The sequence below is a fragment of the Callospermophilus lateralis genome, chromosome 8 (genome assembly GCF_048772815.1).
Source record: "Callospermophilus lateralis isolate mCalLat2 chromosome 8, mCalLat2.hap1, whole genome shotgun sequence".
NCBI classification, from domain to species: domain Eukaryota; kingdom Metazoa; phylum Chordata; class Mammalia; order Rodentia; family Sciuridae; genus Callospermophilus; species Callospermophilus lateralis.
Genome location: NC_135312.1, coordinates 134757413 through 134829501, shown reverse-complemented (window position 1 = coordinate 134829501; position 72089 = coordinate 134757413).

Sequence of the window (72089 nt, the reverse complement as noted above, 5' to 3'; positions counted from 1 at the left end):
TCTCCACAACTTGTACACACTGCACGTGTAAGTCTGTACTCCGATCACCATCTCCCCTTTTTCCCCAATCCTCCTGACCATACCCTGGTAATGGCCCTTCTACTCTTTTTTAAGTTAAACTTTTTAAAACTTCCCATATAAGTCAGATCATTGCCTAGGAGCCCCTCCCCTGAGTCTTGCTACATTGGGACCGTGCCTTCAGTTCATGAGCCTTCCAGGACCTTCCAGGTTCAGATCATAACTGACTCTATGATTTCTCTCACATGTGGAAGCTCACACCAGGTGCCACGGCACACGTCTATGATCTCAGAGACTTGAAGACTGATGAAAGAGAATCACAAGTTCAAGGCCAGCCTTAGCAATGTAACAATCTCCTGTCTCAAAAAATAAAAGGGACTAGGGATGTAATTTAATGATAGAGGGTCCATGGATGGAATGGATAGAAGGATGAATGCATGAATGAATAAGACTTAACAATATACTTTTCACGCTTATTCTCATCACTTATTAGACTTTCCAGATGGTCATATTTACCATGGTGGGTATGGGTAAGTCACTGAGCCAATGAGAAGACCTTAGTTGGGAGCAACATGACCTTTACAATAAGATTAGGTAAATGATTAACTGCTTTCAGAGTTGGAATGAACAATGTGCCATTGAGGGTTTCATATTAACCAGCATATCAGGTGGGAAGACTTTGGGCTAAAAATGATTGATCTCTATAATCAAATACTCATAATCAGACCACAGTGTGCCTGCCTCAAATATGATTAAAATTGACTATCTGAAAATACATCCATTGCAAGAGAATCACAAATTAAGACAGTTGCCTTATGGTCTGCACCAGCAAGAGCATCGTATTACTTGCATCGGCACCATATTGACATCCTCACACAACCTTGTCTTGGTTGTCGTTTTTTAAAACCCGGTTTCGTTTCTGCATTCCCACTTCCAGAACTGCTGCTGATTCCTACAAACTCTCTCATCCTCTGGCACAATGATCATCATTTTAATGATTTCAAAACCCTCTGTGCACAAATCATTTAATATTGACAAATGCTACTGACCATAATCAACTGTTTAACAAAAGTATCTAAGCTCTATAAAATTACATTACATTATCCAACTCAAGTGCACATAGTAAAAAATCAAGTAAAATTTCATGCCTCTCTTATGCCTAAAACATTCATAATGTTACTTTTGCATTTTCCCAAGAATATTTTATGAATATTCTAGAATATAACTGCTTCCATTTCCCAAAAATAGAGTCATAATTTTTTCATTATCATTGTTCTGTTCAGTGCTTTATTTTTCCTTTATAATATCACTTACAGATATTACCACATTAGGCTTGTGTCATTTTCTAACTGTAATGTGTTTAGATATAAGAGATTTAACATATTTCCTATTGATGGAAAATTAAGTTATTCTAAGACTGGGCTATTGTAAACAGTGCTATGATAGATGTCTTTGCCTATCTTTAGAAATCTGTGTAATATTTTTCTAGTGTCAACTTCTAAAAGTGGGATTTCTGGGTGAAAGAGCTTATAGAAGTTTATGTTTAACACATCCTGACAAATTTCCTGCCAAAGTCTACGCAACCATTCACACTCTGTCAACCAGTGACGGTGTCTGTGGCTCCTGCTGTGGTCCAAAAGAGGCAGCAGCACACTTTCTATCTTTACTCAACAGGGAGGGAAAATACAGCCTCCATTTGGATTTAATTTGTGATTCTCTACTTTCAAGTGAGATTGAGCATTTCTCTGTTTCTATACATTTTAGGTACTCCTAAATGAATTGTTTGTAACTTTTGATGATGTGACTGAGTTGTTAGTCTTTTTCCTCACTGATTAATAAGATAAAATTATATAATTATAGTATTAGTACTTTGTCATGTTTTGATAGTTCACTTTTGAAAACTTAGATAATATATAAGCTAATTTTTTTCTTAATTGAAGTAGCAATTCTTCAAGCCATGCATGACAAATCTTATTATTTAATAATCCTTCATTGTTTCCTCTAGACATCTATATTTTCCTCCAACATCTACACACTTCATCTGACTACATTTTATTTCTGGTTAATTGGTGAAGTAGAGTTTTTTAGCATTCTACCTTGAAAACTTTCAAATATACAAAAAGTTTTAAAACTTTTACATCCAATGCCCACTATACACCAACCTGATACAATTAGCATTTTAACTATTTCACATTTATCACACATATTTCCACCTATAAATTTTGAGAGATGTAAAGTTTTCTTTTAAAAAGTAATATCATATATAGCATTATTTCTAATTTATGTTGCATTTCATGTTTTATTATTGATATTTATTTGCTTTCTGTCTACAAGGGCTGTTTATCTAAATTTTTTAGCATTTGGCTTTAGAAGGAATACAGAATACATTCCCTATTCTTCAAAATTATAAATAACATGCTTAAAATTTATATTTCCAAATTTATTCATGTTAGCTAATAAATAATAACTTTTCACTGTGCAAAAGAAGGAAATCTGAAGGCTATATTTCAACCTACTTCAATTCTTGGTCTGTCTTCTAAATTTACCTTGTTGGGTTTGTAACATGTCCAGGTTCTTTTTATAATTCCTCCATTGTTTATTCTTGGTTTAATTAGTGGGATTCAGTGCTCACCACTTTATTTTAAAATCCACTTCTCCATTCCTGAGGTCTCCCCTTCAATTCATCTCTCCATTGGCTGAGTATTTCTGCCTAAAACTTTGCTTATTTAATAGTTTTTTCAAGACTAACTTGTCTCTGGGTTTGTTTCATGAGAACTTGGGATCCTTAGATCACCTTTTTTTTTTTTCCTGTAACTTTACGGGCATAGTCCCACTGTTTTCTGTCTGGGAAAGATGCTGGGGGCCCTGTGAAGTCAGCCCATTTCCCGGTCTAGACTCCTCTTTGGATTGCCTGGAGGTCTTGCTGTCGGCCTGAGGTTCACAGTGTCCACCAACTGTAGGTGTGGCCCCGAAACAACAGTGAGTTTTCCAAGTCCATTGTACACTGTCCCCCATTCTTTAAGAAAATCATGCTTTCAAGAATTTTCCTTAACTCTGATCTTTGATGAAGAAATTCCAATTATGTAGACGGAAACTCCCCTGACACTTACTTCCCTCATCTTGGGCATTTCTTTTTATTTCCTATTATATTTAACGTGGCTTCTCTCCCCAAGTCCCTGGTTCACATTTCAGCAGAATCTACTCTGTTTTTCTCCTCTATTGTGGCATTCATTTCTGAAATGATTTAATTTTACCACACATTGTCCCCAACCTCTGTTCACTCACTTTCTATTCCCCTTTGGTAAGAGTAATTATCCCTTCTTTTATTAATCATGTGTCATTTTTGAGTTCTTTTTTTAAATGATGCATGTACAGCTCTGTCATTATGCTTCTTCTGAAAACTTCCAAGCACAATTTTTCCAATTGCAATGTGTCTCCTGCTGTGTTGCTTTTGTTTGTTGTGTTTTATCCCACCTCCTTTTGCTCTTAACACCTCATGAAATCTTTATTTTTTTTTTTTTCATTTTTGGTTATTACTCTTCTCTGAATGGAGGTGATTTTAATAGATCTACAAATGCTGAAGAGGAGAGTGGGAATGTGCAATGAGTTGGGGAGGAAAGTTGAGGCAGCGAAGTGCATGTTTTGTCCTCCCCTCGTCCTAGGGACTTGCTCTGCATCGCCTTTGAAAGTCCAGCTCACCCTTAGTGGATGATGGGAAGGCAGGGGGCCATTCCCTTTGGCTTCTGCATTCCCAAGTTGTGACTACTTGAAATAAAGGTTCAGATGGATAAGCTGGTTCCCAAATCCCCTTTCTGATTCCAAATACACTTACCCATGGGTTCCCAGCCTGCTTCCCTATGTGTGCGTTCCTGCTTTCCTTCCAACCTGGCCCCCATCCATCTGTGGTTCACTTGTCCTTTCTATCTCATGGTGACCAAGTCAAGAAAGAGTGAGATCATTATAAATGTCCCTAAGTGCACACGGATTAAAAAGACTCAGGTGTAGAATAATGAATTTATTAAAAGGAAAAAAGCTTGGCAACAAATATATCAATATGATATCAAAAGACATCTCTAATTTTAGGGATTATTGAAAAATATTAATTTTCTTAATCATTTCATTTTATAATTTTCTACATATTATAATTTGACTACTTTATCAGCAAAAATTAAAAAATTAATTCAAAAAATACCTTTCTATTAACTGTGTTTTCACCTTCTTGTTTATGTGTCTGAAAATTATTCCATATGGAGTTCTATATAAGAGTTATGGGAATTATATAAGACTTTCATATTTTTCATATGTTATTGGTAAAAATTCAATTTAATTTAAAATATCAGGCATTTTGTTCACTTGGCAGTTATGTGCTCATGTTAAGAATTTCCCAGGTTTTCCTGCACCCTTAATCTGTATAGACAAATTTACTATTACTGTATTGGAAATAAATAGTGCCTTCTTTATTTCTATGCCATTTTCGAGCATATTTCAAGGCAAGGTCTAGCATGAGTTATAAAATGGTGTTTTGAAAATAAGCAATAGTAACAAAAACAGCATGGTATGGGCACAAAAACAGACTGGTAGATCAATGGTACAGAATAGAGGACACAGAGACAAACCCACAAAACTACAATTATATTAGACAAAGGTGCCAAAAACATGCACTGGAGAAAAGATAGCTCCTTCAACAAATGGTGCTGGGAAAACTGGAAATCCATATGCAACAAAAATTAAACCCCTATCTCTTACCATGCACAAAACTCAACTCAACATGGATCAAGGACCTAGGAATTAAACCAGAGACTCTACGTCTAATAGAAGAAAAATTAGGCCCTAATTTCCATCATGTGGGATTAGGCCTAGCTTCCTTAATATGACTCCTATAGCGCAAGAAATAAAACCAAGAATCAATAAATGGGATGGATTCAAACTAAAAATTTATTCTCAGCAAAAGAAACAATCTGTGAGGTGAATAGAGAGCCTACATCTTGGGAGCAAATCTTTACCCTTCACACATCAGATAGAGCACTAATCTCTAGGGTATATAAAGAACTCAAAAAGCTAAGCACCAAAAAAACCAAATAACCCAATCAATAAATGAGCCAGGGACCTGAACACACACTTCTCAGCAGAGGATATACAATCAATCAACAAATATATGAAAAAATGCTCATCATCTCTAGCAACTAGAAAAATGCAAATCAAAACTACTCTAAGATATCATCTCACTCCAGTTAGAATGGCAGCTGTTATGAAGACAAACAACAATAAGTGTTGGTGGGGATGTGGGGATAAAGGCACACTCATATATTGCTGGTGGGAATGCAAATTGGTATAGCCATTATGGAAAGCACTATGGAGATTCCTTGGAAATCTGGGAATGGAACCACCATTTGACCCAGCTCTCTCTCTCCTCAGTCTATTCTCAAAGGACTTAAAAAAAACATACTACAGGGACACAGCCACATCAATGTTTATAGCAGAACAATTCACAATAGCTAAACAGTGGAGCCAACCTAGATACCCTTCAGTAGATGAATGGATAAGAAAAATGTGGCATAAATACACAATGGAATTTTACTCAGCAATAAAAGAGAATAAAATCATGGCATTTGCAGGTAAATAGATGGCACTGGAGAAGATAATGCTAATGAAATTAGCCAATCCCCAAAAAGCAAATGCCAAATGTTTTCTCTGATATAAGGAGGCTGACTCATAGTGGGGTAGGGAGGGGGAGCACAAATAGACAAACTTTAGATATGACAGAGGGGTGGGAAGGAAAAGTAGGGTGCAGGGGTTTAGCAAGGGTGGTGGAATTTGATAGACATTATTATCCAAAGTACATCTATGAAGACACAAATTGGTGTCAACATACTTTATATACAACCAGAGATATGAAAATTTGTGCTGTATATGTGTAATAAGAATTATAATGCATTCTACTGTTATTTATTTTTTTTAAAAATCAATAAGAAAAAAAGAGGGGCAAAAGACAACAAAAAAGATGTTCAAGATTGTGTTTTATGTTTAAAACAGTCTAGATAAACTATGAGTACAAGTTAAATATTTTATTAAAAGATGTGGTTTATGTGTGCACTTATGTAATTAAAATCATCTGGATATTTGAAAACATTAAACACAGAAATCTGTTTTCCAAGTGAATGGTATGACAGCTTGTCATGATGTGTCATGTGATAGGTGAGATCATAAATCAATGTTTTTGCTGTGGACCATGTTGAAAACTTTGGGTGTGGGTGTATTGCCTACTATGGTTGGCTATTCAATCTCCAATTATGATTTTTCAACAAACTCTAGTGGAAGAGAAAAGTTCATAAATTTCAGGTCTTTTAGTTTTATAAATATTTGCACATGGAAATGATTATATGAAGAGCTACATATCCTAAGAAGCAACTGTAAGTGGTAATTTTCAAAGGAAGTTTAAAATCAAAATTAAAATACAAGGCAAAATAAGAACATAACACTCAACATAGCAAAAATAAAAAATAAAAAAGATATCTACTCACTGTCTTAAAAGGATTGTTCATTGAACTGGTGTCAAGTACTGTTCTTTGTGAGTTTTTATGGATGTCTGTTGTGCAGGTGACGATGCTAGTAGTTACTTAGAAGTTGTTCAGGAGTACTTCTTACATCTTTCATTTTTTTCACAGTTACTGATTATGAATCTGTTGATCCTCTTCTTAGCGTTTCATAACACAAACACATTGTTGGAGAACTGTGTAATGGAATGGAAATAACAGTGAATCCAGAGATAGGTCTGCTTGTGTTAGAAATCAACCAGTCCTCCAGACTGTAGACCTTTCAGGACAGGCGAGGAAAAGAGGAATGAGAAGAGGGTATGTGTCTGTTTGCATTCTGTATAATGCAGGGGGCATCTGATGCCAAATCTTACATCACTGGCCTTGGTTGTAATATGCCCAGTATCATGTTATAGCTTCTGCCTTCTCAGACAGTTCGATAGGCTTCAAACAACTTTAAAACGTTTCATAGTGCTAGGAGGAAGAATTACTCTTGTTTTATGTTAATGTTTTCTATTCAAGAGAAAAAAAATCTTTCAAATAAATTTTCTGTGTGAGTTCTTAACTGATTTTTGAAGTGACCAGAGTATAATCACCAAATCATGATTTGCAAATTCTAGATGTTCTTTGTATTTTTATCTAATTGGCAATTTTTAAAACAATCATGGCTTATAAAATATTGCAATCTTTAAAAGGAGGTTTAAGTATGACAACAAAGCCAGGTTTCCTGACTTAAGAGTTCATAGAAGCAGAAATTTTATAGTATTCTTTGTAATTAGTTGTTGTTGTTGTTGTTGTTAATTTCAGTTGATTTTTCCCTAAGACAAACTTATTACCTAGATTTATTACCTAGCGTCAACCAATTAATTGATCTAGTCCATTTATCTATCTAGTCATAAAAACTATGCATAAGAAGATAATAAATTATAAGATACATTTGCATTGATCTTGTGTCAATATTTTAGAAATTCTCATATCAAAATATTCTATATTAAAATAAATTGAGATATTTTACTTTAGCGCATAAATCATGACATAGCAAAAACGTGACTGCATGTGGGCTCATAAGGATTCTAACCATATCTTACTGTTTCTGTTGCTGAGCCTAGATTGACCTTCAGTCCAAAGTAATAATTTTTAATAAACCACCATAATATTCAGAAAGTGACTTGCACCGAGTCAAGACTCAATAAATACAAATTAACTAAGGGCACTGTATTTAGATAGGTGGAAGATTTAGATCTGCTGCAATTATGCAGTTAACAGAGAAAACATACCAAGATAACTTCTTGTAAAAATTCTTTACTGTTTTTGGTGGAATTTAGTTGTGTTATTATTTTGCTTAACTTTTTATTTTTCTCAGATTTGTTGATCATTACATAAAGAATTTTCAGAGAAATTGTCATTTATCAGAAAATGGCCAAACATGATTTTAATTGTGTTCTCACTGTGATTCCATAGTGTGTTTTCACAAGAAACAAGTTTTGCTATTTGCTGAATGTCATCATGTTGAGAGCCACAGCCGAAGGGGCTCCAGCAAACTTTCAGACTGCCAGCTGATGATTGGCTCACAGCAGCCCCAGCAACACCTAGCTGATTGGCTCCTCTGTGGAGATGCTCATTGAGCTATTTCCCTGCCCTTTCAGACTGCCAGCTGATGATTGGCTCACAGCGGCCCCAGCAACATCTAGCAACATCTAGCTGATTGGCTCCTCTGCAGTGATGCTCATTGGGCTGTTTCCCTGCCCTTTCAGACCACGGAGCTGCTCATTGGGGGACTTTTTTGGCTCCACCCATGCGACCCAGCCAATGGGCCTCAAGAGCAGGAGATTGTGGGAGGAAGAGGCTGGGTTGGGGTGTGTGGCTTGTGGGAAGCCAGTGGTGGCAGTTGGGCTCTGAGGGTTTTTTCCTGAGGAGCTGTTTTGTTTGGCGTGTGTGGTTCTAAAAATAAAGTTAGTTTCTTTTGACAAGTGGCTCCTGAATTGTGCCCAGCCAGACTGCGGCATCATCACATAGTGGTTTTTATTACAGAGTGTTAATGAGATCCCAAAGGGAGGGCCTGAGTTATTACTAAGTATCCTAAGAGGAAATAATATAAAGGGAACGTGGACATGGACTCCAGTTTCACTAGTCCGAGGAGGGCACTGTCTCCTCTGCTGCCCTTTCCACCACTTCACGTCTTCCTCCTTCACTGATCTCCAGTGATTTTGCTAACTACAAAGTGGTGCCCTGCATATTTTATGGAGATCTGAGCACCTAACCCATGTACGGAAACATGAGGGATGACTAGTGACACCTAAAGGGAGGCTGCATACTCATCTCTTCTTCTTTTGGGTCTAATTCCTGTCCTTAGATTTTTTTTACAACATATTGATCGAGTGAGACATGCAACACAAGCAATCAGATAGAAATAAATGCATGCATTTTCATTTTAAGAAATATTAGGGGAGAGAATTTAATATTTTAAAACAAAGTGATCTTCAGAAGCCTTTCTTTGCTGTGCAGAGAAGATGCGGCCCATTTAAATGGTTCTCAAAGAATTTATGTGCTTTGGGCTCTAGTTTCTCCTTGGTTTTCAGATTTGTGTTGGTCATTCCATCGTGATAGTCTTGTTTAGATCCTCATTATTCTGGTCAGCACTAATTAGGACGTGTTACTTGATATTCTATAGATCCTAAATGAAAGTACTGGATTAGACATGAAATCTGACTTTGAAATGAATCATTCATGTAATTTAAAGATGTGAAGCAGTGTTTTATCAGTAGTGATATACAATGCTTTGTTCCTTTAAAGAAGGTTTACATTCATTAATAAAGACTAGAAAGGATACCAAAAAAAAAGAAAAAGAAAAAGCAAAAAAAGCTTAGTGAGAAAGAGATAAACAGGATCTTTAAGTAAATTTATTTCCCTGTAATGGTAGGAATTACTTGGGTCTCTGAGTGCAGTTGACTTTGCCCAGCTTTTCATGCCTTTGGTCTGGGTGAGGTATGGCTTATGGCTGTCACATCTCCTACTGTGGCTTTAAAAATGATTTGAAAAGGCTGTTATTTAAGACTCTCAGGCAGATGTTACTTTTACCACCACAGTCGAGCATGGCTCCTGTGTGTTTGACTTTCAAAATCCCTGCTAAGTTCCTTGCTGAGATCAGAAATGGTTTGTTTATTAAATCTGTATCTTTACATAGTGTGGGGGGTCTAGAAAGAAATACCAGCTTTGTGACAGGATCCCAAGGGAATATATACCTACTTAATCTTTCATCCAACACCACTTTCCAGTAACAAAGATGTATGTCTGCAGTTATGAAATTAAATCGTATTTTGGTTTTCATCAGTACCAAGTTGGTTTATACACTGCAAAGAATTCCCACAGTCTTAAATATCTCAAATTCCCTTTTTTTTTGTTGTTGTTGTTGAATAAGTTTTTGAAACCCATTTTCTATTGAGTTTTCATCTCAAATAGTTTCTGGATCTCCAATCAATGCAACCGTAAGATGGGAAATGGTCTGAAATTAACTTATGATTTTGGACACATAATTCCAACCATGATTTCAATATAAGTGATGGCATAGGTATTTATGTTATTAAGTTATTGATTTACATGCTCTGATCTCAGAAGATTATACGATTACTTGAACATGAATATATGGATAGTAAAACCCAAGTTATATGATATGATCGCAAAGGTAGTTGTGAAATATGTGGTGACCAATGAAATCTATGTGTAGAAAAACTTAATTACACCCCGAATTTACAAACTCTAATCTGCTGATACTAGAAATGTCAATTCTTATCTTACATTTTCTTTAAAAACATACATGACATTTTCATTCTAAGAAATATTAGGAGAGAGAATTTCATTCCTTGGAGATGACCAAACTTTGGACTCATAATTTTTCTTCCTTTAAAAGAGATTTGTTGACTAGCAAAATAAAATGAAATTGATGGAAGTCTTATTTTAACTTATTTACCTAATCAAATTAATTGTTGAATTTATAATCTGCATGACTAATTAATGCAAATAACAGCAAACGCTTTCACTGCTTAAACTGCAACGAGGATATCTGAGCCATAAGGTGCTGGACTAAATTTTAGCAAGAATATCTACATTACTAATTTTTAATTCCCTCTCTGTAAAATGACTATGGTAGCATCACTGTCTTGGTTTCCTTATTGTGATGTATGAATGTCAGGAACCAGTACTCAAAAAACAGAGAGTGTCCCTAGGGCAATCAATAGTGCCACATTTTGTTTATAAATGCCACACTGAAATCAGTTATCTCTTTGTGAGTACTACATTACTTTCTATTCCCGCCCTCCCCAGGGTGCGGGGGGGCGGGGCACATCATTTTAAACATTTCTTCTTTAATTAACAAATATTTACTCCTACAAGATGAAAATTTGCTCTTCTTGAAGACCTGCTTAGCCTCCCAGGTGAAGGGTGGCCTGTAATTCGGTGTGACTGGAGCCCTTACAGGAAATGCAGAGAGACACAGGGAGAAGCAGCCTGTGAAGGCAGAGGCGGTGACTGGAAGTAGAAGCTCCACAGGCCTGGAAGGATCCCGAGTCAGGGAAGGGATCCCGTGGGAGCTGCCAGGACCTGCTGAGGGACTTGCAGCCTCGGGAACTGTGTGGCCATGTTGTTCTGCTGCTGCAGCCACCTGTCTACAGGACGCTGTCCTGGTGGGCCTAGGAAGCCAGTGCAAACTTTTAGAAGAGAAAAGAGTTTAAAGTCAGTTTTCTAAGATTTCTGTTTAGGAAACAAGAAAATAAAATATATGTTTTTCACATAATGTAATTGAGAAGAAAGAAAACAACAAAGAAATGAAGAGACATCAATGAAATAAAAACAAACAACAGAGAAAATTAACAAAGTCAAGGATTGGTTTCTCAAAAATTTTTTTCAAAATAGGAATCATTGTCAGGAATGATAGTGAATAAGAGAACGAATACAGATTGAATTATAAGGAAACCACAAAGGGTTGCCACCGTGGATACCGCAGACATTGAGACAAGGGGGAAACTTCATGAAGATTTTATGCCAATGAATTTGACAACTTAAGTGAAATATGGGAAATTCTGTGGTAAACATGATTCAACTCATTAAACAGACACAAGGTAAAATAAAAAAAATCTAGACAGCCCAGTATCCATGGAAGAAGTTACAAATGCTAAAAAAAGAAAAACAACTTTTTTTAAAGAGAAATTTTGACCTGTATGATCTACTGGTGAATTTTCTCAAGCATATAAATAATAACACTTTGTAACATGTAGTTATGAGTTGAATAAAATTCTAATGTCAAATCCTGATAAACACTTAAAAATGAAAATCATGGACTAGAAAAATAGCTCTAATGAGCATAAACACAAAATAGTCTCAACCAAACATTTTAATAAGTCAAATTCAGCAAGGCATAAAATGGAATAAATCTATCATGTGGAAATGGGGTTTATCACAGCAATACAAAACTGCTTTAACATTTGAAAATGTATTATGTGTTCCATCACCTTAACAAAATAAAGATCAAACCCCAGGTAGTATATCATTTTAATAGATGCAATTTGACCTCCATACACAGCAAACTGTCAGTAAATTATGAATACAGTAGGCATTCCTCACGACGCCTAAGGACAGTTTTAATCCCATAGGGGATATCAAACAAAATCAATTGTTCTCCCTTTAATTTGAGAGAAAACCATGATTAGCTGCACTGCCTGCTTTTATTTAACATTGCTTGAAAGTTTTAGCCAAAAAATAAAATAAATGAAACAGAGTAATATTAAAAGAAAACTAAAGGAGTATAGGAAATAAAATTAAAGGCATCAGGATTAGGAAGATAAGCGTACATTGACTCTAGGCACAGACATGCTCATCCACAAAAGAGCTCCAAGGTATCTACAAAATAACTACAGAACTCATGAGCAAACTTAGCAAAGGTGGGCAGGGGATGTAGCTCAGTGGTAGAGCACTTCCCTGGCATGAGTGACACTGAGTTCAATGCCCAGTACTGCTAGTAATAATAATGATAATGCAGCAAAGTCAATTAATATTTTATATTTTAAAATAGCAGGTGTCAGTTGATACCAATTTTGTTTTGGGTGCTCTGCACTTTGCTAATCGATCAATGCTATTATAAATACCCTCACATTCACATGTATGTATAATTGTGCACACAAGTACTTTTATAAAATACATTCTACAATTCATATGTCTTGGACAAAATGTATATACCTTTATAAGTTTGATATTTTCAAAATACCTTCTAAGAAAAACACACTATTGATGTGTCCAAAAATTAGGTCTAACAATGTTTGTTTACCTACCTCCAACACACAGTATTAAGTTTGTTTTGAAAAATTGATATGCAGAATTTTCTCACTATGGTATTAATTCACCATTTTTTAAAAATTTCATGAGGACGGCTCTATTCATTAATTCCAAAGCCAGTATTTCCTTTTCCTTTTCTGGGGGGAGGTTTAGTCAAGCTTTTGCTCATTTTATATTAAGTTCATGATATGGTGAATTAGTTTTCCTCAGCCTTGGGTTTAAATTTTTTTCAGGTTTTTTTCTTTCTTTTCTTAATAAGCTTAAGATCATGCATGAAAAAAAATTAAAATATTTATTTAATCACTTATCAATCTTTTCTATTTTTCTTTTAATTTCTGGGCATCGACCTTAGCAAGGTCCTCCTTTCTGTGGTGATGAAAGGATGTAAATTTACACTATTTCCTGCTACATAGTCTTTACTTACACTTAAAATTTCAATATTTAAAAAATTCTTATGTCAGGAATGAGTTGACTGGCCAAGTTCATTTATTTCCTATGATTTTCATAGTTATTCCTATACCATGTCATTACTGTACCTCTTTTAGCACATATTATTTTATTTATTTTACCCTTTTATTTGGACCAACTTCTGGTTTCTTTTCCATCACTCTTTCTATTTCTATACCATAATCAAATAATTTTAATTGTTTTAGCCTTGTAACATTTAATATCTCATACAATCTATTATTTTATCACCCCCTTTTAAGCTTTTTCCCTTTAGCTATTGTTTTAGAATTCTCCTAGTCATTCTTGTACATTTCCAAATTAGTGTTAGAATTTTCTTTAATTCCAAAGGAGACTAAAATATTCTGAAAAGAGACCAAGTTCTGGGCCTTGGTATTTACAGACATCAATTGCTGCCAACTAGACATTGGTCATGGGTCTCCTTGGATGGTGTAGCACAGAAATATGAACAATTTCAGAATTATAGTTTTTCTCCACCCGACAAATTACTTTCTAAAAATGTTATTTAAAATTTTCTCCCTCAAAGACTAAAAGAGCCCTCCAGAATAAAAGAGATTAGAGAAGGAGTTAGTAAAAACTACCAACCAATTCATTTCCCCGTCCTGTGCCATGTTGGCTTGAAGTGGGACAGGCTAGCACCCATGGTCCCTGAAGCAAGCTATGGAATGCTAGAGAGACAGCAGGGCCAGTACACAATAGCCCCCAGGCACTGGGTTTCCCACTGACCATTCTGTCCAAGGAACTGCAGATACCTGCCCCTAAAACATTCAAATTTGCCCTAGTAGTGTAAAGGTAAAATTTCTAAGCTGATTCTAAGCCCCAAAGCCTGAGTTAAAGTGTAAAAGACCGGGCATTATAAAGTTTCTAAGCTATAAGGCTTGGGTTAAAAAGTAAAAGACCAAGTATTGTTAAGTTCCCCTGCTACCCCCAAAACCTGTAATCCCTGTAGCTGTTAGGACAATACCCGAACTGCCCAGTAAATATTTCCACTGACTCCCAGGTTGTGTAGTAACTTGGGACTCTGTGTAGTATGTCACGTAGGCATTTAGGCCCTAAAACCAATCAGTTTGAATGTGTACCCCGCTTAGGAGAGACCAATCACCCCTGTCCAATCTGTTCCCGCCAATGAATGTACTAATCATGTCCCAGAGTTGTTGTTCAATTTTCCCGCGCCTCATGATGATTTGTTCTGATGTATGCAAAGCCCCCACCCCCTCCAAAAAGTGTACTTAAGCTCTGCCTGACCTCTGCTCTGGGCTCTGGGCTGCTCTCCCTTTTTGAGCGAACCTGCCTGGAGCCTCAGCGCGCTGAATCGGATCCTCAATAAACTCCCTCCTGCTTATTGCATAAAGTCAGTCTCTTGGTGGTCTCTTCCTCCGACGCTTCGCCGGACCCTTACAGTAGTTTCCACCACAAGAACTTTTAAAAGAGATCCAAAGACAAATATGAAGATGTTTTTTTTTTCTATGTACAATGAAGATTCCTGTTTAATGGACTATAGTTCTAGTATCCAGACTGAAAGACCAATTTGAATAAAAATATTTAAAAAATACTTACGTGTGTATCTAAACTTAAAATATGATCCCATTGAACACATGTTTTTATAACTTACCAAAATTAATTTCCCCACATGAAGTAAAGGGCTTAGTATGTGATACTTTTATTTTCAGCTTTCTGTGGAATTCAGCTGTCTTCCTAACATCCAATACTTCATGAACAAAGCCATGTGCATAGTGCCATCTTCTTGTGAGACTTCAGCAGTAATAATAAAAGACAATGTCAACAATATTCTAAACAAAAGACACAATTCACTCATTTAGTATTTCTTGAATGTCTAGAATGGGTATTCTAGAGTCTTGAGATGTAGCATTATAAACAGCATCTTTGCTCCCATGGAGACTGCATTCTTGGGCAAACATGTAGTAATGTTTTTCATAAGATAATTAAGTGCATGTTACTATGGAGATAAGGGTGGTCAAAGAAGAACTTGGTGAGAAGTTAAAATTTTAGTAAAACATGAAGAAGGGAGGGGGCAGCCTGCAATAAGTGAGTATGCACAGCAGGAAGCTTCTAGAATTTGCTCCAGTAGTTTTTCAATGTGCTTCTGATCTGATTGATTGGCACCCACAAATTGCCAGCTGTTAAATATTTCAGGTATCACTCTTAATCAGGCATCTGTATCTTTCTCAGCAAATATCATCCCTCCTTCTTCTTTTACCTGAAAATAGCAACCCTCCCTATGAATTCAAAAATCTAAGTTTCTGAGTTAAAAAATCATGGACCGAACCATAAAGGTTCAGCCTAAGGCAGGCCAATCACTGGCCTTCCCAAGGTTTTCAACTATGGATCTGAGAAGGGGCTTTTTCTTTTTTTCAGAGATGAATAAACTTAAAGGAAAAAAGGTTTATGCAGCACTTCATGGCAGATTAGCATGGGGCTTCCCTCATGCCAGCCTGAAAGCAAGGGAGGGCAGGGTTTCTACTGACCTCTCCAAGGGAAGGGAATGCCCCTAGCTTCTTCCCACTAAGCCTCACCCCCAAAGGAGCCTAGCAGCAGCACAAGCTTGGGACCAAGGCTGTGGCATGTGAGTTTTGGGGGAACTTTCATGATTCAATCCATAACAGCCACCTTCTATCAGCAAAACAGTGGTACGCCAAGCACAGTAACTGCAGGAAGCTATGCATGTAAATGTGCATCATGTCCATACAGATGTGTGCATGTTCGTTCCATGTGCTCTGGCTAAAGATGGACTTATGTTACTTGTCAAAAACTTATCCTTCAATAACACAATAAATTATGGAACTGACACGTGCCATGATATAGACACTGATACTCAAGAGAAGTGTGACCTGAAGACTTAGGATTACAGGTAGAAAGAACTCCATATATTGCATGTATATTTTCTGAATTACATAAAAAGTCATTTCATCCTCAGAAAACACACACATGGCTTTCTTTGAATCAGTGACTTCCAGCTCCATTCAGACATTCAAGTTGCAGAATTATGATTTAATCTGAGACTCTTAAAGATTAACAATCGGAGTTACAATATTTATCAATTCTAGGTTGCTAGAGTTGTACAAAGAAGATATTGTTCTTCTTTCCCCAAATTCTACCAATATTTTTGGAGGAGTCAAAGATGAGAAAGTAATAATGTAGTTTCATTACCCTTCACATGCTCCAACAGGTTAGAGAAAGTCAACACTGGCATGTGGGCTACCCGGTAGGTGAAAAGGAGACGGGGTCACATTCTACACCAGTCTGATCTTACTATACTCTGGATGACTTTGACCTTCTGTTCGATCAGGCTTCCATGTTTTAACTTTGGTACAAATGTGATACTTTGAGAATTTTTCCCTAAGTTTAACCTTCAGTCACATATAAAATTTGACTTTACTGTTAGCAATTACATATTAGCTCTAGAACATGACATGCAATTCAAAACAGTGTCAATTTTATTTTACAATTGGTTCCCATATCTTAGTAATATGAACAAAAGTTTTCTTCATTTTATAGAAGAGGTTAGCATTTATGTTTTTGTTTTTATATAATTGAAAGCTATTAGCTGACAAGGGATAGAACCAAGACTAGAACCAAAATATTCTAACCCTTAGCTTTATATTTTGTCTAACTAATGTTATTTACATACATGCAAAAGTCTTGGGAACCTACTCTCATTTTGTCTGACTTTATCTTAACTTGTTCTTGAGTTGCTTACTCCTTCAGGAATTGGCTTTAAGCAACAGGAGTAGAAGATATTAGTTAAGTGTTTGTTGTTTCTGTACAAAACCCAAGGTCACCCAAACACAGCATGTTCACGGAGACAGGGAGAACTTCACAGCAAGGTGTGTGCCTTTGGTGACATGGAACTAGGATTAGACGTTTAGGATGCCGGGCACCTGCTCTGCATGTGCTCCCTTGCCTTGGTCTCAGGGGAGCACCGTGTCCCTCTCCTTCCTGAGTCTCCACTGGGGCACTGGATGCCTCACACTGTCTGTTTCTCCCCTTTATTAGGCTTATCCTGGGACAACCTCAGCCCTTGACTCTAAATGAAACTTCAGCTCAAGAGCTTTCAGTGTAAGCTGAGCTGAATTTCTTTAAAGATCTGCCTGCTCCTTAGCCAGCTGATTCGTTGAGAGCTGACTTGTTATCCACCTTCTAGTAATCAGACATGGCCAGAGGATGGGTCCAGTGATGTTCACCTGGCGTCCCAGCATTTTGTTACAAACCACTTGACTTCAGAGGAAGTTCTTTGAAGTATTATTAAATTTTGTTAAAATTGAAGAGAACTTTGTTTCCTGTGACATCCTTGAGAGGACACATTATTCACAAACACAGCAGAACTCCTGTCTTCATTTCTGCTCAGGTGGCACAGTGCACATTCTGAGACTCCAGATGAAGGGGCTCAGAAGATGTTTGGTAAGTGTGCTCTTCTGGATGAGGCCAAACTATTTTGCGCCTAAGGAGTTTCTAATAAAACCAATAACGGGAATGAAATCTTGTAGAGACAAAAGCATGTGTCACTGACAAAATGATGTGGGGTACGACTGACGCAAGTGCTATGATTGGTTGGGAGCAAATCAGCCACTCAGGGCAGGTTGTCATGGCTGTAAGGGATCTGGAGTATGCAGCTCCCAGAATTCACTGAGACCTTCAGACTAGCAAAGGTTTTTTTGAGACTTTGATTTTGTTTTCTTAACATAGTTTGAAATAATTATACACCAGAGAAACACTAGGAAAAGTACTTTACGCATTTCACCTCCCAGATTTGCCAAATATAAGATTGCCATATATATACAAACACAATTTATGTGTGTGTATTTATTTATAAGTGTTACAGAACATTGTATGTGTATATGTATACATACACACATAGGTTATCTCCTTTTGTATACATGTATATGTGCATATATATGAAATTTTCTGAATCACTTGAAAATAAGTTGCAACATGATGGCCTTCTCTCTCGTCAATAATTTTTCTTAAAAACAAGAATTCTCTTGCGTAACCACAGTACAGTATCAGATGTGAGAAAATCACCACAGAACCCAAAAAAGTCACCCAACCTGTAGCTCATCTTTGAATTGTGACAGCGTGTCCATAGATGCCCCTTGTCTCGTCCGGTATCCCATCTGGTCTAGTATTAGGCGCTGCATTTCACTGTTGGTTCTCCTTAGTTTGAACAGGTCTTTGGTCTTTGCCGCTTATGCCCTTGACATTTACAAAGGTTACAGAATGCTTCTGTGTTCTGCTGTTTCCTCATGGAGGTATTCAGATGGTGCATTCTGATGGAAAATCACAGAATTGGTTGTGATTTCCCCTGAAGCATACCTCAGGGGTATATGGTGCTCAGGTGTCTCCTTACTAGTGATATTACATTAATCCCCTGGTGATGAGGTACCTGCGATGTGCCTGTCCTTCTTCATAATCAGGAGGTGTACTGTGGGGAACTTCCTTGGGACCCTGTAAATGTCCTGTTTCTCATCAGACCTTCATCTTCTATTACAAGTGTCTATCACTGCTGTTCCAGTTATGGCCATGATAGTCACTGAGAGTGGTGACACTCCTTTTATTAGGCAAGATGTTTTAAAAGTTCTTGACTAGTCCTAAATAAGAAGAGAATGAGTATTTTTTAATATAAAATCATCAGCTCAGCTGCCGTCTGCCACTAGTTGCTCAGTGGTGTCGGCCCGGCTTTGGTAATGGCAAGCGAGTTCTCAGGGAAGGAATTTAAACGACTGGAACAGGACAGTTTTCTCGATGGTGCTTTTGCTTTCTCTCCAGCCCATTCCAGTATCTAAAGATCATTGCGTTTGGCAATTTCTAAAACTCCATTTCGTAGTTGTTTCTTCGGGTTTGGTTTTAGATTTTCTGCTTGTTTGTTTAGTGCTTTCCTTTCCCCCCTTACAGACCTTTTCCTCCCCAAGGGACAGCTCGGGGTTAGTTCTTTCCCCTAGACCATCAACTCTGAGTGCAGCGCAGACTTATTTGACTGGTCACTTTATGACCACTTATTTGGTCACTTTAAACTATTATGGCTTTTACCTGTCTGGGCCCCACCTGGCTTTGGTCCAAGACTGTCTTCCCAAAAGGTCCTTTCTCTCATTCACATCTGTAGATGGGCAAGGATTTCAACAAGCTCCTGAGTTATTATTTGAAGTTTACCTGACAGTTTGATTCTCTAGCGCATAATTCCTCTAGGTTGAATCACAATTTCTCTGATTCAATAGCAGTAAATGCCTCTTAAGTACTTTATGCCTTTGAGTTTTTTTATTTCTCTCATCAATAATACGGCTCTATCCTTAAAGAAACACGTAAATAACATTTCAAAACAAAGATATGGCAACATTTATTTTACAGGAAAAAAAATGACCTAATATGAGAATAAAGGTGATGTTTTAGGAAGATGTAAGCAATTTTATACTATGGGTGCAAGTCCCCTTAGCCTATCACTGGGTCAGGTACAAGGTATGCAGAACACTGGCTGGCCTGCTTAGGTAAGCACCTTCTCACTCACCTGGACATGATCTACATCAGGCAGGGAGCCTCTCAATCTTACTGGAGCTCTGAAGGGGACCAGGAGTGGTGACATACAGAACAATCAAAATGGGTTAAGCAGGCACAGATTACAGATTGATGTGGTAGGCATTTAAAACAGTCTTGTTCCTAAGTTTTACTGGAAAGATAAGGAGTGGCTTGTCATACATGATGTGAATAAAGTGTGATTTGTTTAGGAAATAAAGCATAAGCAAAGACCTCTGACTTCCCTTAGTGCTTTTCATATTATATATAGAGAACTGAAGCCAAATCAAACAAACAAGCAAAGACAATGTATTGATTCAAGAATATAAAAGGTTTATAGATTTATTGGTGGTGTTATTTGGTACAACAAAAACCTGTTACCCTTTGATGAGATTCTCAATGTATCTTTTAAATCTAACTGGTCTACTAAGTCGATGATGATTAGCCTAAGTCACAAAGTCACCCAAACTCAATAAGCTTCCTGAAAATTGACTACGAGCTAAATATAAGGGTGTCGTGAATTTTAACCTTCAGAGTATAATGAGGAAATGTATCTTGAAAAAAACACCTGGAAATATGCCAGTGTTCTAACATGGCAAAATCAAGCAAATGTTTATTGCTTGGGGTTTTGTTGGTTTGCCAATAAATAGACCCTCACTGTTCTAAGAAGTTACATTTTTAAAAAGCTGAAACTCTAAAATTTTCTTTTAAATTTCTTGAACTGATATAAAAAATGTGGAAAATTTTATTTCTAGCCATCAAATAGAACCATAGATGCTCAGCCCTGACAGGCACAGCCTGCCCTCTGGGGAGATTCAGCTCCGTGCTAGGTGCCCACGTAGACTGTTCTCTCATGACTATGTGTCCCGTTTTGTCAGCATGAGATCCCCACATGTAAACCAAAATGGTATTTTAAAGTATCTAGACAGATCTTTGAGGCAAAAAAGAACTTCTTGTACATGATTTTAGTTTCCCAGAAAGTCAGTAGTGTATTTCCCTTTTCCTGGTGTTTAAGGGAGAAATGTGCAATTTTAAAATATGGCTACTAATCTCCAATGAATAAGCCAGGGTCATCATCTTCTCTCCCTAACTGCTTTTCTTCTGCCCTTTATGAACCTGCATGTACAGTCCTGTGAAAACAGAAGAATCCGTTCTTAGAGCCTCAGTCTTCCAACTAACAGCACAATCCCACTTCAATGTTCAGGAGGCACAGACTGTCATTGCTTGGAAATATGGTGCAGAAAATCAGAGAATAAAGCCCAAACCGGCACTGTAAGAGTTTGAGCTGCTCTGGACACTCAGTAAGCTACACCTTCACGCAGGAATCCTGTGCGTTCTCATAACTCCAGACTCCGAGATGAGCTTAGTTATGAAGTTCCCTTTTAAATCTGAAGGAGACTAATGATGGCAAATGGACGATGATAACTTTCTAGCTGTAATGTCTAAAGAAAACTTCTAACAGCCGTGACCGGCTTCCGGTCTTTTTCAACGTTTCTCAAAGCCTCAGACTCTGTCAAGGCAGGGCCCTGCTGACCGCGCTGGGTAAGTCGCCCACAGCATGGAACGCATCACTGGAGTTCCTACCCTTGATGAAATCATCCTGGTTTTTACAGCCTGGCTCGCTTTTACAAGCACAAGTGCTGCAAGGGTCAAAGCCCTGTTTCTTGTCATGTGGCAACTGAAGGAAGCTGAACACCCACCAGGAGACCCCGAGGAGGCCAGCTGGCACAGCAGCGGCCTCAAGTATTATGTTGCCCACCCACACAGTGTGTTTCAAACCAGTAAATAAAGATCACACAGTAGTTTTATAAAATTACCAACCATAAACAATTGGCTCATTAGACCAAATACTGATAATTATTTTTTTTTAAGCAGAGGGCGATGTTACATGAATCTTAAATGCACTGGAAGAGCAAGCCCTTTCCAAATGCAATGAACATTCTGGGGGACGGGGGAGAAAAAGAAAAGAAAAACCCCTTAAATGCTCTCTGAGACAATGCAGTCTGCTACTTTCATGTGTCAGCCAAGAAACCACAGATCAGAACTAGATTTAACTACCAATTTTGGCCATAATATTAACATTTAATACGCTGTAGGAGAGACTCAGTACTCTTGGCATTCTGAGAAGCCAGGCTGCTATGAAGTACATACAGCAGGCTGTATATTAAGTGGTCTGACACAGAACACTTATGTCAGGCTCCAATTTCAGAACCTAACACAAAACCCTGATGTCCTGATAACGCAAGCTAGTGGGCTGGCTGGCAGGACTTCAACAGGGTCACTTGAATAGATGGCCTTCCTCAACAGTCGTAGTCCCACTGCACATGATCTTTAACTCATAAAATGATTAAAGCTGCACTAGGGATTTTTTTTTCTTTGAATAATAAATTGAATTTTTAAAATAATTTTAACCAAAATAATGAACATAGATTGGAAGAAAACTTGCATTGAATTAGATCAGGGCCAATCTTTCCAAGGACCATATATTTTCTCTCAATATGATTTCTAAACAATTTAAAAGTTAAGAGAGAATAATTTCTTTAAAAAAAAAATAAAGAATGCTATTGTTCTGCAACTTGAGTTCCACTTAGTCTATTGCCTTTTTAGTAGTCTTAGTTAACTTTTGAGGGGTATATTTTCTAGATCTCTGCCTGAGATCTCTGTTGGTTTGCTTTGGAAACTATTTGCAAGTTTTTGCAAATAAGCTAGAAACTGCATTTCCTACTGGATGCATGGGATCACCCAGGAAAATAGGTTTGGAACGATCATTTGACATCGCTGAGATGGTAATATTTAAAATATTATTTTTAAGTGGGCCAGATTCCGTTACAAGATCAAATTGTTATTGACCCTTTGACTTCTCTGCTTTGAGCTTTGGTGTATAGTCCTAAGGACCAAGGAAACGCAAGAATTTTCCAGGATGCCCTCTTCAGTCCAGACCTTCTCCCCTCCAACCTGCCAGTATGGAAGGAAGGTCAAAGAGGACAAAGCAGATCTGTCCTCCCTGAGCATGTCTCCACTGCACTCACCATGGGGCAGGACTTCCTTTTGTTAATCAAATTCTCCTGTGAACACATTCTCCTGTGCCCCACCTGCTAGAGCCTGGCCTCTGGGGGGGGGGGAGGGGGCCACAGTGCTGGGGTTTGTTTTCAATTATGGGAGGAGAAGTGAAGTGGAATGTAGGTGATGTGTCTGCAGGAAGCAGAGACTCGGTGGAAACAGCCAGTGTAGGTGGCCGAGGACAAGTCTGCCGAGGCTCACAACTTCCTGTCTCACAAGCAAGAAGACAAGAGAAAAGGTTCAGAGGACCCAAGAGAGCTTATGGCATGCTACTAGGGGCTAAAAGGGATGATTCTTAAATATACACAATTGGACCCATAACCAAAGACAGCCAGAAATACAGAGATATTGACCAAGTATGGAAGAAAGGGGAAGGAACTGCCACAGGCCAAGGGGGCAGGTGGGCAACGTGCATAAGAGAAACTCCTGACCCAGGGGGCACGGGCTCCTCCGGGCCTGGAGTCTAAGAGGGAGGCCTGTAGGAAGGCTGCCCTTGGTCAGGGTGGACCCTGCATGGCCACACTGAAGGAGAGCTCGGGGAAGACCAGAACTGAATCTTGATCCAGTCTCTTAAATTATCTAGAAAATAGGTTTGGAAAGATTATTCAACACCACTGGGATGAGGCACAGCATCTGAAAGGCCACGTGGAAGGGTATCAAATACCAAGACGTCTTCCACCCTTAGCCCAGTGCCAGGAAAACCAAGCGCCCTGGAGACGGGCAGAGCCCTGGAGGATGACCCCGCAGCTCGACCGACAGAGGCCCACTGTGCATTGTCCCAGTCTCCGCGTTAGGAGGGGCTGTCAGAAGACAATCAGCCTTGCACTGGACTTAATCAGAAGTGTTTCTAAACTCTCCTAGCCCACCGCCCCAGTGCAAGCCAAGAGCACATTTTTTAACTGGACAACATTTGAAACTGGGCATTTTTTTCTTCTTTCTGTGATACATTTCCTTAAGTGGTTTAAAACAATCATTAGTTCTGATTTATGCCTTGTATATATAAAGAGTAAACCATTCTCTCCCTGCAGTAGTTTCCAAGATACCATTTTATAAATGACAAAGTATCTAGTTAACAAAAGAAACTGAAGTCATTAATAAGGAAAACTGCTTTTCTAGAAACCCAAACATCTGAATTGCCCAACTCGGAATGGAAATAAGCAATTTAAAATTTTATGATAAGACAAATATGTCACTGGGACACTGCTGGAGGTACATATGTTGAACTTAATTTTTCTCCTGGGAGGGGGAACTGCCTACGGAGGGAATCCATCAGTCTGGGGTGTAGACAGGGAAGGAAAGACAACAGAAAGAATGTTCTTCCTTGATTGGGAAGTAGGATTGGGAGTAACCCCTGGGTCCTTAGGGAAGCTTCTATCCCTAAATTAAAATCCTGATTTTCTGGAACCCATGTTTTCTGAATTCTGCAGTTGTGTCTTCTCTTTAAGGTATACTTGCTAAAATTTTTACCCACAAAGAAAGAATAGCCTTGAAGTATATAGATAGCTCAAAGGAGTCTTTATGTAATTATAAATGAGTTAATCAAAATGTTGGCAGTACACAAAAAAGGAAGTCCAGAGAGATAAACTTAAGAAACTCATCTTCTTCTTCACTCTCTCTCTCTGCCAGGCTCCACCAATGATATTAAACTCAAGAATAAAAATACTAAGTATATTTAGAATCATTTTCAGAAAAAATAAAATGCTATGTGTCACTGACAAAGCAATGCATTGTGTAGCAGATAACTAGGAGAGCATTGACTGTAAAAATGTTTTGATACTATAATTGCAATATACATTGCTCATATCAGCAACTGGGGAAAATAATAAAATAAATTCTTCATTTATTTAACAAATACTTCATTTGCCTTTTCTAAATGTGTTAGGGTCTGTAAACAAGTCAGCATGGCGCCTGGCATTTTGCCAGAGGGAGTCGTTTGTGAAGTAACCCCAGCGAGCCATTAAGTGTGGAGATTCCTTATTGGTTGACTGCTGTATCTAGTTTATGTTAATTAAGATAAGCTGTGTGGAATGTATATATACCCCTCCTGTCCTGCAATAAAGGGCTCCCACTCCTGCTGTATCAATGTACACAAGTTGCTCGTCACCCCTCGGTTATTTTGCTGTAGCCGGACTGCGGCATAAATGATTCATTAGTTCACAATTATAGGAGGAAAGTAAGGATAAAATCATGCACGTGAGGAGATTTCCAAGGAATATTTTTTAAAAACTCACACAAGTCATTATGATTCTGTTTTTGTCTCTATCTGTACATTTTAACACTTGAAATTCAAATTTAGAAAATGCTTAATGCTCAAACAAATCTTTTATAATGTTCTCCCATTTCAGGTGGAGTTGGGTTTTTCTCCTGGAATGACATTGTGGCGGGGCAGCATGTCTGCTGTCAGCAGAGGAAACACGTTAGACTTCCACACAAGACGTAAATGTCCAGCTGCTCTGTTGAGAGTTCATTCTCAGAAGTCTAAGTCCATCAGGTTTTTGTTACAATAATTTTTGCAAAAATAAAACTTACAGAACAAATAACAGACAACCCGCACACTGTATAATTTTAGGCTAAACTTCAAAGTAGTGATGCACATGAAGGCACTTGAGTAACTCTGCAAACGAGTAGAGTAACCCTTTGACAGAACAGTCACATGACCTATTTCTGTGTTTTTGTACTGCTTTGCCTTATGGAATTCCCACAGTTTGATGGCGGCCCTGGCATTTCTACCAGTGGTGAAAATGAGCTGAATTTCCCCAATAGCAGAATGCAGCGGGGCCCTGCCACACAGTCAGCATCCCGCCACGCCGCACTGGTGGGCCAGGCTCTGAGGAATCCTTAAATACACACAGTCTAAGTAATTAAAATTTGGATAATTCAGAGAAGATTTAAAGGGTTGTTCTGTGTCCCGTCATTCATTATTCTACATAAAAACTTCCGTCATGCGTATGTCAGAGCTCCCCACGGGGAGATGAGAGGCCCTGTCCGAGTCTATCTCCCCACTGGATCAGGTCCCACAGGACTGGGCTGCCTGGGGAGGGTCTCACTGTCCCTGAGGCAGATCCTGGAGGCTCCTGCCATCGCCCTTCCTTCTCCTGGTTCCTGGCAGTGGCTCTACCTATCTATCCCTAATGTTGGGAGGGCAGAAAGAGGTCAGATTCTAGAGACATATTAAAGGTAGAAGTGAGCATTTTCTGATGGACTGAATGTGTGCAGTGAGAAAAACCTGTCAGGAAGGTGCCTGTTACGGTTTGGATGTGAGGTGTCCTGCAAACTCTCCTGTGTGAGACAGTGAAAGAAGGTTCAGAGGAGAAAGGACGGGTGGTCCGAACTCAACCCGTGAATGAATCCCCTGATAGGGATCACTAAGTGGTAACTGGGTGGTGGGGTGTGGCTGAGGAGGTGGGTCCCTGGGGGTGAGCCTTTGGGGCATGTACTTCGTATTTGGCTAGTGGAATGTCTGTCTGCTTCCTGATCATGCTGTGAGCCACCTCCCTCCTCCACACTCTTCTGCCCTGATGTTCCACTTCACCTTGAGCCCCGAGGAGTGGAGCCAGCAGTCGGGGGACTGGAGCCTCTGAAACTGTGATCCCCAGTGAACTTGGATCTTTCAGTTGCAGCAGTGAACAAGATGATTAAAACACCCTCCTCCCTCATTTTTATAACCAGAGTAAGTGCATGAATGCTATGAGGGTTTCAGGTGTGTTTTTCTGAAATGAGAGCAGTGAATCTGGAAGATGGCAAGTGGAAACATGTCAGGCAGATGTCAATCACAGAATTATATGCAAGAGCATTGGAAAGGAGTTTCCACTCCGAGCACGGGAGAGGGGTGAGAGTTAGGGGATGCGGGAAAGGCAAGGGTGTGACAACATTTAGAGTTAACTGAGCAATTGGTGTTGGACTAATGGGGAGGATCCAGAAAGCAGACTAAAGGATGTGTGGAAGACCCAGAGACTGGATTCAAGATGTCTCCGATTTGAGAGAGAACTCATGATGTTTTTTAAGTCACTGAATCTTATTGGAAAGGAATACAACTCTTTAAAAAAAATGCAATGCTGCTGAACCAAGGCATTTCCTATGGAAAAATAAATGACTAAACAATAGCCATGAACTTCCATAAAGTTGTGTTCAACTATAAAGATGTTTTCTGAAGAGAAATATAAATTAACTTCCACAAGAAAGAGGGCTTTGATGTGCTTACCTGCAATGATTGCCCAGAAAAACATTCCAAATCCAGTCAAAATGTATTCCCCTAAATACATTAAAGCTGTGCCCTCTGTTGAAGTTTCTGCTTAGTCAGTAGCTAATTTTACACGGGTCCCTCGCTTATGAAGGGATCTTTTGGATTGGCATAAACAGAACATACTCCTAGGTTAGGTTTTCCTCTTGTGCTTTACTTTTATTGCATATATAAAATGAAATCTCAAACAAAACTTGTCAATTTATTTAAAAGAGTTTTTTAAAATAGTGAATTATTTCAAAATCACATTACATAAAATAAAGAAAATAAGCATGAAATCCATTTGACATCTTAAGAGAAGTTACGTTGCAAACCTATAGAATACATTTCCCATCCAGTACTTGGATAATGTCATAATGCTGTTCTAGCACACCAATTAGTGTTATTTTAGATATACTAAAAGTCTGAGTGTAGTCAAGACTTGGAACAACTACTTTTAAATGTGGGCTAATGTGTGATAAATGAGTAAAGGAAAGCTTTTTGTTAATTTAGGGGGAAAAAATTCAGGTGTATAATTCTTAGGTGCCAGTTAGTGTGCTTTCCGTTAAAATATCTTCAGGGATAGAATTAAGAGTAAGGATTTCAGTCTTCAGTGCTGATACGTGGATTTAATACCCCTGAAATTTATTTTTAAAAGTTCTCAAATTATGTTTTCTGATTTTTTTTCTTTTAGTAATATAATATCTATTGAAAAAGAAGTCTTTGTTATGAAAGGGATGTCATATGTTAATTACTATATTACCACATACACTCTGAAGAATATTTTTTAATTAAATATTTGTTTCAGTAAACCAAAATTATATTTGGGTAAACTCGAGCTGACCAACACTTGTTTCTGGTGGAAACACTTGTTTAATTTTCAATTTGTTAAAGGTTATTTCAATCATAGCATGGTTTACTTTTAAGACATTGAAGATGATATGAAATTTTTGTAATTTACAAAGATGGAATTACAAATGAAAATGTAGTTTACCATGAAATAAGCATGGCATGCTTGGAATTTATTTTAAATCATATAAACCATGAAACTTTGCCATAACCTCATAAGTAAGGTCCAACAATTCAACTATACAAAATATAGGGTAGTGGTATTTCAAGGTTAACAAAAACCAATATTTTTTTAGTGGATTTTTCAGTTCCTATGTGGTAAAACAAGAAGGAAAAAAGGAATTGCCGTTTATTTATTTTTTACAAGTTAGGCCCAGTGGGACAGGGACTGGTCACTGTGAAGAAAGGACGTTCCCTGAACTGAACAGACAAAGACGTAGATGGGTGTGAGGCAGCACTGCGAGCACCTTCTCCCATTTCCCTACCACCTGGAGGAAGGGAGCTCCCACCTTTCCCACCCGTGGAGAATCTGAGCTGGCCAGAACCTGGATGCCATTCACCCATCCCAAGAGGTCTGCATTTGGATGCTGTGGGCCTGAGCTGTGGGGCTCTCGGCGTGATGGGCAAGTCTTTATGTGTTGGTCCATTCCCCATCTTGTTTACTGCGGAGGTTTCTGAAGTTTATCTGATTATGGAGTTGATTGTAACATTGCTGTCCTCATAGCCTTCCAACGAGTGTTTTTGTAATTAACAAGAACAGTCTTTCCAACTAAAGAACAGCTTCTCCAGCAAGAATGTAAATGGAACAGTTGAACTTCTCTAAGGAAAATGCTAGTCACTTTGCGTGTATTTGGTTTTTAGTCTTTGATGGGCTATGTAAAACTGTATACGTTACTAAAACTACATTTTGCCAAAAGCAAATGTTATTTACAATAATTTTTTTTTTTTTTTAATGAGAGCTGTATCTCCAACCACAACTTATTTCTACACTTACTTTTCCTTCCATGTCTACAGGGGCTTGGGAGAGCTCCTGAAGACACAAACAGGAATAGCTCACAGCCATGGTGTTTAAGTTATTCCAGTGGCTGTGAAAAACAAGTCAAGAAAAAACACTCGCGTGGTAAAAGCTGTAAAGCAAAGCTCATGTGGCTCAGCAGTACCACAAAGAAGCACAGAAATGTGAAGGCAAAACATCCCTAAATAGAATGTTTGGAAAGAGTATCCAAAATTTAAATTTGGGTAGTCATAAAATAGATGAACAATTTGATGTTCTTTTCAAAGTTAATACTCACATTGGAGCAGAAATTCCTTTCAATGAATGGCAAAAGGGAATCGTTACTAAAACTACATTTGAACTACACTGAAAGGAAGTCGAGAAGAGAGGGGAAGGTATCATGAATCAGAAGATTTCAGTTAGCTCTCTCGGATACAAACTCTAGATTATTATACTAGGGATTCCTAAGACATAAAACCTGCAACCTCAAAATGAAAAGATGATTACATTTCATATATGCCTCCCTTAGGGAAGAAAAACTATTATTTAAAATGAGGTTAGCCAGCAAATACAATTGTTTAATTTCAGCATGGGGTTGGATCCCAGGCACAGCTTTATAGCCATATTAGCAAGCATTAGTTTTAGTGTGTTTTTCTACCAAATCTGTTTAACATTTCTTTAGGGAGATAAAAATCAGAGTTCTCTTAATGCTTTTATCCACCATCTCTATAACCAATTCCAAGATGAAAACACAAGAGAATTTTGCAATCACCCAGGATTGCAGTGCTCTGGGATAGTGCAGGACAGACATTGTGAGTACCACCCTCGGTGTGGGTCCCTGTATCTGTCCTCCTAATACTTCCAGATTCCAACAGTTCAGACAGTGAGCAGAGGGGACGGGAACAGTCTGCCAGGGACCAAGACCCCTGGTAACTGCATTCTGTTCAGGACTGCCCTGGGTGTCTCAATCTTCAGTGGAGGGTGTGTTTGTCCTAAGGGAAAATCTTAAGGCAGACACTCAATATGCTCCTTTAGGTCATTCGGAACACAATGTTCTTGCATTATCTACACGTGTTTTTTGTTTGAGATCTATTTTCATTTTCTAAAAGTGTTTAATTCTCAATTCTCTTAACTTGTTCTGTTTATGTAATCGTATCACATACTGTACAACTTCTCACATGATTTCAGCAAAGGCTGCTGAGAAAGCTTTAAATTATTAAATAAATAACTCTGGATTTTCTTGGAAATCTGCCTGTTTGTTCCTTAACACTCTGCAGTTCCTTCCGACAACTCTCTTACCAGTTAGCATCCTCTGTCTCCTCCCACCTCCGTTGGTGTTCCTGCCCATCATCTCTCATTGACTTCCCAGGTCACCTTGCAGACGCTGGTGTTCCCTGAGGTCTTGTGATCCACATCATACTCATCTCCATTCTTCTCCAGCCGCCATTTCTCCTGCTTCTAGAGCGTCAGAAATTCCAATGTGGCCTATTGTACCTAAAACCCTAACCAAAGCCTCCTCTGATAACTTCAATTGCTGTATCCTTAGTGGGATGTTTAAATAGAGTATGTTACAACATGAATTCAGAAGATTTCCTTGTTTTCCAATATGTTTCACAAATTCTGTTTTTCTTTATCTTATTTCTACTGTATTAATTGTAATATGTCCTAAATAAATAAAATTAGGGAATATAACACAGAAGGAAGAAAAATCTGGTCCAAAGATTGTATACTTCATCCCCACTGGACTCCATCGCAGTGAAAACTCACTTGTTCTAACCATCATCCAGTAAATGAATTGACAAAGCCTTTTGTTTGCTTCTTATCCTTAGACACATTTTTATTTTTCCTAATCGGTGCTTATTGAACTGTCACTTAGAAAAATACAGTTAATTCACAGAGTAATTCAATTGATAGCTTTTTATTGGAGTAAGTTTTCCTAAACACAAGTATCTTTCCACCAGAATTGGTGAAGAGCAATCATAAATAAATTGGTAAAGAGCAATCATTTCATAAATGAAAACATTTTGCAAATATATAATTTTTTAACATATTAGACATTTTCTTTATAAGCAGATAAACTGTCATTGCTACCTGGAGGTCATCCTGTAAGCATAAGTGGCTACTTACTGGAAATAACTAGTGCACTAACCCAAAGAAGTAGTCCTGAAATTGAGTTGCTACTTTTGAAACAACAGAAGACTGAGCACTGTGGAAAAAAGCTGGGGACATTTTGAACTTCATTTTTTTTGTGCTGTAGTCTTATTTTGGCTGGCCCAGAGTAAGCTTTCAGATTCCCTTAAAGATGTTAATCACTTGATTACAGAATGTTGTGTCAAAAAAAAATTTTCTTTGTTTGTGTGTTTCTGACTTTAATTAAGCCCTTTGGGTCAACACTGGAAAATGTATTCTCATGAAGTTTGATCTAAGACAAAGCATAACCTAATTTCAGAACTTATTTCTTTATTAAAACCAGTTTGTTCTAAAGGCAATTTATCTGGGACACTTACACACACACACACACACACACACACACACACACACACACATAATTTTCTTTCTATCTTCTTCCTCCAGAGTGGATATTCACAAATGAGATACTAGTTCTAATTTGACATAGTTGTAGAAGAAGAAAACCATGGGGAAATGTTTCTATTGTAAAATAGAACAAAATAATAAATTCTAATATCTACTATGAAAATATATGGATTTCATTATTTATAATTATTATCAATTTAGAACAAACTCAATAAATGGTAAAGGAGATACTTATAAGAGCCTATAATTTTTAAATAAATATAACCTCTCTAGACTAAAACCCAATGAAGTTCACATATAATCCCATTGAGTAGAAAATGAAACAATAATTCTCTTCTGTTTTTTAATCTGTCCATGTCTTTAAATATTCTTGATATTTGCTATAATTCAAAGAGATATTTAAAAACTCCTAAAGAGGGTGGAAGGGGAGACACAAAACTGCCCTTATATCTTTCATAGTCTGGTTAAAAGATACAAACCCCATAATTCTCTTTAAAAAACATAACTTAACGTAAGAAATGGGGAACCGGTCATTGGAATATTAGAAGGTAATGAAAGAGAAACTAAGCTATCATGTCGAAAGCCACTGTGGGAAGCAGATACCATCCCTAGAGTTTGAAGAATAAAGGGAGGATACTGAGAGTCATAACTCCTCTTTTTTGTTTTGGTATCAGGAATTGAACCCAGCAGCACTTAACCACCAAGCCGCATTCCCAAACCTCTTTATTTGTTTATTCTGAGGTTGGGTCTCACTAAGTAGCTGAGAGCCTCACTAAATTGCTGAGGCTGGCTTTGAACCTCAGATCCTTGTGCCTCAGCCTCCAGAGCCATTTGGATTATATGCATGCACCACCTCCACTCACCAGAAATGCTAACTCTTGAAGCAGGTCTTTGGTCTTGCTGAGCTAAATACCTTCCAGAGACACTGTTTGGTGGCTGGTCTGCATCAGAGCTTGGGAGAGGGGCTCCAAGAGCACTCTGATTTCCAAGGAATGGATGCTGCATGGCTGTTACCACTGTCATTGAGGTCACAGGGAAAGTCCTGGGAAACTCCAGGTCAGGGCAACTGAACTGAACCCCCATGGCTACCGGGGAGAAGCAAAGCCCCGCCATCCCGTGGGACAGCAAGCCGAAGCGTGCCCTGAGAAGGGGACACTGCCTTTTCTCCTCCAAGCCACTCTCTGCTCATACTCTCAGTGCAGCCTGATAGGAATCTCAGTGACAGCAGGTTGCAGCTTACAAACTTCCAGCCCCGTAAATCCTTTTGTAGAAGGATGGTTGAGAGCAAAGAAAATAGCTTAGCAATTAATGAGCACAACCAATCAAACTGAACTCTAGAGATGGCCGAGTCCTTAGGTGACTTTTAAAACTGGGAAATCAAATTGGAACCTGTTCCAAATCCTCAAGGTGACAAAACATAGTGGAATTTGGATACTCTTTAAAGGAGTTTCTGACTGCTACTTTTAATAAGCTCTTAAGAATGATACAACAAGACTAAACCTTAGAAAGATAAAATATGAGCAAAACTATAGAAAAAGAGAAAAATACTCATACAAATCTGACCTCAATGCATATGCAAGCAGAATCTAAAAATTATATCTGCATAGAAGGCGGATGATGAGTAAAGAAAAGGGAGGCTTGGCCACCCTCATCAGGCACAGGCAACAGGCCAAGGCTTAGGCTACCTGCAGGTATGTTGTGATGGCAAAGTGCCCTGAACTGCATGTGTCTGTAAAGAGAGAAGTTCTGTTGGATAGAGAGAAGTCAACAATATATTTATCCTCAAGTTCCCCCAAATCACCAAACTACATTTATCCAAAAAATAATTGGCCTTGATTTTAAACTTGTTATAATAAGAAACTGTGTCTTCTAGAAACACAGTCATATTTGCTTATTAGCTATTACACTTCTCACTTATATTTGTTTTTGTTTTTGTTTTTGTTTTTGCAGAAGTATCCTAGAATTTTTCCCCAAAATTATGGTTCTTATTTTGGGGTGAAATAAAACTAACTAAGAGGAAGACAGGAATTCCTGCAGAAGAAATTTATTTTTTCAGTACTCACCTGTGTGCTTAAAGGGACATAATTATACTATATCATCTAATGGGAAGTAAAACTAAAAACAAGCAACTATTTCTAGAATGAACCATAGCTACACATAAAGATATACTTGGAAAAATAAAAACCTAGGTGCAACATGAACTTCGATTTATCTCTTCTTGACATTTATCATTATAAATAGTCTCATTAAAGTTTCAAAAACATTCATTTAGACCAAATTTATTGCACATTAGCATGAATATAAAAAAATGTATAAATAAATATTTTTGATGCTATTGAAAAGTGGCTATCATTTATCGAGTGTCTCTTATGTACTCTGAACCATTCTGTGTGTTGCAAATGTGGGGGGGAGGAAATGGCACCCGTGCCTTCGTGTGGCATCTGCTGAGGGAGGCTGCGTGTGCTCCACGGTAATGAACCACAGACTAAGGCAACAAGGAGCACAGGGTCTGTAAGCAGGATGTGGCGGGGGCACGGTCGATGATCACCTAAGTGACAAAGGGAGGAAGCTCTGAGAGAGGGCCTTAGAATGCAGACAGGAAGTGGAAAGAGACAATGAACAGCTGTGTTATGGAAGAGAAGGTGCCAAAGACCCTAAAGCAGGTAGCTTGGATGTCCAGAGAGCTGCAGGGGACAGATGTAACAAAGGAGCAAAAATACAAGAGGCACACCAAGGATAAAGAAGGTCAGGTGAGGGCACCTTGCAGGCTGGCCTGGCTGCGGCAGCTTACCTGAGTCTTAGTAAAGGCCACCTTAGCACTGGCCACAAACTGCCTGCTGCAAGCTCAACTTCACATTTCTTTCCACAACTTACATCCTTAACAGAGTTTATAAACAATGCTTTCTGTGTTCACACAGCAACTATGGGAGAAGAAATGGATCCTAGACCGAACCCAAGCTGTCCCAGTCGGCACATAAGACTGGAGATGCTCAGGCTGGTGCTGTAATGTTGAAGAGAGGTGAAAGCCCCAGGCACGCACAGGTGGCTCCTGTGGTATTCATCTGTGGCTCATAGAAAATATCTGTCAACAGGGATCTTTGCATGAAATAAATCCCCATCCTCTCCACCCTTGATCACTTCCAATAAAATCACCTTCCTTCTAGAAAAGTTACTTCTAAAATAATAAGCAAGTATTACCCATTTTAGCTTATACTGAATCTAAAAGAAATCATTGATAGTCTTAAAGGTTGGATTAATAACCCTCATAAGAAAACAATCAATATTTGCTTACTTGCATTTTTAAAATATACTAAACAAATCAATTATTTATTAATAAATAAATATGAGAAAAGAGGCAAATCTTGATTATAGGAGATTTTTTTCAGATAATTTTAGAACTTTCTGAAAGGAAATTGAAGATTTGAATAATCAAAACACAAAAAACATTAATGATTGGGGCAATATTATAAATATTTCAATTATTACAAAGTTAAACTATCTATTAAATACAGAACCAACAGAATTTTCATTTGAGAATTTCAGAAAAATATGAAATTTCAAATTTAAATAAAAGAATAACTGTCAATATTTACTTAAAACACAGTTCAAAAAGGGCATAGAGGCTAGGTGAGGGGACCCACCCCTGTAATCCCAGCTGCTCCAGAGGCTGAGGCAGGAGGATCAGGAATTCAAAACCAGCCTCAGCAACTTAGTGAGGCTCTAAGCAACTCAGCAAGACTCTCTCTCTCTCTCTCTCTCTCTCTCTCTCTCTCCATATATATATATAAAGGCTGGGATGTGGCTCAGTGGTTAAGGGCCTCTGGGTTCAATTCTTGATATCAAAAGAAAAAAAAAGGCAGAGGGGGAATTGGCCTATTATTTATGAAGAAGAAAATGTATTTTACAGAAAACTCAACTATATAAATAGAAAGCTAGATCAATTAACAGACCCAGATTTATGTGGGGACATAACAACTCCAATATGGAAAGACACATTATTGACGAAGGGATGGAACACTTAAGAGGAACTGGGTAAACTGCCTCACTCTGAAGAAAACATAGAAGTAAAATGTTTTCTAATACAACACACAGACTAGGAATGATAGTGTGTTAAAAGCCTAAATGTTAAAATAAAGCTTTTAAGAATCTCCTTTTGAAACACCCATTGAAAAAGATTTCTGAAATAAAATCTGTAAAAGTGTATAAGAAGAATAAAAAGATGGAAAAGAAAAGATGGAATCGATTAAATTTTTTAAAAAAATTGGCATAGTCAAATATTTAAAAAGAGAATTAAAAACAACTTTATAAAATCTCTTCCAGAAAAACAGAAGAGGGAGTACTCCCCAACTCAGTTTTTGAGGTTAGATACAAAAGCTGTACAAAATAGAATCAAGAAAAAAACAAATAACTACAGACCAATGCAGCTAATGAACTTAGTAACAAAAGCACATGACAGCACATAAGCAAGAAATCTTAGTATTGAGTAAAAATAGCTACAGGCTATGATTCAGTGGGGTTTTTCCCAAGTCTGCAAATCTTTGAAAAATTAATAAAAGTAATCAATAGGCTAATGAACAAAACTGATCTCATTATATTACTTGATGAATATTTGACATAATCCAATACTTATCAATGTTGAAAACTTATCCCACTGAGAATAAGAGTCTCCAGCTAAACTTGACGGAGTGTAAAAGTCCTGGTAGCCAGAGTTATATGGTGAGAGATCAAGATCTTGAATAAGGGAAGGACAGCTGCTCTCACTACTCTTAACCAATATAGCATTAGAAGTTCTAGCTGCTGCAAAAAGGTAGGGGAAAAATAAAGAAAACAAACTGGAAACATGATATGAAGTAGTCCACAATTATAGAGGGTTCTGTATGCACAAAACACCCAAGAATATATAAAAATATCTCCTGTAACCAATCAAGCAGTTTAACAATTTTGTAGGATACCAAAACATATAACCCACATTTCTACATGCAAACAATGATCATGTGGAAACCCAAAATAAAAATGTCTTCTATAATCACTCCAAAGAATGTGACATATTTAGTTATACATTAAACATTTACAGAGTATATATGATAAAATCATAAAGCATGGTGATAAAATAAATCAAGGAAAACTAACCAGAGAAAGATACTGAAAGACTCAGCCAGTTCAGGGGTCTCTTATCCTAAATTGGTTTAATAAAGGCCGACTGTGATTCCTTCCAAATTCCAGCAGGCTTTTTTGTTGACGTAGGTAAGGTTACTCTAAAATTTGTATGGAAATGCAGAAATCATAGAATACTTCAAACTCTTAAAAAATAAAATGGAGAGATTCGCCCTACCTGATAGCAAGGCCAGCTACCTCTGCACAGCCAAGGAGATGCAGAGGTCAAAGGATGGACATGAAGGTCATCAAAGCAGAATAGGGAATCCAAGAGCAGACGCACGGGAATGAGCCTGCTGGCGTTTGGTAAAGGAGAAAGAGCAGTCCAAAGGAGGAAGGAGAGCCTTTTCTACATCAGCTTAAGGAGTGCTGGGAAAGTTGGGCATCCATGGGGGAAAAAAGAAATCCTGGCTGAAAGCATTGCCTTTATGTAAAAGTAACTTAAGTGGATCCAGATCTAAATGTAAGATGCTAAAATGAAAACTAGTAAAAACTAGTGATCTTTTGCTCTATTGCCAGGCAAAGAACATATTTTTTCTTAAGAAAAAGAAAAAAATTTTTGCTTTGTCAAGGACCTTGTTAAAGAGTATGACAAGACAAGCTACTGATGGTGAGGAAAGTATTGCAAACCTCATATTGCGCAATTGACAGATATCTAGAATATACAAAATGCTCTGAAATTCCAAGAGTAAATATAGCAACTAATGCATTTACAAAATGGGCAAAAGGTTCATATATTTCACCAAGTAGGATATACAAGTGTTAAAAAGTACATGAAAAAATCTTCCACATAATTAGCCATTCGGGAAATGCAGAAGGCATGGTGAGATATTGCTGCTCACCTACAAAAATAGCTAAAATTAAAAGTAAGAAACAATGTCAATACCATACAATGTCAGGAATGTAGACAAGATGTATCTACATTGAAGATAGAATGTAAAATGAAAGTCACCCTGGAAAGCATTTAGCTAGTTTCTCAAAAAACTAAACCTGTATCTACTGTATCAACAATTACATTCTAGATCATTTGTCCTAAAGAAATAAAAATTAATGTTCATACAAAAACTTGTGCATGAATGCTCATCACAACTTATAATTACCCAAACAGGAATGACTTTGGTTGTCCTTCAGTGGGTAAAGGCAAAATAAATCACCGTACTCCATACCATGGAATACAACTCAGCAATAAATGGAAGCAAACTATTGATACTTGCAAAAACTTGCATGAATTTCCTGATCATTACGTAGAACGAAAAAATCCCTACACGGTTATGCACTGTTAGGTTTGCATTTATGTAAATACCAAAATTACAACATTATAGGAAAGAAAACAGCTCAGTGTTGAGGACCTCAGAGAGCAGGCATGGGTGTGGCTCTGTAGGACAATCACAGGCATTCTTCTGATTGTGGGATTATTATACATCTTACTGTTGGCATGTCAATGGCTTGTTGGTGATTTTGCAGCATATTTTTGTAAGATGTTACCTTTAGAGGAAAGCAGATCACTCTGTACAGCTTCTTAATGCTACATCTAAGTTTACAATTACCTCAAAATTTAAAAATTAATGTAACAACAAGTACAGTTCTTTAATGTGCATATTTATACATTAAGATTCAGCAGACAGATTAGAAGATAGTGCCCACAACTCTTCAAATCTGAGAACAGCTAATATGTTTTATAAGAAATTATTGTAATCAAAAGAAATAAGCAATCCTTGGAAATACAGACAAAAGATGAACAAATAATTTATATAAGACAGTATCCAAAAAGGATAACAAATATATGAGAGATGTTAAAATGCACTGGGAATCATAAACAATGGGATATTTCAATCATCCTCCAAGTCTATAAAAATTAAGATTTGAGCATTGTCAAGAGTTGTAGAAAAACAAAATGTCTGCTGTATTTACATTTGTTGGGACAACAGCCTTCCTAGAGAGCAATCTTACAGAACTTGGAAAATCCAACCTTTGTTGACACACATATGTACACACATCACACACACGCGCACACACACACACACACACACACACACACACAATATATGACCAGCATAACAATCTAGCATTCCTTCCATGTACATAACCCAAGACAACTCACACATCATTCCATCAGGGGATGCATATCCATGTGTTGGGTTCAGCATACTGTATGGTAGGAATGTTAAATCTAATAGAGAAGCTGGGCACAGTGGTGAACACCTGTAATCCCAGCTACTGGGGAGGCTGAGGCAGGAGGATCACAAGCTCAAGATCAGTCTTGGAAACTTAGTAAGAACCTATTTCAAAATAAAAAAATAAAAAGGGCTAGGAATATAGCTTAATGGTAGAGTAACCCTGGGTTCAATCTCCTGTACTGAAATTTAAAAAAAAAAAAGAATAGATAAATCAAATGTTGTTAATATACAGTAAAAAATTTGATACAACCATTAGTAGAATAAATCTAGATGTAGACACAATAATGTGAGCAAATCTGAATATAGAAATAGGATTTCCTACTTAATAATTCATGAATTAATATAGTTATTACACATTTACAAGGACCCATTTAATGATAAGGATTCATATCTAGTACATTAAATGTAGAGGGAGAATGTTTAGACCAGGATCAAAATGAATGAAGAATAAAGTAATATTCTTGAAAAGTCAAATATTTCATTGATAACATATTACATCGCTGTACAAGTAATTTTCCTCCTGTCCCAGAAATGACAACCAGAGTACAAAACCCAAATCAACGCTGTCTAATTATCTGGTATTCAACGAGGCTGATCATGGTGATCTGCAATAGCTAGGGGCAGGCAGTTCCCTTAGGACTTGAAAATGTTGAGAGATGGTTGAACAGGGTACTACCTCTGATTATCACCCTAGCAACAACTTACCCTTCGACTCACAGGTGCTAAAGTATCCAAGAAGGACAGAGAGGGAGTCTGTAGTAACTCTTTCCCCATCTCTGATCCCACTACTCTGTGAAGAAGCATGTTTACTCCATAAGCTAAGTAAATGATAAAACCAGGAGAATCTGTCATAGACCTTGAGAGCCAAGATGTCCATACCTCTAGACCCAAAGGACGCTGCGGGGCTGAGGCAGAGGCAGAGCAGAGCCCAGAGTCAAGGACACCTTGGGGGCCTGTCATTTTGAATCTGCCAGGTGACCTTGGAGAAATCACTCTGTGTGTTGTTGAATAGCCTGTCGACTCAGGAGCCCTCAGGACTGAGCCACACATTTGATTTTATGAAGTCGAAACCTCTGAAATGCTAGGTCTTGTGAAAGCGGGTTGCTTGAACGTGACTTGCATTTCATGCCAAAGACTTAGAAAAGTCTTATTATGACAAATTCATCTGGAAGACCGTAAGGATATTAAGTTGTCTGGCCATTAGGTTCCTAAAAAGACACACGCCTGATCTGAAGCAGACAGTAGACCAGGGGCACCACCTGGGATATCACCCCTATCGCACAGTGTTTCAAAAGTGACACTGTTAAGTGACTTATACTGTGGGAGGGCGGGGGGGAGCCTCCCAGAAAAACAGGATTATGTATGTTAGAAATCAAGGACCAATTTTGGGTGGTCTAGTTTTGCTTATCTGTCCTGTTGGACCTATGCTATTTATCTTAATGGCCACTTAATGCTTTGAACCTCTCTATTTCTTACAATGTCAACTGCAGTCCCCCTAAACCAAGTCAGTATCATCCCTAAATCCTACCAATCTGTTTGCCTCTAGATCCAGAATTCATGCTAGTTCCTTCTAGAATGGACATTTTAAGTACTTTCTAATTGCATGTACCCCACAGAACACGGGACGAGTTCTCCATTGAGTGTAAGTTAGAATGGGGGAGTGGGGCTCTATAAATCCCTTAACCTGACCAGAAGTCCCAGCTCACTGCTTCCTGCCAATACAAGAACCTGCTGGTGACACCAAGCGGAGTGCGAGGCTAACTGTAATAATAAAGCTGCCACCTTGGAGTCCTCCTGGTGCTCAGGAGGCGATGGCCGGGGAGACTGTCCACCACTGCTTGAGATTTGAACTCACATATCACAAGGAAAGTCTTTTAAAAGTCAGGGAACTTATCAGGCATGGGAGGACACATTTTTTGCCATAATAGGAGTTCAGTGTTTAGAGAAGCACTTTAGAAGTGAACGCTGGAAAGTGAACTATCTTGATGAATGAGTTGCTTTTCTAAGACAGCCACGTATTCTAATCCAGGGGCTACATCCCCAGACCAGCACCTGAGTATTCAGGCTGATGGATTTGTAGAATTCCCAAAGGAAACCAGAGACATCATCCATGGGTGACAGTCTCAGGGCATGACTCTCACGGAGTCCCTGCCCCAGGTGGCCTGGGTTTTGTGCATAGTGCAACTGTGTGGAGGAGGAAGGACTGGGTTCCTATTCTCCAGCTTGACCTTGGGCCGAGTCGTCTCCATCTCCTGCAGCCGTGTCTAACGATGATCAGGGATTTTTATACTCATGGTTCTCCTTTCAACTGCATTTTGCAGTCTGTTCACCCTCTGCAAAATGTTTCTCTTTCCTCCTTTTCACATGGTTAACTTCTTCTTCTTTTTTTAACAGCCAGCCATTATTTCTCGGGAAAAATCTTTCCTGACACCTCTCTCTTCTGCACCTTAAAGTACCATGAATCTTCCTTTTGTGGCAACTATTATAATAATATGGTATTTAGCTTGTTGGATTATTTGACTGAAGGGTAACTCTTTCACCAAACTAAACTTTAAAAAGTCATGGTGCACTTAGCCCAGCTCACTCTTGGACTCCTGTACTCTATTATTTATCAATTACATGTTAATAACCCAAATACTGGGATGGGTGGGTGAATGGAAAACAACCTTGCAACAAAACATACTTCTGATTTTACCTTCCATGAAAAAAAAAATTACATACAGAATAATTTCCCAACGAGCAGGATGGGGACACAGCATCATGATATTTAAATGTGTAAAGAAGATGTCCATTTTAAAATTTTTTTAAATACCAAGTTGCTGAATTAGACGTTATAAGTATGGAAGATGTTAGCCAAAGTGATTCATGGCAAATGATTATTCAAAACACTTATTATATAAGAAAAGACTATTCAAAATAGAAAAAAAATTTTCTCACTTTTTATTTTACAGTATTTTCTCAGAAGATGTTGTGCAACCAAACGCAAATATGGAAATCTGAGTTTAGCATCTGTGAACAATCAGAAAATGCTTTATTCATTATAAACAGAGATGCTAAGAAAATTAAACTTAAAAATTGATATTTAAAAAGCATGTATTTTTCTGAAGAGTTTAGTTTTATGTCATGGGGAAATGATCAACTGAGAGTATGCACACACAAAGATAAATGAGAAAAACAATAAAATTTTAGAGTATTTTAAAAATAAGCCATTTGCTTCTTCCTTCCATCCGAAGGCCATAAGCTGAACTGGATTGAGTTGAAATTAAATAATATTTACCAAGTGTGTCCTGAGGACCTCGCCCTGAATCAAGCGGGTGTAGGATAGAAATGGAGCTTGCAAGTCGCAGTGTCTTTCCTGTTTCTGATCCAGAGGAGGCAGATAAATATGAAGCTGAATTAAATACATTTACTTGAGGCCCAATTGGAAAATAAAATACATTGAAATTTATTCCTAACGTCAAAGGACTGACACGCCAGTAAAGGGCGGATTTATTAAAGAGCTGGGTATCAATGGAAAATTTTTAAAAAGAAAAAATAATAGGAGATTTTATAAGAACAAAGCCTAAAGAAATACTTCAACTCAGTTGGTTACATCTACTTCAAGTAGTTCTTCCTAGGTCAACCTGGAGGGGGGTCCTCTCCTGAGGGGCGAGGAGTTCATTGACAAGTTTGTGAGGACTGAATTCATGCAGTTAAGGGGCACAGGCAGGATGGCCAGAATTACTGTCCTGATCCTGGACGCTGGACTCATCAGGGATCCAGGCACCCATGCCAGGAACCTTGTGACAAGAGGCACGAACAGTACTTTGCTCTGGATTATCTTTTCAGGAATATCTATCAAAGGAACAACCTTGGATAATGTGTCCCTCCAGAACAAAGGACAGGCATGAATGGGGCACTAACTTTAGCTCCAGGTTCTTTCCCTTCAGTGCAATTCCCTGCATGAGGGAACTAGAAGACCAATGAGGAGTCTCCTGCCCGCCCTTTGCCCCCCTCCCCACCCCCCTCAGTGTAACAGGACCTGAGGGTGCTGCTTCTACATGAAAGTGTACACACACGGCATGATGCCTGAAGCAGTCACTCGGTGCTTGATGTTGTCGGTCATCTTCTGAATATTCTTGGCAAGTCAGAAGCCACAGTCATAAATGGTTGGTTACAAGATGTTGCAACAACCCTGCCAGAAAAGATGACAGAGAAACACTGATAAATCTAGGTGTCTGTTCACTAAGAAAGTTCCTGGGGATTACGTAAGCAGATACACAGGCTTTTCTATAAAATACAGTCATTTCGTTGGGCAACTATCTGGCCAAAAATCATTAGCACCCATTGGAGCCTTTGGGCATTGGAGAGGGGCGTGGTTCATTATTGCGCTCCTCTTGCTCATCCACAGTGGCTGACCAATGAGCGAAGGAGGACCCGTTCAGTGAGGAGTGAACTTGTAACACCTTGGAGTCCCGAGTCCCTGTCACCGACAGTCTTCCTGACTGCAGTCTGGAGAAAAGGGTGACAGTCTCCCCACCTAGAGGGATTCCTTACCGTCTTCCTGCCAGGACTCCCGCCTCTACTCCTTTTGAAAGCTGCTGTTAGACTGCACCTAGGTTCCAGTCAATGCTGAGAGCAGGAGAGCCTTGTTCTCTGCAGTCTGATATTCCCATCATGGAGCAGAACTATGTGCACTCAGAAACTAGCAAAGCCTGAGAAGCTTGGGAAGCAAAAGATTCAAAAATATAACCTGTCTAAGCCCAGGAGCACCTTGCCATTACACGAAAACATGGCAATAATCTTCTTTGCCAGCTGGAGCAAAGTTTCCGGCTCTCTGGGGCCCTTGATTCATCAGTGCTGAGTTTGGGTCACTGATGGACCTATGGGGCTATCCTGCCTTGGAATCACCTCAGACGCGGTCACTTTGTCAATGCACAGAATTCAAGGCCATTCTCAAAGTTCCCTTCAAAGCTCAGGCGGTTCTCTTGACAACCCTTGTTATACCTCGGTGACTCTGGGTTTGCTGCCAATGACATAGGTGTCTCATTGTACTTTGAAAACTGCAGACTGACAGGCTGAACAGACTCCCTTTTGGAATCATTAACTATAGAAACAAACGTTGGCTGCTTTTGAAACCATTTAGTCCACTTACGTAGACACTCAGAGCAAGGGCCAGTTCTGGGACAGTTGAAAGGAAACAACTGTTGCTCAAAGGTACACCGCCCAGATTGTTACCGTTTCTATCTACACCCTTCATTGTAGCAGACATTCCACAGGTTCAGTATTGAACCCTGTCACAGTGCATTTCTTTTGTCTCCACCGGGGAGTCTTATGGAGGTTTCTCCCAGCATCCATGAAACTAATTCACTTGCAATTAGCATGAGATCTCTGGACGTCTCATGATTCTTGACATCTAATAATAACTTTTAAATCTGGAACTTGACTTGTACAATAGTTTTCATGTGTGGTATTTTGAGTGTGGAAATGTGTACATATGAATGTGCATGTGCACATGTCTCAGCATTTCAGTTAATAAAATCTATTTATAAAATTTCCATATGATTATGCATGAAAATGGAAAGTTTTAGACTATTCATTAGAGCAGTTTCCCAGATATGCTTTGTACAGACAAAAGGTAATTGAAGTGCTATTTTAAATAGATCTCCAAGTAAAACTCTGGCACACTGAGACACAGCATCTTCAAGACTGCTATAATTTTAGAACCAAAATATTTCAATTAATTAATATTCATATCAGCAACAAGCAGTAGGTTAAAAGTTGTATCATCATAATGTAGATAGCGCTATTTTGATACGATTTAATGAATCTATCAGATACTTGTGGCTAGGAATGATCAGTGTAATAGTTACTCATGTACTACATTACCATTTTTAAAAAATAAATAAGTCTCCCTGAGATATTCTAAGTAAAATACTGAATTCAGAGGATGTGTGGTAGAATTTTTAAAGCTGTGATTTAAATTATTGTTAAGAACATGAAGTTTTTCCCAAAGTTGGGTTTCTTTTTCCATGAGAAAATAGATTCATTGGATCTGCTGCCATGCAAGCTAATGCTGTGCTTTCCACCAGAACAAATGACAGCTGCGGCTGGTATTCATTGCCCCAGAAAGAAGATGAAAATTTCAAAGTCAGCTCTTTTGGATTGTTTCCTACATATACAGTACCAACTGAAAAAGCACATTAAACATTCCCTGAACATTTAGAAGAGTGTCTTTATCAGTAAGAACAGTCATGAAGGAGGGAATCAACATTTTACAGAACTCAGTACAGTTTTCTCCCTGAAAGAGAATAAAAGTTGCCCTGTATAATCATTCCTTCTAAGATGCAACGTCAGACCAAGAATTTGCCAAAAAAGCTTCATCCAACTCAGTTTTATAAGAAGAAACTATCTTTTCATTTTTTTTTCTATAAATGTTTGGAAATCATTTTATATTTTGGCCTCTGGGGTCTCTTAGGAGTTGGTTACATGGAAAAGTCTTTTCACACTTACAGTGACTCTAGCTTTGTTAATTGGAAAGTGTTTTGCCATTATTTGTTGCCTTGTTATTGAGTTTTAGCAACCACCATGTAAAATTGTGCAATGTAATGAAAATCCTTCTTGAGAAAAGGAAAATACACTATACTAAAACTCCATTTCAGTTTCAGATAAAGGAGTAGCGAGCTAGTAATTCAATGCAGAATTCCATGAAATCTTGATTCCATTATTTTATTGTCTCTGGTAGCCATTACACCAAGTAGAATAGCAAACGTATCACTTTAGTTGGGCCTACTATTTTTTCATTTATTTGTTAGATTTTTTTTTTCATATTGGAGAGTTCACTGATACAGATGGCATATATTCAGTAAAAGTATAAGCTTATTATACCAAATTCATGCAGTTATTCCAAACTTATGGCCTACTCCACCTACTCCTAACCAAGATGGGCATGACATCTTAAGTAAGCTACCATTTTCAGATGTGCCCTTCTAGTGTGACTGAATGTGCTGTTTCTGGGGGAGGTGATGTAACAGTGTGCCCACCTGAATTCTGCCTGGAAGCCCTTTCAGGCTTGGTCTGGAGTGCACAGGTCTCAGCTTTCCAAAGTAACTAAACCTCCCTGTGCAAGTGAGCCTTTGTAGACATGTGAGTATGCACATGCTACACTTTGAAGTTTCCAAAGTATTAATTAAAATTATAACTTGCTTTTCCCATTACTATTTCCCATTTTACCTATCCAAGTTCAAATAAATGTTGACAACATATGTGCCTAGAACTAATTAATGGCAATCCCCAAAAGGGGATAAATCCCAAACTCCTGAAACACATTCTCCATCTCTGGAAAAAAATTAGAAATTAAGGCATGGACAAACAGACGCACATTCTTACATACATGTAAGTTGTGTCCAATTTTTGTTTGTGGAAACCTGACACCTTTGGGAAACACTCTCCACGTTTGGATAATGCATTTGTATAATTTGGATAACTGATGCCAAGAACCCTAGATGATGGCGTTGGCAGAATTACTTCATTCTGAGGACTGTGAGAAAGAAGCTGTCCCTGCCTCCTCCCCAGATGAAGGTGGTTCCTGGCAGCCTTCAGTCTCCTTGGCTTGCAGATGCACCCCCCAATCTGCATACATTTCCACATGGCACTGTCTTTGTGTGCTTCCCTGTTTCTAAATTATGCATTTTTTTTTTTTTTTGTACCAGGATTGGACTCAAGGGCACTTCACTACTAAGCCACATCCCCAGCCCTTTTTAAGTATTTTTACTTTGAGACAGGGTCTCACTAAGTTGTTGAGGCTGGTTTTGAGCTTGTGATCCCACGGCCTCAGCTTCCTGAGCTGCTAGGATTGCAGGCATGCACCACCACATGCAGCTAAGTTGTGCTTTTTAATAATGAGAGCAGTCATATCTTATTAAAGGTCTTCTCTGGTCTGAATGTTGGTGTTCCGTTAAAATCCATATGTGAGAACTTAATCCCCAATATGATAGCATTAGGAGGCTGGACCTGTAGGAGCTTATTATACCATGAAGTTGGAATCCTCAAGAATGGGATTAGTCCCCTTTTATGAGAGGCTTCTGCCATATGAAGACCTCTATAAAGAACCCAAATCAGAAATCAAGTCATCTGGTGCATTGATAATAGACTTTCCAGCCTCTGGTGCTCTGAGCAATCTATGTTGGTAGTTGTAAGTTACCTTGTCTAGAATGCTTTGCTGTAGCAGCCCAAATCATCTAAGACACACACCGCCCTTCTCCAATATGAATTCATGTTAACCTTCATATCGGCAGCATCTGTTTCCAAATGAGGACTTTTGGAAAAGTTAGGACTTTTACATATAAATTTTAGGACACAATTCTATCCATAATAGTAGGAGATTGATGTATTGTCTTGTCTATGTCATTGTGGAAGCAAAATCGACATGTTTTCTGGAATATTCTCTGCAGTAAAGGCAAGATATTATTATTGTCAGCATAGCTTCTGAGCCTGATTGTTGGCCTTTTTCAACATCTCAGGGTTGTTTATGGTCTGGTTTTCTTCCTACACTAGAATTTAATATACGTATTTTTATGTATGCAAGGAAACATTCTCAGAGATGGTCACAACCACACCGACACACCTCTGCACCAATTAAACCATAACATCTTCAAAGCAGATACCCAATTTCTATCTTTCTCACTGTAGCAGGTAGAAAACCATATATTTTGTAGAATTTCAATAAATGTTTGCTAAATGAATTAATATTTAGAATTTTATGTTGGAATTAGTTAATGCATGAATAATCCTAACATTTCCATTTATTACCTAAGATCTGTGATTCAAGGACCAGGCCAATTTTTTTGACACACTTTCCTTTTAGATCCTCTTCATTTATGCAACTGGACCATGAACTTCCCTTATGTAGGAAATTAAGACATTTGCACGTAATGCCATTTGGTGTGCAGTTTCCTGATGTTCCTCCCAGTAGTCTTCACAACAGGAGAACAAATATTTCCAGGTACAATTATTAATTCCGTGTTCCTTGGGATTTTATTTGAGATTCTTCTTTTGATTTATTTGAATTTAAATAAAATTTTGGCTCATGTATTTGGTTTTAAACTTAGTCAACTCCTTTTATTATTAGATAATTAATGTTATCTCATGTATATAAGAAGAATGGGTTTGTAGTACATGGCCAAGAAATATTAAACCATAAATTATGATAAAACAAATAAAGCATTTAAAGTAAAGAACATAAGACACTAAGTCCCGGTGGCACATGCTTATAGTCCCAGCAACTCAGAAGGCTGAGGCAAGAGGATCTCAAGTTCAAGGTCAGTCTGAACAATTTAGGGAGACCCTGTCTCAAAGTAAGAAATAAAAGGGCTGGGGATGTGTCTCAGTGGGAAAACACCCCTAGGTTCATGAATAAGCCACATGGCCTGGGGAGCCTGGACATTCACTGAAAACACATCAATCGAATTGAAAAAGCAGTTGTAACCTAAATATATATTAGGTTCTGTAGGTCCACTTCCCTAGGATATTAATTAGCATGAGTAAAATTAATTTAATTAGAACATTTGACATTATGTAAATAGTATCACTATCTAGGAGAAATATGCTAGTTGTCTTTTAAAAATCTACTTAATATCATCTGAAAAAGTCTCCTCTACTACAGCAGTTTTAAATGTGGACCCATACGCACTGGGAAAGTAAAGAAACAAAATAATGCTACAAAATAATGCCACATTTTTGAGCAATTTTTTTTTAATTAAAAAAGTCAGTGAGGGAAATGGTTACAGTTGAAATAGTGAACAGATGGTAAGGGTGAATTATTTCTTACCTGATATGATATATGAAGCTCAAAAGGGGCTTCTTCCCCTTGTTTAAAATAGACGCGAATACTAGATATTAGTGATTGGAAACAAAACATGCTTTTGTCGTTTTGGTTTTTATGCTAATTATGCAATTGAGCCGACCTGAGGCACATTTCAGACTTGACATTTCAGTTTCCTAGAAGTTCCAGCAAGGGCACCGGTTTCAAAACTATAAGAAACCTGGTCCAGTGTGGCCCTGTGCAGGTACCAGCTCAGGAGGGTATGGGGACACCTTTCCTCTGCAGCTGCATGGCTAGAACTGAGGCAGCGTTGGTTTGGTTCCAGTACATAATACCACATAAGTGTTCTGTTGGAGAACCTACTTCAGACTTCGGAGGCAGAATAATGGCTGTCTTAGTCTATTTGTACTATTATAACAAACTTATTTTCACCTGGGGAGCTTAGAACATCAGAACTGTACTGCTTGCTGCTCTGGAGACCGGGACACCCTGATCCATATGGCCCAGGGGTGTCTGCTGAAGTCCTTCTGTGATTCAAAGGTGGCTGCACCCACTCATGGCACAAGGGGCCAGGGTCCCTTCAATGTCCTTTACATGGACAGCAGCCCTATTTATGAAGATGGAGCCTTCATGACATAATTGCTTCCCCCCAAATACTCTGACGCTCATTATTAGCTTCCAGTGTGGGAATCTGAGGGACATGGGCATTCAGACCAAAGCAATGATCCAGTGGAAAATCTAGCAAAAAGTAAAATGCATATTTGTATAAAACGCACCATGAATGACTTACGGCAGAGCAGAGTGACTTACATTTGAACCTTATGAGGCTCCCTGGAGGTCGCTGTTCACGTCACGCTGCTGAGGACACTCTCTGAGTTTATGATCAGATCCCAGGCAGGACCAAGGATTTGCATATCTAACAAGTTTCCAGGAAATAATGCTACTGCTTCTGGTGTGTTTGAGAGCCACTGAAACCAGGCAATTATTTGCCTCTGACCCCAGAACCTCCTCACATATTCCTGGTAATTGTTTTCTTCTTACTTAAAGAAAGGAAACAGGATAAAGACAAATTACTGGGGATTGAGAGTCATTATTCTAAAAGAGATTCCTTCAATGCCAACAAGGACAACATCTGGGAAGTTATTGCAAGTGAGTCTGAAGAGAGAGGAGTGGCTTCCTAGTAGGGGACACTGTGTCTTTACTTGACCCACAGCAGATGAAGGCCTGCTTTGCCCCAGAGAGCAACCAAGAGCTATAGGAGACAAGGCAGCATGCTGTGGAGTCTCCTGGGAATGTGGCCTGGAGGTGGCCTAGCTGTCTCAACACCACCTGACAGGCCTAGGGGAGGAAGTCGCCCCCTGGGAGCCCACAGAAGCCAGAGAGACAAGTCGGTCTGTGGCTAAGACCTCAGCTCCCTTCAGATAGGGAGTCCCTGGGTAAACCTGTCTGCGCCCAGGTTCTGTATTTATTTTCCCTCTTTAGTAAACTTCCTTTGGATTGTTTGTGAACCCTAAGCCGACATATCTGAGGGAGGAGAGTGCTCCATGGAGGAGCCATGGTGCCAGCCTTAAAATCCATCTGCAGGCCGGAAAGAGGCGGGAGGGTGTGTCATGTCACTTGATCATCTCCAGAGCCTGAACAGTCACAACCACCCAGGGCAGCTCCTCTCTTCACACCTGGAAATTCATGTCAAAGGAAACTGGAACATGAGTAAACATCTTATTTTTCAGAAATACATTCACAATAAATGTCAGATATTAATGTTACCATATAGAATCTTAGATAACATTGACAAGTCTAATGTTCCCCATCTCCATAAGGAATGTGAAGAAAACAGAATTAATTGTCACTTCGGGCCTTGGGTAGTAGATACAAGAAGGAATGAGCACTCCAACGTTTTGTAGACTCGGATAGAAAGGAAAAAACCTTTGATAATTGTTAAAATTATATCATGACATTTTTAAGACTAGATAATAAGAAGAAGTAAATGATTCTTTAGAAATAATTGAAATCATCATTTTTGGTACCAGTGTTTTTCTACAAAAACAAGACTTACAGTGAAAGGGCTAAAAGAAAATCATGAAAGATGGCTTTGTGAAATGTCAGTGGCATGTGTCTGTTATTCTGCCTTGCAGGCTAATAAAGTGCAAGCCAGTTGCTTTAGAGACAGGGTTTCTGTGAGCTCTACATAGAAATTAGTGCACTGCAGGGAATTTCTCCTGCAGGAAAGTTCTCTGAAGGATTTGGAGTCATCTGAACCACCCAGAGTGTTTTCTGGCACCTGAGGTGTTATGATTGCTACGGTCCTGTCACATGATGCTATTTTCTCAAGCAAATGTAGTTTCTAAAATGCCATAAAGAACCTTGCCCAAATGCTTCAGTTACAAGCCAGGGATTTTTCCCCCTGACTTGAGGGAAAGAGCATCTGCTGTTAAAAAAGATACAATAAAATCTCCCCACGACCTCAAAGTCGATTTTTAAACAGTCATTTGTAGTCACACAATAATATTAAGGGCTATAAAAATGCCATGACTAGCCAAGACAGGTAGTAACATTTTCAGACAGTGTGTATTTGTGATTAGATTGCTACTTGGTGAATGGGGGTGGGGGCTTCCCCAGACTCTACCTGCTGAGGCAGTTGGAGAAGAGGAGGTAGTAAAATGAAAAGGGAAAAGAGGAGCTGGGGTGAGTTTTTAATTCACTAGTTGGTGAAATCAAAAACTTTCAGAGAATAATGTTTCCTAGTTATCTAACTGAAATCAGCCAAAGCAGGAGGGGTGCAGCACTGGGTTATGGAACAGTGGCACTGTAAAAATGGAGACAGACATAGATTATAATATATATATATATATATATATATATATATATATATATATATATATATATATATATGGTATATGTTTATAATATGTGAACATGATATATGAATACTTATATACACATATTTTTAAATATGTATACACGGTGATTTTTTTTTCAAATGGGAGTATACATTGTTTACTCTTAGAATGCTAAAGATAGGAGGATTTGAGAAATAATAGAGGGGGAAAATGAAAAATAATATTTGTTAAAATATATACCCTCCTTCTTTGGGCACTAAAAGACCAGAGAAATGTCCTTAACAGAATCTTCTTTAAGCTCGGCATGATGATGCACACCTGTAATCCCAGCAGCTCTGGAGACTAAAGCAGGCAGATGGCAAGTTCAAAGCTAACCTCAGCCATTTACTGAGGCCATAGTGAGACCCTGTGTCAAAAAAATGAACAAGGCTGTGAAGCGCTCCATGGATAAGCCCCTCTGGGTCCCATCCGTGGTTCCTCCCCAGCAAGAATCTTATTCGTACAACTCCATGATGTCTAGTTAGAACAATGTATGGTTTAAACCAATGTTTAATGGATCTTGATAAAATACAGCTCTGTTAGAATATAATGCTCTTCATAACTTCTAAGCACTCATGGTTTTCTTTATGGCCCTGGCAATTGTATACGAGGTCACCTAGCATTCTGAATTTCACATCTTGATGGAGAGGAGCCCTGGGTGCCCTGACTTGAGATTTAGTGCTGGACTCTTCCCAGGAAGGTGTACCCTTTGTACCCAGCTGACCAGCCCATGGTGAAGCCTAGGATCAGCCCTGCTCCATTCATCTGTCTTGGTGGAAGGCTTTTGATAAGTCGTCAGAGATGAAGTCCTTCCTGATACGGAACACAGGCCTTGCTATTCCTCTTAGACTGGAGAAGCAATTCCTGTGGCTTCTCAGAAGGCTGATCTTTCAAGCTTTAACTTGGAAAAACTGGATGCTTCTGACCGCTGTGCAGTTCAGGGAGGGAGGCTGCTCAGATATGAAGACGCAGCTGTGCTTACGTTGGAAGGCCCACAGGCAGAAGCAAGTGTGTGCTCAGATTAAACGCCTGGCTGGGCTCCGAGGGCACAGTGGACCATGGGCAGCACTGACTGGCTTAAAAGCAAATGGCATCTTAAAATGGAATAGTGGAAGAGACTTAAATTGGAATCTATTCCTAGGATTCAACAGTTATTATATCATCCCAGGATTTGGATTCTAATTGTTATCCTTCATTGAATTAGAGGCAAAATTCTTTCTTCTCATTTTTTTTTCCTTTATCTTTTCTGTTGATATATAGAAAACAAACTAGAAGAAAACTGATTTTTTTTTTAAAAAAAAGACTTTTTGGCCAGATGTTGATCAAAATTTTTTTATCAGAGAATATTATTTTGTTGCTTGCAAAATTATGATTAAAAGTGATGCTTATAGTTAAAAGTCCAGAGATATTAAAAGAACAACTATTTACTCCATGTGCTACATAGTAAAAGGCCTCAGAATTTTGGTAACTGTAAGGATGGCCTCAGGCCTGAGCCTAGGCAACTTCATTTTAAAACTCCTGTTTGAAACCTGCAGTCTCACCAGGCACACCTACGGAGCCCTCCAGGGTGGCCCTCAGGCACAAACAGGTCACTTGTCCCCACCCTGACAAGCTCAGAGTGAAGTCTCTGTCCTGTTGCCCTCACCGCAATAAGGGGGAAAGGTAAGACAATCAGGGGGACCACCAGACCAGATGCTTTAACCCCAGGGCAAATGACATCACTGAGATACCCGGTGGCAGCTGATAGGGACTGAAAGGATGGTCCGAAGCCCCAAAATTTAGTATAAATGATGGAGCAAACGAACAGACATTCAGCCAGCCCACACTGATGCACACAAGCCTGAGAGCCTGGTGAGGACCTGGACTGGCATCCCGACTCTTCCCATCTGCCTGGTCCTCCGCCTTGTTCTCACAGCTCTCAAACTCCACAGCCACATCTTGACCCTGGTGAGAGCCACGGCTTCTCCCCATGACCCTCTCCTCAGCCAGCCGTCAGCTCCACCCCGGAGAAGCCGGCCTCAGGTCCTGACCTGATCACCACGGTCTGAGTGAGTGGGCATCTGCTGGACGCAGAGCCCAAGGCTGAGACTTCTGATCTGACACTTGAGCGTAGCCTGCAGAGGGAATGTCTGTCCTTAGCCTGTCGTGACTAAGTGCGTTTGCAGTGCTTAGAATTGATCTAGAATTGTTTGCTGTGAATTGATTATGTCTATTGCAGTGCCCAGAATTAAGGATTGTCATTTTCTTGATTCAAGAACCTATAGAGTGGAATTGCACTGAGTGATTTGAGTGAATAAAGCATTGAAAAGGGCAGAAGCCTGTGGACATTCTTTGTTCCTCCCCCTCGACTGCAAAAGTTGCACCTTTTGCCCACTGCGACAGTATCACTTTGTGTTGAATTCAAAAGGCTATGGTTATGTTAATCCTACTACAGGTGATTTCACATTATTATCCCAGGAAGTGTTAATGGCATAGACAATTTTTGAGAAAAGAGTGGCTTTTCTGCTGCTCTGTTCCCTGTCAGTAATCTGTCATATTTGGGAGCAGATGAGTAGCCTGGCCTTCCATTCCCCATGCAGGGTGAGTCCCTGTGAGCACCTGAAGAAACAGAGTGTGTGCGCACTGTCCCCTAAGGCCATTCTCCAACGCTACAGTCAGTCCGGAGCTGTGAAAAGTATAAAGGGAGTCATTCAAACCCATTTACCACCCAATAAAAGCAAAGAACAAAACAAATCAAGATTTTCGAAAGGAGAAAATCTTGAGAATCAAAAAAAAAAAAAAATACAAATGCAGCTTCCAACAATATTTTTAGCAAGATAGGAAATACAAGCCAGGAACTGTACTTTTAAGAGCTTTCTAAAAGCATACAATATTTTCATATTACTTATTTTTGATGACCCAGGTTGTTTTAGCCTGATGATTAATGATACAATGCTCAAGATAAACCTGCTTGGGGCTACTTTCCAGGGAGTGTCCGCTCCACAGTCTTTGTGTGTGTGTGTGTGTGTGTGTGTGTGTGTGTGTGTGTGTGTGTTAGAGAGAAAGAGAGAGAGAAACTCCAATTTTCCAAAAAGATAGGTAATCCTTGGGACTGGAAGAAGGGGGGGAAGGAGTGAAGCACAGATTCGCTTCCTTTAGAAAGTAAAGCACAGGACAGACTTGTTCTGGAGAATGCTGAAAGATGCACAGAATAAGGGCCCTGATTTTCCACATTCAACAGAAACTAAAACATATTTTGCTGAATACTGCTCTCTTGATTTAAAACAAAACAATATTGGAAAAACAGGGAAATAAAATGTGCCTGTTTCTGTTTATTTTGCACTTAAATTCATTAAAATATTGCTTCCCTAGTCTCTATTTGTTATGCAAAATCATTTTCCATAATTTCAATAACCATTTCAGCTGCATTACTCTTAAACATGGACTTATTTTTCAAGTATAACTAAATTTGAACAAAAGATTTGATTTTTGTTAGAAATTTCTCCAGATGGGAATTTTGAAATAAAACTCGTGTTATTATTCTGTTTTGGAATAAAATACGGTTGAAGACAGAAAAAAGAAGGAAAATGCTTGGTAAATAAATAGATAATTAAAGTTTGTTTACCATTCCATTCACAGATTTTAATGCCTGCCAGAATATAATATTGGCTTGAGAGATGGGGTGTTGGTTAAATTGAAGCCAAAGAATTCAAAATTAAGGAAAATAATAACTGAATCTAGTTGAAAAACAAGTCGCTGCAGGTCCTGTGTAAGTCATGGTGCCACCAATTTTTACTTGCGCCTGTCTATACTGCAGAGAACAGCAAGGGCAGGATGATTCACATTATTTCAACATATGCCTGTCCTTGAAGGAGTCTTCAGTCACAAGTATTCAATATGACCGAACATGTCCACCAAGCAATTCAAATCAAAATATACGAGTAGTTCAGACTTGAATACTCTTTTGTTTTCTCATTTTATCATTACTTCAAATCATCTGATAGTCACCAAACTTTTATGTTATGCTTGAAAACGGCTAGTTTTACTAATATTTGTTGCTAGAATAGAATCAATATCTAACTATACAGATTGTTTGTATATATATAAATAAATTTGGGTGATTAAATTAAATATCATGTGGATTATTATTATTTTATTATGATGATGATATCATTGACATACTTCTTTTCCAGAATTATAGAATTTCAAATTCATATATCACACTGATACCATTTTCAGCCATCAGACAGAAAACTCATTTAAATTTTCCAACATTATCTGATGAGGAGGGGAGGAGCAGCCACTCATGCTACTGATGAGAACAAAATTCAGCAACAGCTTTTCTGGGGAATATCTGTCCGTGCTTTAATTGTGCACAGGATGTTATTTTGCAGAAACTACCTCATGGTACAGATGTGTACAGCAGGGTTGCTGGGAAGCCAACAGCAGTGGGCACACTCACTTCTCCATCTCTTAGTGAATAGCTAAAACATGGCAAAGCCATAGAAGTGAACACAGTGACAGCCATGAAGAAGTAAGAGGGGAACACATTGGATTTGTGAAATGACCCCAGCCACATCGACGTTTATAGCAGTACAAGTCACAACAGCTAAGCTATGGAACCAACCTAGCTGGCCATCAACAGATGAATGGATAAAGAAATTGTGGTACGTATACACAATGGAATACTGCTCAGCCATAAAGAAGAATAACTTTATGACATTTGCTGGTAAATGGATGGCTCTGGAGACTATCATGCTAAGTGAAATAAGCCTGTTCTGATATGTGAATATTAACCCCCAAAAAGAGGCAGGAGGAGAAAGTAGAAGTTCAGTGGGTTAGACAAAGGATAGTGAAGGGAATGGAGTCAGGATAGGAATAGAAAAGACAGTGGAATGAACCCAGCATGACTTTCCCAAGTACATACATGAGTATGCCACAGTGGATCTCAACATCATGTGCATATTCTGAGATTACATGATGTCGTCCATATTTGTATATCAATATCGATTCTAATGTCACGTATGACTAAAAAGAACAAATTAAAATAAAAAAGATAAGATTAAGAATATGTAGATGTCTATCCTATTTTCTTCTAAATAATAATAGGGAACATAGGTACACATATCAATAAGAAAGGTACCTGGAAGTATGAGCACCAAACTAAGGTAGAAACTGAAGGTTCCAGGGTTTAATGGCTTCTTTTTAATTTTATTCCTATATATTTAGGGATGAAATTGTTAAGCTCGAATTCGGGACCCCCAAAAGACCACCAGAGACCCAAGATCGATGTAAGCAGCAAAGAGGTGTTTATTGCGAGCTAGCTCGGTCCTCCGCACGCACGCATACACAGCAACTGGTGACGCTGAGAGGCCCCGAGCCCAGGTTTTGTAGCAGTTTTATACATTCTTTGGAGAAGGCAGAGACCCCCCACATACATCATAGCATCTCTTAGCAAATTATCACACACCACGGGAAAATCAAATAACAATTCTAAAACATGATTAGCACATTTACTGGTGGGAACAACTTGGGTAGGAGGGATTGGTCCTACTACAAGAGGGGGATTCATTTAAACTGATTGGTTTAAACCATGAGGATGTCGCAAGGGGAGTACATGCCAAACTGCAGGGCTTCTAGTTTAGATATTGGTCACCACACCTAGGTGGAAGCCATCTGGAATTTCAGATATGTGGTTATCTTGGCCTATCTGCGGCTTTTCCGGCTTTTCCGAGAACTGAACTGTTTCCACAGAGCTTTTCTGTAGGTTTTTTCTTGACTTTAAGATTACAATAAGTCAGAGGTTAAGTTTCAGAGCAAAATAAGATCCCAAGCAGAACGAAATTGCTTAGGTCTTTCATCCCCACCTAGCCTGACTGAGTCAAGGACACCTGGCGCAGCAGATCTCTCCTGTAGATAAACAACTTAGCAGGGTGGGAATGTGCCCAGGAGCACCCTGTGGGCCTTTCCAAGGACAAAGGTCATGTCCCCTCCTTGGACAGGCTCTGCTCTGAGATAGAGGCTGGTTTTTCAAAATCAGTTTACTTTATAGGTTTTTTTTTTTTTTTTTTCCTTTTTACCATTTAAATAAAACCCTAAAACAAAGAAAAGAGTCTGAGTTAATACTTCACAATAAAGATGGGCTGGACGATGCTGCAAACACCCAGTTCCCCTCCGTCAGCCTTTTTATCTTTTCCTGAACACACCCTCCATCCAAAATAAATACTTCTACTGTGCCACAAAACAAATTAGCCCATTTTAAAACTGCACGACTTTTGCCATATAGTAAATTCCACTAAGCCGCAACAAAACCCCATGTCCAATTCAGAGAATGTTTATGTTTGACCAGAGGGAACCATGATAAATTGTTTATGCTCCTCTGTCTACTGGGGAGACGTTTTCATTAAGGCTGAACGCCATCTAATGATTAAGACAGGCTAGCTCGAGGGCAGTGGCCGCCCGGATTTAATCACCAAGTGCAGAACACATTAAGATAACGTCATGCCACCGAGTGGACACGGTGACTCCAGGGCTCCAACGCCGCCATTCTCCCAGGGGACCCAGGGCCAGGGACCATCTTTGTCAGCTTCTTTTCCTTGCAGGAAAATCTGCTTTGTTCTGTCTTTGTGTGTGTGTGTGTGTGTGTGTGTGTGTGTGTATGTGTAACTGCAAGAACTAAATAGGTATCTGTTTTTTTAAATAGATATTTTTTGAGAAAGATCTATTTTATGCTTTCCTTAATATTGCACTCTATCAAATAATTAAAATAATTCAATTTCTAAAAACAAATCTGTAAGTCCCATCCCTTTTATAACTTCTGGATAGCTTCATCATTTTAAGGTGTTCTATCAGTTTAAAATGTTAAAAAGTGGAACTCTTCATCATATTCTCTGCTTTTTGATTAACATGTTTCTTGGTAAAACCAGTTGGACAATATAAAATCAAGAAAACCTGTTGGTATATCTTTAAGCATAACCAACACTCCAACATTTGGTGAAATTTAGTTTTGAAATTTTAACTGTGCTGTGGTGAATGTATTATATATGTGGATTTTCCCCATTGTAATTGCTGACTTTTTAGACATTCCAGGAAATAAAATTGCTAAGTTGAAAAACATGACCTCAAATGTAGATTTTTTTTTTCAAATTTATCCTTATACAGTTAACAAAATATTAACAATATTATCCATCAGATTTGGTTAACTTTCAGAGCAGTTTTGAGTGGGTACAGAAAGACTACAATAGTAACATCAAGTAATCTATGTTAATTGAATTTTTTTAAACTTCAAATAAGGTTAATATTCTTTTACAACAGCTTTGAGTTCCTAACTTCCTGTCTGATGAAAAACTCAATTTAGTTTAGTCTTTATATCTTTTCCAGATATATGTAGAAGAAAAAAGTATTTATTTTAATCAGATATATACTTCCAGAGATCCAATATATATCCAGTTATCAGAGCTGTTTTAAAAGGTTGTGGTATAAGGGTAATTTACTACAAAACAATAGTGAGCACAAGAGTTAGATTTATACAAACAATTTGTTTATTTTATGTAAATCATTGAATATGAGTATCCTGGGCCTCTTTTTGGGCAGTTAGTTTCTGCTCCATAGACTGAAGTTCAGGTTGCTCAGAAAGCTTTGGAGAAGATAAACAACTTTAAAACACTCAGGTACAATTGTGAATTATCTGGATTCTTAGGCAGGGCTTTTTTGGCTTTTTTATTTAAGTATGTCATAAAGCATTAATATTTATATTTTACCTCAAATCAATGAAAATACATCTGGGTACATATGTTCTGTAATACAATAATTTCAACTGATAAAATACATAATGGCCAAATATGATATAAATCAAAATTAAGCACACATCATTGCATTCATTTCTTTATGGCCGTCCCATATATGGGTACTTGAGCACGTTGCTCATCATGTGAGTGCCTGCTTAATCACTGTGAAACTTTAAAAAAATCATACTTTCCTATATATTGAGACTAAATCCAAGGGATACAAGATTATTCCACATATGCACATCAATAAACATGATATGCCACATCAGCAGCATGAAGGACGAAATCCACACCATCATCTCCACAGGTGCAGAAGGTACATTGGATAAAATTCACAATTACCTCATGACAAAAACAGTGGACAAATTAGGTATGGAAGGAAGGTATCTTTACATAGCAAACCTCTGAATAAGCCAACAACTAACATCACACGACATCAGGGAGGGTGTCAGCTTTCTCAAATCTTGAACAAGATAACCACACCCACCTGGACCACTTTCTGCTGCGGCAAGGTGAAGCAGGCTGGCTCACTGGAGTTTCTTCCTTTTCTCACAAAACCATTATTGTCAGGAGCCCCACCTTCATGAGCTCATCTGACTCTAAATCTCCTGCTTCTCTCCAAAGCCCTGTCCCCAAATACCACTCATGTAGTGCTTTGGGGGTTAAGTCTCACACAATTTTCAGAGAGGACAGACACCTGGGCTGTGACAGTTCTTTCGTGTATTTTTCTAGAGATGATCTATGCACGTAGATCTATTTGTATCAGGTCCTTGCTTAGCACCTGGGTGGCCATCTTAAGTGACACTGCCACTTTAAGGAAAAAGTTTCCTTTTCCCTCTCAGGGGCCTTTCTGAGAAAGACTGTCACCCCCTCACACCAACCCAACCCCTAACCACCTGCATTAGGAGGCCTGCTCTCTGCCTGGGCTCCCTCTTTCATTTCTCACTTACTGGTCTCTCATTCCTGGCTTTCTCTTGTTTCCTGGTAACTATGATTTTACACAAATGTTAGTAAACCTCACAAACTACTCTATATCGTACTTGTTTTCTCTTGAATATATGTGCTGGAAACCATGCAGAGAAACATTATTTTAGTGGTTACAAGAAATTCTACTTAAGAATGCACCAATTATACTGGCTCCAATCAAAGAACATTTATGTTGCTTTCTATATTCTGTCCCTATACACAAATGGTTTTGCACATGTGCCAGTCCATTCGTAAGATAAATTCAAAGATGTAAAACTGCGGGATCCAAGGGTATTTGCATTTATTTTTGATAGTGCATAAAATTATCTTTCATAGAGACTTTAATATATTATGTCAATAATTTATTACATCAACAAAGCATGGTAACATCTATTTTTTTTCTAAAACTTAAACCAAAGCCATTATTATATTCTCAGAACTTATTATCAGAAAACAGAATGCTATTACACTTTTATAAATAAATAATAAATTTATATGGCCAACTATCAAAAAAATAAAATCACATTTAATACTAACACGTCTTGTTCTCATTCATAACCTATCTTCCCATTTCCCAAGGATAAACTGTATTTCTGAGTTTTTGCATGCTAATAAAGTAAGTTTTAGATAAATGCAAGGAAATTCATACATGTATAGTTTTGTCTTCTTTATTCTACAAACGACATTCATAAGTCTACCTGGTTCTGCACTTTACTGTTCTTCATTTAACAACATAACCTGTATATATTTTCGTATAAAAACTTAGAAACTTCTTACTCTTACATGTTACCAAGCTCCTCCATAGTGCCTGTGTAACACTGCCTTCCCATATGCAGTGTATTTAGAGGTCTATTTTCCAACAGCTCCTAAAAGAACCTATTAGGAAGCTTTTGAGTTGTTTGCCCATCTGATAGTGGAGGAATTACAATTCTCCATAGATCTAATTTGTATTAATCTTATTAATGGTAAGATGGAACACATTTTTCCATATATTTAAAAGGTATTTAGTTTATTCTACTGTGAACTTATGTGCATTCCTTTAACCTATTTTTCTTCTTGTTCCTTTCTGTGTTTCAAGCATCTCTTGTTGTATTAGTATGATATGGTTCGCAGCTATGTTCCTGGGTCTAGGTTTGTATTTTAATTTTGATTATGGCCTAGTTAACCATTTTTAAAATGGTCTATAATCCAATGCTTTAGTCTTTCCTGGAGTAGATTCTAGAAATCTTGGTCATACTGTCCAAGACCCTCCTTTCTCTAACATAGTAATATTGTAAATGAAAAAAAAAGTATCAAAAATCTTATGTTTTCATTTTATCCTTTCTTAATTATTTCCAATATTTAGTCCTTCATAGGACTAGTAAGTTGTCACAACCATAAAAATTTCAAAATACAGACTTCCTTCTGATTTAAAATTTTTTTGTACTTAAAATTGTCATATGTTACTATGTATTTAAAAACCTTATTGCTAATATCACTGATACATGTAAATGCAAGGAAATTTATACATATACAGTTTTGTCTTCTTTATTATACTAATGACATTCATAAGTCTACCTGGTTCAGCACTTTACTGCTCTTCATTTAACAACATAACCTGTACATATTTTCATATATAAATTTCGTAAAAAAATTTACACGGGAAGGACACAGGCACAACTCCCAAATCTGGGTCAAGAAAGCTGCAAACTCACTCTTACATCTTTTCACCTTTGATGGTAATTTTTTTTTTTTTTTTTTGAAAGTTGAACACCTAAAAATCTTTAGGAAAAGGAGGTCTTCAAATTCACATGTCTGAAATTTATAAAAACGAGAAAACATATAAATGACTTAACATAGAAGTCATTAAGATTTGGGGTTTTTCTATTAAAGTAGCTAATGCTATCACGACCTATACACAGTAACAAATTCCTTACCAGTAGCCTGAACATATTGGACAGAATAATAAATCAGGAGAATTTTAGAACACGGGGTGGCTGAGATGATGCGTCCAATTTTTAAAAGTACCCTATTGACTATCATCTGAACAACATAAATGAGTTTAAGAGAGAGATGTGCTGTTTTAAAAGTGGATTATCCAGACTTCTATTGAGGAGGACTAAATGTGAACTATGAAAAATCATACCTAAACACATCTGCAACCCAACATTTTCTGACATTGGCTTTACATTGGTTTCTTGTGGGGAGTTTTTAAGAAATACTTCTAAAAGCTGTTCATTTTATGAGTACTAGTTATTCGGGGACACGTTAGGATTAAAAGATAAGCATGTAGAACCATGTCCAGAAGGCAGGCATGAGGAAATCCACAAACTAACTACTCAATAAAATGACAAAACTGGTAAAAAAAAAATTAAAGAAAGCATAAGTTCTATGAATATTGCACTAAGGACATTTAGAAACCAAGGAAATATTTATTAAAGAAAATCAACTACATTTTGGATAGAACAATGACAGTTGTTCACACCTGAGCCACGATCTGCTTTCTCTTATCCAGCTCTCCAGATAGGTCCGACAGCATCTCCACTGGGGCGTAAGCAAGAATATGGGGCTGCTTCTGCCTGTAGCAACTGGCCAAGTGCTGGAGTGGGCCACCAGCACTTGTTCATTCCCTAAGCTCCAAGCAGAGCCCAGATTACTAGGTGATTGCAACTGAAAGGTAAGGAGCTTCCTTCTCCTGTCTGTCCTTCTATTGACTCAGCCCACACCCACAAGGTTTATCCCAGGAAAAGAAGGTGGAGGATACTGGACCTTGGCCATTCCTGCCCAGTAGCTTGTAGGGCAAACGTTCTCAGCAGGGAGTGGCAAGGTGAGAAAAGCAAAGGCAACTGCCTACAGAGTAGGGGACTCTCTGGGAGAATCAGACTGCTGTCCTTGCTCCCAGATCAAGAAGAGTGATTGGGACTTCTCCCAAAGGCTAAGAACAGACCATAAGAACAAAGACTGCTAACTCTCTCCCCAAAGGAAATGAATGTGTTTAGAACAGATTGTGGAGAAACTAAAGTCTAAGGTGATTCCCAAAACAATGGAGATTGGGTGGCAAGCAATTGACAGGAGGCTGATAGCATTACGAAAGCAACAGACTAAATCGCACGCCTGCCAGTCCAGCAGAGAGAACAAAGAAAGAGACAATCAAGAAGCGCCTTCCTGGAGTCAGATCGAACCTTCAAGACTGACCTCAAATCTACTCCTTAGAGGGTCCCAGACTTAGTTGGATTAGAGAGGAGCGATTTTATGTTGTAGCAGAATCAAAAATATTAGATCAATCAGCTCGCATTTGCATAGCCTAACTGTTAAATTGATACCAGTGAAAGCAGAAATCCCAAGAGAAGTGAGTGACCTAAGGATACTGAAGAGTGACATCAGAGATACCACACAACAGTGAAATGGATGTCACTAAAGTGTTTTAGCAGACTCTGTAGAGAAAAGCAAACAAACAAACAAATGAACAATAATGATGAGCCCTGGAGAAGGAAGATCAATTTTTAAAACTTGCTTATTATTAATAATTTTCAAAAATTATAAAATATGAAGAAAAAACCCACAAAGTCTGAGACATATGGTGAATAATGTAAGCAACAAAAATTTCCTTTTAGAGGGCCAAAATTTTGGAATTCACAGGAGAACTAGTAAATCAAGCATTATAAATATATATTCAAAGAAATAAAAGAAACCATGTCGAAAGAAGTAAAGGAAGGTATGATGTTAATGTCACAGCAAATATCACAAAATTGATATTTAATTCATATAAAAAGAGACATAGATTATTAAAAAATAATGAAATAGAAATTCTGAAATTGAATATTATAATAATTGTAATAAAACTTTCAATAGAGAGATGCATGATAGGCTTGAACTTGCGGAGAAATAACTAATGAGCTTAAAGTTAGGTCCATGAAGACTGTGAAATATGAAGAATAAAGAGAAAAATGAACAAAGCGTCAAATGACGGTGGACCATCAACACACACATTGGAGCACCAGAGTAGAGGAGAAACAGAAAGGGACAGAGGACTAGGTGGACAACAATGGCTGGAAAACATCTCAAGTGTTAATAAGACACCAACTAAGGAACTCCAACAGTATTAAGGCCAGAGTGTCTCAGAAAGAGCATAGTAAAATGGTGAAAGAAAGAACAAAGAGAAAATCTTTGAATGGTAACAGATTTTGAAAATGGCTCATCACAGACTAGAAATCACTACAGAATGAACAACTGATTTGTCAACGGAGTTCATGGAAGCCACAAGAAAGTGGGATAACGTATTTAAAGAAATTAAGAGAACTGTAAACCAAGAACCATATGTCCAACAGAGCTATCACTAAAAATGAAAAACTAGACATTCCCAGATAAAAACTGTAAGACTTTGTTGCCAGCCAACCTATATTATAAGAAATATTAAAACCTTTTCATGGCCAAAATACACAGAAAATAACTTGTATTTACACAAGTATTGAAAGAGTGCCAATTGAGAGAATGATATGGTTATACATTATAAATATAAATGCACACTTACTCTCCTTTGTTATTTTAATTTATTTATAGACTAACATGTATATAATTAGATTGTTAGAGAGAGGATTGTGATAATAGAAAACAAATATAATTGTATTGTTGAGCCTATAGTACACAAAAATATAATATATAGAAATATGTATGTGTTTATCAATGCAAGCACACAAAATATGGGTGGGGGCAACACTGTATTTGAGTAAGGAATTAGACCAGATGCTATGTCAAATCCACATAAAAATGAGAATGAAAAAATTATGAATAATATTATTGTGAAAATTCAATAAGTATATAATTTTCTTCCTTTCTTTTGTCATCTTCTTTAAAAGACGTACATTTATATCAACTAGTAACTCTAGCAATGCCTGATGATTTTGATTCTTCACAGACTAGAAATTCACAATAAAATTACCCATATTTAGATTCAAAATATGAAACTAAAATGATGAGAAAAGATATATTGTACAAATACTAAACAAAAATAAGTTATACTGGTCGGGTGCAGTGGTGCACTCCTGTAATCTCAGTGTCTTCAGAGGCTGAGGCAGAAAGATCATGAGTTCAAAGCCAGCCTCAGCAAAAGCGAGGCACTAAGCAACTCATGAGATCCTGACTCTAAACTAAATACAAAATAGGGCTGGGGATGCGGCTCAGTGGTTGACTGCCCCTGAGTTCAATCTCTAGTACCTAAATAAATAAATAAATAAATATTCCATGTAAAACTATCAGTAAAATAAGCTTTAAACCAAAAAATTTTCAGTGATAAAAGGAAATTTTACTATAATAAATACAATAATATTTCAGGAAAATACAACAAATATAAATTTATATGGATTTATCATTAGAGCCTACTCTATATAACACAAATACCAATAAAATTCAAGGAAGTAAAGAAAATCCAAATAAGAGTTATAGAGTTAAATGCTTCATTCTAAATAAGGGAAATAAAAACTAGTAAAAACTCAGAGGTAGAAGGCTTGAAAAACACATAAGCCAAATAGACGTAAGAGAAATCTATATAAGTTTCTACCCAACAAGAGTAGAAAAAAAATTTTCCTCAACATGGAATATTCTTTAGGATAATCTATGTGAGGTCATAAAAGAAGTTTCAATAAAATTTAAAGGACTGAATTGATACAAAGATTTTGACTAGAACACATTGAAATGAAAATTATAACAGAAAGAAATCCAAGGAATTTACAAATAGGTTGAAAATAAGTAACCCACTAAAAAAAATTAGTAAAAAATATGCAAAAAAAAATTACTTTTAGATAATGGCCATAAAATGCAGAATACAGATGCTATTAAAGCACTGCATTAACAAAAATTAGTAACTGTCATTGTCTATATGAAAAAAGAAATATCTCCGATATAATATGATTTTCTACCTTAAGGTATCAGAAAAAGAAAAGCAAATTAACCTAAAACAAGCAAATAGAAGAAGAGCAATATTATTAAAGTGGAATTAATGAAATGGAAAGTAAACAATAGAAATATTAATGAAATCAAAAGTTTTTGTGTAGTACCAGCAGTTTTAGTACCACATGTTGCAAACACTATTCATTCTTTCCCACATCAATATTAGCAACCTTGTTGAAAATCATTTGATTAAAAATGGAAAGACTGATTTATGGACTATCAGCTTCATTCTACCAATCTGGATATCTATCCTTATGACAGTACAAGACTATATTGGTTTTGATAGCTAAGAGAATTATGTATATACACGCAGAAGAGTAAATTTGAAACTCTTTCTCATACTATCTATAATACTAACTCAAAATGTATTAAGGGTTCAAATGTGAGAGCTAAAGTTCTAGAACTATTAGAAGAAAACATAGACATACATCATTATAACTTAGGGGTTAGATGATGCCTTCTTACACACCACAGTAAAAGTACAAGTGCCCCAAACAAACAAGCAAACAAATTAATTAATTAAAAATCAAGGAAAGATTAAACTTCACCAAAATTAGAAGCTTTTAGGCTGTCAAGGATATCAACTTGACAGTGCTATCAGAGAGCACAGAATGTAAGAAAGTATTTATGTCATGTATCTGATAAGAATCTTAAACCAAGAACATATAAAGAACATGATTCTAAAATAAGAAAACTAACAAAGATAGGCAGAATATTTACAAAGACATTTCTTCACAGGAGATATACAAATTGTTATTAAACACCTGGACAAATGCTCAATGTTAATAGCTATCAGGGGAATGTAAATCAAAATCATAATGTGACAATGTACACCACTAGAGTAGTTACAATAAAGAAATATGTGTTAGGCAGTATGTGGAGAATTGGGCACCTTCCCACATTAGTATTGGGAATGCAAATTGGTACAACCATTTTTGGACTGGCATCTCCTGCAAGGTGCACACCTACAGTTACAATGTGATCCAGCAATTCCTCGGTTAGGTGCACAATGAGAACAGGAAACACGTGTCCGCAGAAAAGCACGCACACAGTTGTTCATGTCAACATTATTTGTAATAGCCCTCCAAACGAATGAATGAACCAAATGTGCAGCAACTGATGAATGCAAAAATAAAATGCTGTATATCCACACAACGAAAATTATAGAAAAACAACAACAAAGAATTGAAAACTAAAAAGTGAATAAACCTTGAAAATATTATGCTGAAACAAAGAAGCCAGTTACAAGAGACCATTCAAAGTATGATTCCATTTACTGAAAAAATGACCAGAATAGGCAAACCTAAAGAGATGGAAAGTAGACTGGTGGTTTCCTAAGAGTAGGAGTATTGGAAAAGCAATAACCGAGAGTGTTAACAGCTACGGGGTTTGGTTTTAGATGACAGAATTCTGGTGGTTCAGAATTCTGAGGATGCAGCAAAGAAATGTGTATGTTGTGTGGTATTGAATATGTGATTGCTAATAAAAATATTATAATGTTTTATAAAAAGATAATCATAGACCTCAGATGTTTAGTCTATTTAGAAAGAAAATATATTTATAGGTTCAATTAAAACACTGTAAGAGTTATGAAACATAAACTACAACCATTGTTTTTCTAATTCAGAGTTGTTCCTTTGAGAGATTGGCTAGAGATTAATATGAAAGGTGGCATTTGGAATTGAAGGTGGCATATGTGTCGAAGGTACACAGTAAACAAATACTAAGTGGAAGATACAAAGTACATTCCAGACTGGAGTAAAATGGATAGCAGAGGAACGGGTTTGAGAAATGCAATTTCTGAGGGGAGAAATCATGGCAAGCCTTCAGCATCAAGCTGAAAACATTGATCAAGTTTCTGCAGCCTGAGAAATCTCTTCAAAGATTTAGGCAGGTTAGCTTAAAATGACCACATCAGCTCTAATAATTATTATTAGTATTAAAATTTTAAAATTTATTTAAATAATCATTAACTTTTGTTGATTAAATTTACCTTTAAACATGAGGCATAAAATTGAACACATTAATGGGGCAGCTTGGGACGTTAAGGGGACAGAATCCACGAGAGGAGGAGTCTCAGCACTCCTGCTTGCTGCCTTGGGAGAGCCAAGGGAGGAGACAACCAGAGTGTCCACGTGCTGAGGATGGACAGAGCTGGGGGAGGTGTGGGAGGTTGGGGGGTGGGGGTGGAGGGCACGCATGTGCCCTGGAGTGCTAATGAGCTACATTGCTATACAGAATACAGGTATGAGGATGTGAGGAAAAAGAAAAAAGAAAAAAAGAATTGTGTCACCTTAGATTGGGTAGAGAGAAGTGATGGGAGGGGAGGGAAGGGGAAGGAGGGAAAGGAAGGAGATCAGAAAAAAAATAGACATTATTATTGCTGTGGGTATATACGTGACTGTATGACCAATGTGATTCTGCAACCTGCACAGTCAGAAAAATGAGAAATTATACCCCATCTGATTCAAATGTATGATATGTCAAGGTCATTGTACTGTCATGTGTAACTAATTAAACAAATAAAAAAAAAACACAGAAAAGAATGAAATCCTGTCATTTTCAACAAAATGGATGGAACTAGAGATCTTCATGTCAAGGGAAATAAACCAGGCACAAAAGACAAGTGTGCCTGATCTCACTCCTAAGTAGAGTCTGTAGAAGGTGGTTGTGGTTTCTTGAGAATAGAAGTTTCCAGGTCCAATGATGGTCTTTAGAGAATTTTGATCTGTAAAGGTCTACACCTCATTTGGCTTAATCATAAGCCTTATTTTTATTTATTCTCAACAGCTACTACTAGGACACATGATAACTTTTGCTTTTGTGGTCAATGAGTAGAAACTTTGCAGGAGTGCATGGATATTGTTTTAGTTGGCTCTTTGGTTGCTATGACTAAAAGACCTGACCAGGACAACTATGGAGGAGAAAAAGTTTATTTAAGGGCTCACAGTTTCAGAGGTCTCAGTCCATAGACAGCTGGCTCCGTTCCTCAGGGCTCAAGGTGAGGCAGAATGTCATGGCAGAAGAGTGTGGTGGAGGGAAGTGGCTCACAGGATGATCAGGAAGCAAAGAGAGTGGTCTCCACTTACCAGATACAAATATACACCCCAAAGTCAGGCCCCCAATGCCCACCTCCTCCAGCCACACCCTATCGGCCTCCAGTCACCACTCAGTTAATCCCACCAAGGAGCAATTCTCTGACTATGACTCCACAGTTTCTCCTCCAGACATTCCTGCATCGCCTCACACGTGACCTTTTGTGGGACACCTCACATCCAAACTCTAACAGATGTTCAGCAGACTGACAGGTAAATACCAATAATGTGATTACTTGCATTATTCCTTGTTCTTAGGAAATCTCAATTATCCAGATTTAATTACATAAACTAAGTGATGTTTTAGAAAAGTGAGATATTTGTATAATTTCCTAGAATTTTATTTAAAATTAGTTTCAGGCTTTGGAAAACTGATGGTTTTGTGTTTGTTTGTTTTTTTTCAAATTAAGGAACTATCACCCTAATATAATATCACTCTCTCATATCAGACTTCATCCAATTGGCAGAAGTTAATAAAATCTATTTCTCTGATTCAATGTTATACAAATTCCAAAATTAGTCTGGTAATTTAAACATTTAACTTTAAAATGCATTACATTTTAATAAAAGCATTGCTATTGTTATAATTACCAGATATTATTTTATATAAATACACAGGTGTGAATATATAGTTTAGTTGGAAGAATTGTAATGCATTCCGCTGTCATACACAAATAAAAATAAAACTGTTTAGCTGGTTGTTTTGAGTCAGAGCCTGCTGCGTGGACCAGGCTGACCTTGAACATGAGATCCTCCTGCCTTTGCCTTCCAAGGAGCTGGGTTGCTGGCCCAGCCACTCTCCCCAGCTATGAGGGTATTGGAATAAAGGCGGTGGTTGAACTGACAGTTACTGTAGAGATGTCTCTCCACTCTTGCTGCATGGATAACAGTCCACAGAGATCTCCCTGCTCACTCGGTGGGCTGCAGTTTAATGCCAAACCCGGGACTCTGGGGTCAGGGCCCAAGCCTGTGAATTCCGAGTCCAGTGATTTGACACAGGTACCACCCAGCCGCTAACAAGGGTTTGTGGGATAACGGAGGGAACCGGATAAAAATGTGTGACCTGGTGAGCGGTGACTTCTGTTTCCTACTGGTCAGCAACTTGGGCTCCCGGGAGCCAGTGGCCCCGAAGCCGCCTGTCCTGTCCCACTACGGGACTTCAGAGGGCACAGGCGGCCTGTCCTGTCCACTACGGGACTTCAGAGGGCACAGGAGGCCTGTCCTGTCCACTGCGGGACTTCAGAGGGCACCGTCCGCCTGTCCTGTCCACTGCAGGACTTCAGAGGGCACCGGCCGCCTGTCCTGTCCCACTACGGGACTTCAGAGGGCACAGGCCGCCTGTCCTGTCCCACTACTGGACTTCAGAGGGTACAGGCGGCCTGTCCTGTCCACTACGGGACTTCAGAGGGCACCGGCCGCCTGTCCTGTCCCACTACTGGACTTCAGAGGGCACCGGCCGCCTGTCCTGTCCCACTACGGGACTTCAGAGGGCACAGGCCGTCTGTCCTGTCCACTACGGGACTTCAGAGGGCACAGGCGGCCTGTCCGGTCCACTACGGGACTTCAGAGGGCACAGGCGGCCTGTCCGGTCCACTACGGGACTTCAGAGGGCACAGGCGGCCTGTCCGGTCCACTACGGGACTTCAGAGGGCACAGGCGGCCTGTCCGGTCCACTACGGGACTTCAGAGGGCACAGGCCGCCTCCTGGATGGGGGGAGGTCTCCGCTGCCCAGCCAGGCCCAGGCCCAGGCCCCAGCCCCGGCTGCTGGCTGCGGCTGCGCTGACCTCCGCGGCCTCGGCCTCCGGAGAGGGCAGAGTGTCCAGGTGGAAGCCCAGGAAGGAGCCGCAGCCCCCTTCAGCCGCTTCCAGACTCCCTGTGTGACAAACGTCAGAATTAAACTGCTGCAACTTTCAGCACATTTCTCTCCAGACAAATATTGAAAACATACTTGCGGCAATACTGAAGGAATTAGAGCACAGAAAGGGAAAGTCTGACTAAGGCACTGGCGCACGGCAGGCCGCGCAGGGGCTGGGCCAGCACCACGGGCCGCGAGGCTGCACCATCAGGCTCTGCAGATTGCGGGTGGGGAGCAGGCGGGGGCCTGCCCTGGTGGCAGCCTTAGCACTCTTCCTTCTGTCGACTGCCTACTGCAGGCTGCTGGATTCACATCAGGAAGATTCTAAGAAGCTTAAAAGGGACTTTGAGTCGCATCCTAGTAGATGCTGAGCATATGAAGAGATCCACTTTGCAAAAGTGAATATCGAAGTGTACATCTAAAATAGGGTTTTTTGTTTTTTCAGTTTCTTTCTGATAAAACGTCAATGTCTTCATCTCTTTAACAGTTGTTCAGTCTCATGAGTTAAATCTGATTCTCAGCAAGCTCACACTGGAAATGCCTTAGTCGTTGTAGAACTAGTTTGTCTCCATCTGGACGGAGTGCTGTGCTCCCAGGTCCCACGAGTTGTTCAATATTTTGCATATGACCTATGGCTAGAGTAGAGCTTTATTGTAGCCAGAAATTATTTTAGGTAGTTTAAATTGGAAAGTTTAAAACGATATACCAAATAAAGAACAAAAGCTAAAAAATGTAGGTACCCAGGATAGGCAAGGACAGCAGGCACACTTTACCTGTTCTTGGTCTAGTCTCATTTCAATAGACAGCAAGGGTTTATGGAGCATCCAATGAAGAAAGCAAATAAAATCTGTATTTGTGTTAGGGCAAAGTTAAATGATTCCATAGATTTTAATATATGTAGATATTCCATATTTTGATCAGATCAACAAGACCATAAGTAGAAACATCGA